The following is a 72,089-nucleotide window of genomic DNA, read 5'->3' on the forward strand; positions in this document are numbered from 1 at the left end:
TATTTCTGTAGTAAAGTTTTAAATTTATCCCAAGATGTTTTTAGTTATAAGTCACAAACACGGTTTTAGAAAAAAAAGTTTTCACAAAATGATGCACACGTGCCATTTAATGGGCATCCTCTTCGGCAGTAGCACATGACAATCGTCTAATTTTATAATTAGCTGGTTTTTTTCCTTGTGCATCTTGGAAGCTTTTGTGAAACTAACTCGGTGTAGCTGGGCAGCAAGATGGGTCGCAAACCGTAATCTAGGGTTGAATGCTTGGTCGGTGTTGTGGTAGTAAATTACATGGAGCGCTTTCTGCAGCAAGCCCGGGATTTTCCTTCCTGGGATTCCACGGTCACTGCTTCTTTCCCCGGTGAAAACCGTTTCAAGCGATGGAGGCAGGCAAAGTTCTGAGGTGTGACAGCTGGGGAGCCAGGATGAAAACCCCGCTTCTCTGTCTCGGCATCTGGAGTCTCCATGGAAGTGAGAAGTTTGCAGGTTTGCAGCTGCAGCCCTTTCATGACAAGTTCGGTACATTTAACACATGGTTGCTTGCTTAGAAAATATTTTCCAGATTTACCGTGTTTACAGCATTGACATTTGAAGCTGAAGTCCCTTCCTCCTTGATTAGAGCAGGGAGTACTCGCAGACTGCCTTCTGGCTTTATTGGGGCTGGGAATCTGGGAATGGGTCACTTACAATTTTCAAACAAATCAAAATGCACTTTGATCTCTAGTCCAAGTTTCTTTAAATGCAAGGAGTAATAATAATAAATTAGCCCAACTTAGCTATTTTCCTCTTAAATATGGTCATTCCTAATGTAATCATTTTATTGCATTCCAAACCCAACCAACATATTTAATTCATCTGATTCAAAGTATATATTTTCTGAGAAGGTACATTAACTCAGCAAATTAGGTAGAGGAAAGACAGTATGTGTGTGTGTATGCATGTGTGTGTGTGTGTGTGTGTGTGTGTGTATTTTTACATTTTAAGCTACAAATTCTGTGAGAATATATATTAATACAAGCAGCATTTCTCTTTACAGATATTTTCTCACTGAAATCTTATTTTATTTACAAATATTTAGGCTCACTGAATGTTGCCAGAGTAATATTTGAACATTCCATCAATATAATACATTAAGAACAAAAAGGATGTGATTTTGTATGTTCCAGTGTTTAGCTAAAATTCCTAATTTAAAATTTATCTTAGCAGTTTAATTTCATGTTCATATCATCAGGTCTATTTAACATTGATTTGAATCATGCCATTCAGATAAGATGAGAAATAATTTATATTGAAACAATATTTTCTTTTTGTAGAACCATAAACCTACAGTTGAGTGTCACAAGGCTCTTGGCTTGCTAACAGGCATGCATAAGGCATTCATATAAATGGGATACATCTTACCATCCTCATCTCCACAGATATAAGCCCTGTTGCTTTAAACTGGATTTACTGGAGCCCAGATGCAAAATCCTAAGACTTTTCTTTAACATTATTCACGATGTTGAATACAATATTTCTCCTTTATGACTTAAGGTAAATGATGGCACACACAACATGAAAAAGCCTTTTATAGAATAGACTTCAGATTGTGATATTTCAAATACAAAACAAAAGCCATCTCTATCCCTCCAGCAAAACAAGTCAAAATAAAACCCCTTAAAATTGCATTAGGTAAGTATCAATATTGATTCTATAATTTGGAAGAGGCAGGGCAGTCTGCTCCTTTTAGGGTGCTAAGTTTTCTTCATTTTCCCTCTTCCCAATAAATAAATGCTAGATATTTGCTCCGAATAACAGTTAACTCAGCCCCGGATGACTTACCTGAGCAGCCAAGGGTTTGTATTGATTTTGATCTTTGTAGAAAGATAGGTTAGCGAGTGGGTTTTTTTTTTTTTTTTTTTTGAAAGAATAACTTCAAAAATCAAATCCATTTGGGATTAATCATGGAGTCAAACATTTTAATTTGAACTGGGAGAATGAAAAAGTATAAAGATCCATAATGAAAAGCAGTAAAATAATCTAAGTGAATCTTTTTATTAAAATGGTTGTTTCACTATAAACAAGGAACCATACAAAATACAATTTGTATATTCTGTTACGAAAAGCATCATGCTAGGCAGCCCAATACTAACATTTTATATGGGGAAAAAATGCTCCCCTAAGGAAAATGTGCATATCTGTTGTTTCTTTTTAACAAAGATGGAGATGCTTATAAAGAACTTAGCAAAAACTTCTAAAAATAAAACCTCTTTTGCCGTCCCTCACCCATTCTACTGCATACTCTGTATATGTGAGGGATTCCCCCCTCTTTTCTATTCACATGGAATTGTCTGACTCCAATTTAAATTGCTAGCCAGTGTTTCACAGCTTTGCACAGCACTTTCTAACCCCTTTCTCTTGGGCACCTCTGTCTGAAGCGAAGCTTGACTGTCTCTCAGATTCCCGAAACAAACACGTGTATCTACTTGATGGTTTAATTGTAACTGGTTAAGCTCAAAAAATGAGCAGCAGGTTCAGGAAAAAAAAAAGTATGGGTCACAACCAGCCCACAAAACCAAAATCCTCAGCAGAGATGCAAATATGTTATTATTTGAAACAGCTGCCGTGTAGCCTCCGACACTTATTTTTTCTTTACAGATTTTTCCTGAATAACTTCATGCTGGGGTGGTATACCCTTTCATGCTTTCCCTGGTGACTAAAGCTCTCCTGCCATTTACCTTGCTCCAGGTAATTTGGGGAAATACCACCGACATGTATCATTACAGAGTCTGTGTAGTTGTTTAGCTGCTAATTGATTCTCAAAGGGAAGCAGGCTGATGCTGTCACTCTGATGCGATGTTAAAAATCCTTCAATTTATTTAAGATGCTCATTTTGCTGAAATTAAAACTGCTAGTTATTCTGGATATTGACTGCAAAATGCTTTTGCAGAAGGGAGGATAATAAATATTGCCTTAATTAGCTGCCCCCACCCCCACCACCTGCCAAATCTGTGCACGTTTTCAGGATTGAAATGCTTCTTCCATTAAAAAACAACAACAACATGTTACTACAGTTATAACTGTTGAAGTATTTGATGTATCACATGATAAAAATTCAATCTGGATGCTTTTAACCCAGGGATCAAGAGGACTCATGCCCTATAATCAGAACTTAGAGGACAGTGCCGTAAATAACGTGTTTCAAATGGTTTCATCTCTGTTAAGTCCTTATCCAGTAACCCTGTTGTTAGTGTCTGTGTTGTGATGAAGGCGGTGATAGAACAGAAACTTTCACAAGTAAAGTGTCCTTGCTTTAAAAACAGAGCGTGGTGTTGATTTTTTAAAAAGTACATTATTCCTGGGAGTGGGTTTATCAGCAGTACACTGTTACAAGACAAGCCACGCCATAAAAAGGATTAAGTGGTGCTGTACAATCCTGATTAAGTCACAGAGCGATTCATGCGAGTTGTCGGAGAAACCGGTGCTGCCAAGTCTCCTGAAACAACACAGGAATAAAAGTTTACTTTCCTTGCACACACAGCTCTTTCCTGCGGGATCTTTCCTAACAATATTCAAACATCAGCTCTTCTGCAGTCAATAAAGTCTGCCTGCATTCAAAACAGTCTTCAGCCACAGAAATCCTGTCTGTGTCTTCCTGTTTTAATAAGGCTCCCGTGATCTGCAGATGGACCTGCATTCAGTTCTGACTCTGCCACTTCCCTCTGAGCAACGTTTTTCACCTCTTTGGTTTCCTACCTGTACGTCAGAGGGAATAAAACTGCCTGGAAAGGTTGTGAGAGGCGAACACACACATTGCATATAAAATGCTGAACACAGTTCCCAGCACATTTTAAGCACTGAAGATATTGTGAAGGGGAAGAATTGTAAGTCCTGTTTCCACAACGATAAGTGCTTGAAGCAAAACGTGCTTTTGTTTTTTTAAATCTACAGAGACATCCTTATTATATTATTCGGATGACAACACTAAATGGTGGCAGATATGAGAATGTGTTGCACATGCAATGCCGTGCCCTGAAATTTAAGATAGGTGCAAAATATTTCACGTATGTGCGCCTTTAAAATGCTTTTCACAAATGCTTCAAATTATTTACTCAAATAATATATTTAGTGTGAAAAATATCCCAAAACTGAAATTAACTTACTGAATTTTTTTACCTGTCAGCTGCTGTGAGAAGGGTTCATTCACCCAGTTCAATTTTTATGTGAGAAATTAGTTTCAGGAGATAATTTCATCCATTTCACGAAATGCTTTTCATATGGGCTCTGGAGTGTTATATATTCTAAGTTAATATTTAAGGCAAAAGAGGAGAAAAAAAAAGAAGTCTGTTGATTTCACACACGGAATTCATTCCACACTGTTTTCACTAGTTTTTCCAAGACCTCGAGGGGATCCGACAACAATAGGCTGGATGGAGTGCCATTAGAATCATCATGCAGGAGCAGGCACATGGGGCAGATTGTTGATATTTCAAAACTAGCCGGCTTTCTTTGTGTTTGGACACAATTCATGAGATGCCTTGGGACAGAACCATGTCTCCTCTGCACTACAGCGAGATTATTATTGGAAAACAGGGGGAACCACCCATCAGGGCAGCTCCCACATCTCACCCCAAGCAAAGTTACTCTATACCACGGTAAAGGTTGATGATGTAATTGCATGGATGACTTGGAACCCTAAACTTTAGATGTTTAAACTTCATTCTGGATGGTGTCACCTTTCTGGGCGGTGCTGCAAACAGGTTTGAGCTGGCGTGGGGTGCAGTGGGTCTGGGGCCAGCACCAATATGGTCCTAGGATGAGGAGCAGGGCCAGTGCTTTGTTATTCGACTCAGGGTGCTGTGAATGGTTCAGTAAAGCTGCGTTTGATTGGGGGGGAGGGTGTTGGTGAGGGGGGGCTTCTCTGCCTGAGCTGGAGAGAACCAAAGAAGGAGAGGAAGTAGACAGGGGCGGGAAGGAGAACAGGGAGCCGGTGATGGGGTCCGCAGAGAAAGACAGTTCCTTAGAGCCATGGGAGTGGGACTGGGGTGGAGGAAGTCCTGGAGCGGCTTCTGGAAAATGACCCTCCTCCACTTTTCTGTCCGAACAGAGGCGAGCAGTAGGGGGAGCCCACCTCGGAGCACAGCGCTGGCCAGAGAAACCCTGCGTGTGGGAGGTGCATTTTATTTGTATTTATCATCACAGCGCAGCACGCATTTAAAAACCGATTGGAGTGATTTCCCCAAAGGGGGAATGCTGACCCCATTCCCACAGCCTCCCTTACCCTCAAAGGGCTAAGGGTGCCTGCCACGCAGCGTTTGGAAGGCTGTTGTAAAAGTTCCAGACCCGTCCTTCCCGCCTGCGCCTGGGTCTGAGGCTGCAAACCGGGAGCTCGGTGAGGAGGACCGTGGAGTGGGCAGGCCTGGCAGCAGCTGCGAGGCCCCCCGAGATGTGTGGCAGGTGGAGGTGGAGGGGGGCGGGGGGGAAATAGTGGCCATGCGGAGACAACCTATTTAAGCAACTGTTTGCGCTACCATAAAAACTCCTCGGCGGCTTTGAGAATGAACTCTCCAAGGGAGGGTGCCGCAGGAGGCAGTCGGAGATGGTATTTTAACCAGATGAGCAAAAGGAGCTTGCAGCTCTGGGAGAGGAGGGCCGCGTCGGGGACAGGCCTCCCTGGCTTCCTGGGCTTCATTTGCCTGTGAGGCCACAGCGCTGCCCCTGGGGGCCTCGGGAGGAGGCAGCCGCAGAAGGGAATTCAGGCTCAAGGGCTGCAAAGGGGCGAGCGTAGCTCAGAAACCTCAGGGAGGGCCGATCAGCATGCAGACGGGTACAAAGCACTTCTTTGTCTCCTTGATACCATGCACGCTTTCACCTCCACAGGCACAGAGGAGATTCCTGCCATCCCCTCAATCACAGCGTCTGGCAGGGCAGCGGTTTCCAGAGCCCAGGCCCACAGGCAGCAGGCTCTCCCCGGCCTCTAGAAAGGACAAACCAGGCTAGCCCTAGCGGGGCAGCCCTGCCAACCCAGCCCCCAGGAAGCCTCCGGATTGCAGGCCAGAGTCTCTGCACCCCCACTCCCAGATCTCTGAGACTCCACAGGCCTCAGATGTGTGCAGGGGAATGTGGCAGCACCAACCCGACCCCCGCCTCAGGTCCCCCATAACCCGGGGATGAGTTTTGGCACATGCACTGTGTGTATTTCAGGGGGAAAGTCAGCTGAGGAGGCAGAGGAGGGCAAAGAGGGTCTGGAGCATCCCAGCAATGAAAGTGAGGTCGGGCCACATTCAGTCGCAAAGCTTTCCTGCAGGCAGGGTTACCTTTTGGGTTTCCAGACTAACAAAAGACAAACGGCTGGTGGAGCCATTTGGCCACGGGAATAGCAGGGAGGAAGAGCAGGGAGGACAGGCCGCCGGCTGGGCTGCGGAGAGCCCTGTTCTCTGTGGTGTCTGGGGCTGCTGCTCGGGGCTGCCCACCAGCATGTCCATCCCAGTGCAGGTAAGGCTGGTGATGGAGGATTGCGGCTCTCTAGCTCCGCTCTTGAAAGCCGTTATCTGGCTTAGAGCATCTCCCTGCTGTAGGGCTGGGAGTCTTCTGCAGGTGTCTCCTGAGAGCTGCCTGCCCTGCTTTGTGTTATCTGCTGGGGAGTGTATGTGCCCTGCTTGCATCTAATGGATATTTATTCTCAAGGACCGGGAGCCCTGGGGCATGACATTCCAGTGAGTGAATGGCACTGAAGTACTGGGGAAGAGGCATTATGGGTCCATTTCGAAGCTCCTTGACACGGGAGGTTTTAAGCAGTTGCGTGGTAGGGAGAAGGTGGAAACCTCTTATGTAAAAATGTGCAGCAGGCACAGGGTTATCACTTATTAATTAATGCATGTGATGCCAGAGATTTCTAAAGAGCAGTAGGGAAAATAAATCCTGGGGGTATGGGCCGTAGTGCTAGGGCTAGTGGCGGGACCTGCCCACAGTTCTAGCCACCTCTTAGCGGCTCTGTTTCTCTAGATGTTGCTTCCTTAGCAGAAACATTATGAGGCAGAGATGCTAATGCAACTCCTTTGAATATGAAAAAATAGAAAGAAACCCCTTTTTAATCTCTGTTTTTATGGCTGTGAACATGATTACATAGAGGCAAGTCAATCCCAATGGAACACCATGGATAATACAAAGTAATTGATTGGCCTTTATCATTTTCCGTTACTATATTAAAATAACCCCATAATATCAAGCGGCAGTCACTGATACATAAAGGAGAACAGGAGTTGATTATGTCTAAGGGTAATCAGGTCAGGGAAGTGTGAAGGTAAGATAAATAAGGTAAACACACACAAAAAAAATGGAAAAAGCCTTAAAAGAAGCAAAAGGGAGTTGGTGGCAAAGAGTTTGCATAATAGAAGGGAGTGCTGATGTTTGAAATGTCATTAAGCAGGAGGCCCCCGGGACAGCCCGTTGCAGCTGTGTGGCTGCAGTGTGCCTCGGCTGGTGTCCCAAGCCACGGGGGCAAAAGCTGAGTGACTTTAGCGTCTCAGGAAGTGGAACAATCCTTTCAGAATACAACGTCCGCAGCCTGGCTGTTACTGGGCTATGGAATTTAGAAAATGAAACAGGGAAAGCATTTCGCTATGGGTATTTCCCAGGCGCTGACGCAATGCCACCAGCATGGCGCCGCAAGCAGACACCTCAGGAAACCCCCGTTTGCAGCCAACTTTCCAAATTGCCAGAGACCAGTGGGGCTTTGTCAGATCTCCCAATGCCATGGTTTGGGTCCCAGTGGCAAGCAGCTGATGAAGAGCTGTTGAGAAAAAAAATTGCATCAGCATAATGCCTAGCTTCATTAGTCTGTCTTCTTGCCTGAATATATCATGATTGTGTATATCTTTCTGAATACATCTATTGTTTCTCAACAACTATTCATACCGACTCATGCCTACATACTACTAATTACATACTTTACATGAATATGGCCGATTTTAATTCCTATCAACATTTTTCTCTTTTGAAAATACTTCTATATAAAATACATATATGCATTTTGTATTTGATCAATGAGGAAATATATTTAGGAGCAAGTTCATTGAAAATATACAAGATATTTGTTTTGGTCTCTGTGCCATTATATTACATGATTCTCATTTAGTTTTTAAAAAACACAATGTCATACATGTGTTAAGCAACCATCCCAAATAACCATGTAGTGGTTGGAAGTCAGTTTCCATATTCACACTTAGAAGAGGATAAGAAAGTCATGCCCACCACAGTGATCAGCCCTTTGGATAAAGTAGCGGTCAGGATATAGCTTAAGGTGGTGGAATAACTCACCTCATGGATAGCTGTCATGCTCTCAAGAGGCACTGGAAGTGGTTGTTTAGTCAGTAGAAGAACTCTATATCCTATATGAAACGTGGGGGTTCCAAATTAAGGAAAGGGACCAATAAGAAAAGGTCAGATTCAAATACAGAACTGCAGCATATATAGTATAAACCAGAGACAAAGGGCCGTGAGGCAGGGATTTTTGATTTGAGAGAGAGAGAGAGAGAGAGAGAGAGAGAGAGAGAGAGAAGGAGAGAAAGCCTTTCCCATTGCTGGGGGGCGGGGGAGGGGGATTCATACCCTTTGGGGACACCCTTGCCCAGATGGAGTTTCTATCTGCTTCCAATGAACTACATTTTAATGAAAGAAGCCTTTTTGTCCACGAGTTTATTCTTCAAACTTTGTGAGGACAAGATCCAATCGGAAGAAAAGTCTGCACCATGAACCCCACGTTTCAGTGGGAGGCTAGCAGATGGCAAGTGAAGCCCAGATTCCCAAAGACCTTGCCTGCCATAGTAGAACTTTTTCCCTAAGGAAAATAGAAAGCCCATATTGATGTTTAAGGAGAGATACAATCTGACTGGATAATTTTGGGATGATGGCATTTTGGTACAGAGTAGAGAATAGGTAGGAGTGGAGTCAAAAGGGTCCATCATTCCATGTATTGATCCGCTGTCCTGGTTGAACTGTAATGAACTGTCTCGCTAAGTATGAGGGGATTACACCAAAACAGCCACACCTTGTATATTAATACTCATGTCAGGACATGGGAGAAAACTGAAACTCATCATTTCATCTAATGTATTCAGAAAGCAGTGGCTCTGATGTGGTCAGTCTGGATTCCAGGTCCCCTTGTCAGCCATTCTCTTCCACATGCTGACTTTGTCTTTGGGCTGACAGCAACATGGCTGCAACAATCTAGCAGGCTCATCTAGACATGCGATGTTCATAGGAAAAAGGATCATCTCTTTTTCTAGGTCTCTTGATTAAGAATGAGGAATCCTTTAACAGAAATCCCCTCTTGTTTCATTGTCCATATTAGATCAAATGCCAACCTCGAACCAATTACTGATAAGGTTGTACAAAGGACTTTGAAGAGTCCAATACAATGCATGTCCTGCTTTCCTTGAAATATCTTCTATTTTGATCTTGAACCTCCCCCATGGGAATGATAACTTTTCAGTAGTTCTGTAATAGGCATTGGATTATTCATGAGATCCTATGTATCAGTATGCTTCATTTCTTTATCAAAATAAAAATAAATTCTGGTTGAACCCTATCCTCAAGATTAGGTGAGGTGTCTTCTATCAGTCACTGTTCATGGCTTCCTTTCCCTCTCTCATGCTAATGGATGGGGATCCTGGCATTTATGCAGATTCAGAAGATGCAGGGAGGCCTTAATAAGAGGGTACTTCATGGTTGTGCTCCTTGCCCAGGACTGTGAAGTCTTCTCAAATGTGGTTTAGTCTCCAAAACCTCCCAAAACTTGAAAATCTCAACCTATTTTCAGACTAAGGTCTCTCTGGTATGGTGGGTGGATGGGAGTACTTTTTTAGACAAATACAGCTTAATTGACTCCATTGGTGTAGCTAGGCCTGTTAATGTCCGCCAAGGTCCATGTCCACCTGACAACTTCCTGCAGACCTTGAGGACCCAAATACCTGGTGACTCTGGCTGGGGATACAGGAGGTGAATAAGGCTGACATTTACTTCAGCTTTTTCTGATAAACCTATAGGCAGTCAACTAAGACACAATCAACTAATTGTCCATCTACAACAGTAAGTGTTATTAAATCTCCTGACATAATACATCAAGGGAGTAAACACAGCTATCCTGGCTCAGTCTGACTTTGGGATTCTCTAAACCTGCATATCCAACATTCTCTTCTTCTATTACCTTTGCTTCTCAAGTCTCCCCACAAAAACCCATTTCCTGAATTTACTGATTTGAGGTGAGATTTAGTGAAAGATTACCACATTGATTAATTCACACCAAGCATGACAAATTGATAATCCTAACCAAAGTGAGATTCTTACCAAGGCTATTTGAAATTTAAAAGAACTATCTTCTAATCCGTATATATCAACCTGTAATGATAGAATTTAAAGAAATATAGAAGAACATAATTATTGGTAGAGTTGTACTTATGACCCCTTAAATTTACACTATATATTTTAATAGCCCCCTTTACAAACCTCTATTGCAGATTTCAATAGTCTGCTGAAGGGGTTTTCTTCCCTACAAAACAGTGATTTCCTTGAGGGCAAGACCATGCCTCATTTATTGTTTTGTCCTAAGCCCCTAGCACAATTATTATCACAGAGCAACTTAATGTTTTTTGACATTTGCTTAAAGCATCTTTTTACAACTAAACTGTTACATGGACTCTGAGGGAATTGAAAAGAAAGTGAAGAAATTGCTTTTTTTCTTTACTACTCACTAAATAATCCATATTTTACTAATCTTTAACTGTAAATTCCTATTGTACCGGTACTGTTTGGAACTGTCTTAATTTTCCCTTAATTCTAGTAAAATGCAGACTTCCCATCAACATTTAGTATTTTATATCAGGATGTTTAAATTATCAGTTAAGGAGTTCCTATAGTTGCAGTATTCATGCATGATGTTTGTGTGCCAGAGGCCATAACTTGCTTCCTAGCTCCTTCAGATAGCCATATGTGTTTCATAGATATTTCTTCCCAGGTGCCATTTCTCTGAATTTCCTGTGTCATTTTCCTAGAAAGTTAAAATCTTCTGTTTCAGCCTGAGCCTGTGGTTCAGATTTAACTCTTCAAAGGTTTGCTCTCTGAGTTGGAATAAGATGTAAGTATATGCAACCTCTAGGGATAATTCCTACTCATTCTGTAGCAGCAGTGACACTTTTGCAAGGTGAATCAGCAGTAAGAGCTCACAGACTCAAACGCCTTATTGGGTTACCTCAAAAATGCCGTACACTTGAAAGTTTCATGTTAGAATGAAAATTTGTGTTATGTTATCTACCCATCTTTATATTTCAGTAATTGTTCCTTCCAACATGATTAAGACATTGGTCATAAACAGCTGCCTCTCCTGTCATGATGGTGGGTATGTGATTCAATCTGGGCCAACCAGGTTACTCCCCTCTGCTCCATAGATGGGCATGTGACCCAGATTTAGCCAATCAAAGTCATCCTCAGGAATTTTGATGGGAAGAAGCCCTGACTTATCTTTGTAATTAGCTGTAAAGATTACAGAAGCTTTGAGTTGGTTTGCTGGGGCCTATTTTTATCATTAGATATGAAGAAACTACCTTTTATAAAGAGAAAGCAGTTCCAAGAGATGGATAGATAAAGGGAGGAAAGGAAGGAAGAAGGAGAGAGAGAGAGAGAAGCACTGGTGACAGAGTTTGAAGACCTGGATCCAACCATGTTTGAAAATTTGAAAACTTATCTTTATTCTAATTTGAATTAGTTTCTATATATTACATAAAAAAGCGTCCAGTTAATCAAACAAACATATTCTAAGCTTATTTATAAAATTAAACATTATGGAAGCTTTAAAGGAGAAAAATGAACATATTTTAGCTATTTAAAATTGTATGTTGAAACTTGGCATTTGAATCCATTAAACTGAGTATTATTAAATTTGAAAACATTTAAAATAGTATGTGCTTTGTGCTATGAAATGTGCATGACATTACTTCACCATAATAGCAATTTGTATAGCTTGCATTCAGGTGACTATTCAATTAATTCAGAATCCAATGACTTCTAGGGAATTCAACTAAACAACTTACCTCATAAGCAACTGAGAAGAATTGGGAAAGTAAACAAACAGGCTAGGACTAAAAATAGATTATTCTCAGCTCAATATTATTGAAGAGTGAGAGAACATAACAAGAGCAGAAAGTTTGAATTAAATTATACAGAAAATAAAGTAGGTGATTTTGTATGTATGAGCAGGCATTGATAGCTATAGAAACATCCCTGTTCTTAGATTGCAGCTTGAGTACTATACCCGCTGTGAAACCCTCCTTCATGACACCCAGCATTTGCGTGTTGACCAGCAGTTACTACACCAAATTGAAATTGCAGAATTACTTTTTGTTTTCTCAACTAAATGATAAGCGTTTTGAATTCAATAGCACTCTGTTCATCACTATATCATCTTATCTAGCTCAATGCTCAATATCTCCATTCACAAGGTGTATTGAGCGAAGGGACATGTCTATTGACAATGTCATAGGATTGGCCGCACAGGGAACCTGGGTTCATCCTTTGGAGCCAGCAACTGTTCTTTCTGGATCATCCATTATCCTCTTTATCTGCATTATTATGCTACTTCACTTATTATTTTTTTATGTAGGTGCCTCAGCCAGAGTTCAAGGCTCAAGGTTCAAGGGGGAACTGTATGAATATTTATTTATCTGATCATGGCTTCTCTCCTCCATACATGTTAAACTGCTATTAGACTTGGTCTTCAGGGTCAGAAAGAAAAACTATTCTAAATGTATCCCAAAGAGCTTCAGTTAGTTACTACAGCCTTAATTTTGGTTGCTTTTTCTAATTACCCTGTAAATATTGTTGCTTTCAATATACAGATGATCAAATAAGATTGAGAGAAATTTCCCATGAAATAGAACATTCATAGTAAGCCAGGGTTTGACCATAGTGTTAACTTCCGAAATCATGGTTCCTTATGTAGCACTAGTTGAGTAACTTGAGTCCCATAATTTTTTAAGGAGAGAGAGAGAGAGAGAGAGAGAGAGAGAGAGAGAGAGAGGGAGAGAGATGCATTATAAAGTAAATCCAACTATACTCATTCATCAATTATCAGCAATAGAAATATTATGGGGAAAGCAGGTTGCCTGCATATTTTATGTGGATAAAATTCGTAAGTAATATGTGACTAATTGAAATCTGCCATCAGACTGTACTCTCAGCTGTAAAAGGAGACTGGTTATAAGTGAGGTGTAATGATTATCATGTTGGGTAAGCGTACTTCTCCACAGTTTATGGCACTTAATTATTTACCAGATGAATTTTCTCTAAGAAATCTCATTTACTTAATTTCCTCTTTACTTACTCTATTGTTTCATAAGTTTGAGTCTATGTAAAGAGAACTCCTGGGATACTATTTGGGAGAGACTTTATTCCAGAGGGAAAACAAGATATTGTCTAAACATCAGTTTAATTCATAGAATGGAGTAGAAGCACTACATCTCCTCTCCATGAGAAAGTCAGGGAGAGCAGAATAAATATTGTGTGGAAAATCCAGAAGGAACCTCTGTCGAAGAGGCTAAATTATGAGGTGTTTCCAGGAAACATGCTTTTTATCCCAGGTCTTGTCCACCTGGGGTTGAAAAGGCGGTCTCCAATGATTTGACATTTCCCTGATACCTCCTGGAGGAAATATTTAGGTTCCTAGAGGGGAGTATGTTTTGGGTTGACAGCTCATGTCTATTTTCAAGGCACCATTACCTATGGCAGGTGATGAAATACTCTGTAAGTTTTGAGCTAGTGAAGGCTGGAATAATTCAAAAGAGTCTTGTTTTTATAAGCCATGATAACTGCATTTCCTATGACTATTTACAGACCCCTACTTCATGTGCACACACACACAGACATACAGTACCATTCACACCCATACACGTGTGCATTTGTGCACACACTCACATATATGCTCACACACATGTATAGACATTGCTAATTTCTCTGCAGCTTTAAAAGTCTTTTAGCTTTATAATAGAAATATTGTTTTAAATATATTAAACTATATATTTGATTGCCTCTTAAATCTTGTACCCTTGAAGCATTCTACTTCCAAGGCTGACCATGAATCATGTGACTTCCAGGAAGGTGTTTATGGGTTAAAGGATGTACTGACCAGAACAAATAAATCAAAACTATGATTGCTAAAGATTAAATGTTTGTTTCCTACCAAAATTTATATGTTAAAACCCTAATCCCAATGTGGCAGTGTTTGGAGTTGGAGGAAAATTAGGTCACAAGAATGGAGTCTTTCTTAATAGGATTACTGCCCTTATATAAAGAAACATAAAAGAGCTCTCTCCTCTCTCTCTCTCTCTCTCTCTCTCTCTCTCTCTCTCTCTCTCTCTCTCTCTCTCTCTCTCTCAGATACAATGAGAAGACAGCTGTCTACAAACCAGGAAGAGGTATCTCACCAGGAACCAAATTAACCAGCACCTTAATCTTGGACTTCCCAGCTTCTAGAACTGTGTGAAACAAATGTTTGTTGTCTTAGCCACCTAGTCTATAGTAATTTGTCACTGCAGCCTGAGCTGACTAAGACAATGATAAAAAGGATGTCCTAGTTATGGAGGAAGACAACACAGAAAGATTGTATCTTCTATTCTATGGGGTGGTAGAAGAAGAAAAGATGGGAGTGGAAAAATAAGTGGTAAAACCTATTTTGAGAGCTGATCTAGATCTAGTAGGTCACCAAATGTAAGTCACAGACCCCAAAGGAGCTTCATGTTTGGCTAATGAAACCCAATTTTGGAATCAGTCATCAAGGCAGGTGGCCTAGTTCTCCAAGGACTTTGCAGATTATAGCTGTCCATTTCAAAGGTGAACACAGTAAGATGTCAGGCCTGGACACCCTCAAAAACCAGATCAATGATTCTATCATGAATCCCTGCCTATGGATCAGCATGAGACTAAGGGGCCTTTCCATCCTTAAATCATGGGGACTGTAAGTCATCTCCTATTTCCAAGCATGATTTGATAAAAGAAGAGGAGAAAGGGAGGATCAGTTTCATTAGGGAGGAACTTCGAATTATCTAAAAAAGTTATCCCAAAGAGACTATGTTACCCAGAGGAACTGAAACATCATTAAGAGATAAACTTAAAATTGAAGCCTGTTGAAACTCACTCTTTGCCACCATCAGTTTTTTAGTAGGGTGGGAGCTTGTGAGAAAGACTCTATCACTTGTAGAAAATAAAGAAGCTTATTTTTCTTTGCACATCTGGAATGCTAATTGTGACCCTAGCAACATAAGAAACCTGTAGGACAGTTTTGGAATCTCTGATAGGATGAATGGCATTTTCTGAGTCTGTCATTCTCTGGTCCCAGGAAAAGCATCATTAAATAAAATTTATCAGTGCGCCAATGTCCTGCTTCTTTAACTTCAACAGACTTCCAAGTTTGGTTGGTTATTGTTCAGAAAATGAATAATGCCTTTTAGCCTACGTTTCCCTGCACAGATAATGATCCTAGCTGTGCCATTACTAGCTGGTACATAAATCTGTGTCAGTTTTCTCATAATATTATATCTGCAAATGAGATCTTGAAGGTATTGTTCTTTTTTTTCACCTGAAGACAGAACAGAATGCTTCATTGAAAAATGGTTAGAAAAAGAAAAAAGAAAAAAGAAAAAGAAAAAGAAGAAGAAGAAAAGGTGGATGATTGAGTTCACTTTAGCCTGGGAATTTCAATTTGTATATTTAGGGGAAATGGACTCATAAAACAGAGCATAGTTTTCAAGCACACAAAGAAGACTGGCTGAAACATCTGGAAAAATTCCCTAGAGTTTTAAAGGCATGTGGTACATAACAAAGGCAACAACAAAATATCAATCTTCATGTTTCATAGTTTCTTGATTGTAGTGTTGAAGCCAAGTTGCCCACAATCTATGGAACCTAAAGTGGTTCTTGTTAATACCTGACTATTTTCTAAAATATTGAAAATCCTTAAAACAGTGAGGAAATGAGATGTTAAATACTCTCCTTACAAAATTAATGGGAGTTAGAAAAAAGAAAAGAAAAAAAAGAAGAAGAAGAAGAAAGAAAGAAAGCAAATCTCCTAGAATAATTTAATTAGGAATTAGTAGATTTTATCCAAATCTCACTTTCATTGTGGCTTGTTTTTCTTTTGGCTTGATATTTACTAGAATTAATAAGAAGTCCTTGTATTTATTTCAGTAGCTCAAAGGCTCCACAGACATTCTCTTTTTATTTCTTACAACATCTCTGTAAGATTTTTGGCGAGAGGATAGGTATCCCTGTTAAAGCCAGTGTAGAAAAAGCAACTGCTTTCAAATATAATTTACAAAAAAAGTACCTCTTAGGCTGAAATCTAAATTGCTATTAAGGAATTCTCTCTTGGGAATATTATTCTCCCCCTTTCCCTTTAATTTAAAGTATGAGACTGTCATTTCTGTCATTAATTATTGCAGTAACTTTTTCCTCTTCCGACCAAGGTCAAAAGTCTCCTGCTGTTAAGTCTATCCATGAAAGTGCTTGAACATACACAGCCGCATATCATGCATATTTATGCTTCACAAGTATTAGAGTAAACATAAGAGGGCTGAATTATTAAGGGTGAAGTAAGATTGATGAAATGCTATTAGTTTGGATATTTGACTGATTTGTACATTTATGAGCTTTTATGAAGCAGTTGAAGGCAAAGGAAACAAACTCAGTCTTTCTGCTAAACTAACTTCTTAAGAATGCTAAATCTTAGAATTGAGAATAGGAAAAATATATTTGTGAATCAGCATATTTATATGTTTACATATTTACATATTGGTGAATTATTTCAAGAAATGCATAAGAGCTTCTACTCCATGTATATGAGGTTGACTAAGCCCCATGGACTATGCCAAATGGGGGCTCCCATTGGCCCTTGGTTCTATAGATCTTTAGTTGCATTGGACTTTGTTTTAAATTCAAGAGTTAATAATTACTTCCGAGGCCACTTCTACTCAACCAAACCCTGTATGAATGAAGGCCCATTTCCAGATCTTTGGCTCCGATGTGAATGGTAAATTGTCATTGCAATCCCCAGGTGGCTCTTTAGATGCAATTCTTCCTCCATGTTAAATGGCCCCGATTGTTTGGTGCTCAAGGGTCATCATGCCCCATAAAATCTGAAGTCAACTCTATTGAAGACTAAGATTCTGGTAAACAAGCCCCAGTAGATTTAAAGGAAAAAGAGTCCAGTCCTCCTTTAATCTGCTAAACCTTTTCTGCCTTTCTTTGTTGGGATTCGCCCCTGATTGCTTCAGGCTGACTAGTCAGAGACTGCTGAGGGCTCTGGTCTGCTGTAGCAGTTATAATTGGTGCAAGGCGGTGGCAAAGCTAGAAAGACATATAGAGAGAGATAATGTGTCTTTTTCCTCATCTTCTTTGTAAGGGCTCTGCGCTGAAATAAAATTGTGGACCAGGGAAATGTGCCAGTGAGAATGGTAGATGAGAATGATTCCATTAAATGTCTGGAATCTGGAATTTATCTAGAGATCTGATTTTTTTTTTTTTTTATCCACAGGAAAAGAAGGCCAGAGTCTAATTTCTTGGGCTGGTAGAATCCTGTTTATGGTGCTATTTCTTGGTCATTTCTCTTTCTGTGATTAAAGAGGTTGTAAGTTGTCAAACAAAAAAACCAACCAAACAAAAACACCCAACAAACTATTGATAAAAGGACCACTGAAAGTCATGAAGTAGAGAAGGCTTTACTCTTTCATTTCGCATTAAGGGAATCAGAATCCTTTTAGTTATTGTTGTCATTATTGTCATCGGAAGAAGGCAAAGAAATCATTCTATTATACTTTTTAGAAAAATTACAACAGTAAGCACTTCATTGCTTGATATATGATTTGACTCTTAAAATTATTGTTTATACAGATTCAAGGCATCCAGAGTGGGAGAACCACATAGACACTGTAGAACAAAACTAAAATGGAGTCCCTAATGTTGGGCACAAAATGGAAATGATCAACACAGTTGCCTAAAAGAACCTTAACCTGAGATTATAGGAGTTACAGCTCTTTTCAGAAATCAGCAGAAGATAGCAGCTAAAACAACAAGACCAAGTCTGTTCATAACATCTCTGGACATCCTTATTTCCTGACTCACAATGGAGTTTAGCCGCTTCCAAATAGGCCATTTTGGCTTATTGATTATTTTGGATTAAAGTTACTTAAAAAATAGCTGGTGTAAGAAGGACAGTCTGACCCACCTTTGTCTCTCTAAAAGCAGGAAATAAATCCCCCTGTGAAGGATACCATTCTTGCACTGAGAGGATGGAAGACGTTCTTACTGCCAGAGGTAGGGAATTCAGGGCTGAGAGGGCTGTATAAACAAGCTTCGTTACTTCTTCATTAATTTTCTACCCCAAGCCCCAACCCTTTGGTCAGTTTTCCACAAATAGTTGTTTTATTGTTTGAAAAGTGTAAAAGCTGACTGTGTTGGTCACTTCTTTGAGTCTTGAACTCCTGTACATATGAAGTTAAATTTGTTTTTTTCCTCTTAATCTGTTGGTATCAGTTTAATTATTAGGCCAGCCAAAGAACCTAAAAGGGAAAATTTTCCTTCCCCTACACTCGGCTACTTCAAATAAGAAAGAAGACCACTAGGCAGCCAATTAGCTGAAAAAGCCAAATAACTCTTATATTTCCCATAAAAATTCCTTAGTGTGTGAGCAACTCAGAAAGTATTACCTCCATTCTCCCTATGCATAGCCTAGAGTTTCCCAGCTTGCAGGTCAAAGGCCTTGCAATAAACTCATCTTTCTACTTTGTTTTATTCAGTATGCAGAGCTTGGTTATTGACCACCAAATAGCCCCATTTCACAAAGTTACATTTTAATAGAAGATTGTCACTTTGTTCAGGTAGAGCTTATCATTTAAAAAATAATTATTTCTTCCCTATTGCTTATAATAACTACTTTAAAGCTCAAAAGTGAAATCTATTTCCTCACCTCAATTTTCTCTCTTCCATCAGGCTTGCACACACTGTGGGACTGCTGATGCCTGCTGGGCTGCTGGCATTGATCTTTCCTTCCCCTGAGGGGGAAAAAAGGAGCCTTGAAATTTTTCCTTTGGGGAAAAATATCACATCACACCTTTTATAAGATAACCAGGTTTTCTCTTCTTCTGATTTGGGTTTTTTGTGTTATTAAGTAATCTTGTGCTGGCTTAAAAGTCATTTATATCTCCATCCATACATTTATACACTTAAATACTTATCTATTCGTTCATGGAATATTTTGAGGCCTCCTATGTTCCAGGCATTGTGCAAGGTATTTGAGACTATACAATGACTGAAGTTGATGCACTTACCTTCATGGATTTTAACTTTATCAGGTTCCATTAAATTGAGGAGAAAATCGTATTTACTACTTATTGTGTGGTTGGTTGTTCTCATTTCCACATAAAATGATAAGAATATTTTCACCAAGGAAGATAGTGTGATGAGGAGCTTACCTTCAGATTCACTAATTTTGACAATAATCTACTGATTTTTTTTTTCAGTTCTCTCACTACATAATAGGTTTTTAGAGATATTAGAAAAGTTTGGAAAGATAAAAAAAAAGTCAGTCATGGTATACTCAGATTTTCAAAAATTATGTGGAAAACTAGGAATTAACGTAGTATATTAATATAGTATGCTGGTTTCTCAGTCAAATCTTATTTTTATGTCTGTTCTCTTAGCCCTGGATAGGATATTGATGATTTTTAAACACTGGCAAAAAGTTAAGTTTTGTTAACTTAAATATATACCTCAAACGCTTTTGAATTTTGTGCGCCAGGTCAGAGCTAAGTGGGGTCCTCTGGTCTTGGTGACAGCCTCAGCTTGCCATATGTAAGATTTGTTGAGCAGCATGTGACTTGGGGCTATGTTTTTACTGAATCCAAGTTTTCTCTGGGACTCTGAACAATGGGCCAGAGGGAGGTTTCATTGCCAAGAGAGAAAAGGGCAAAAGGAGACCAATACTTTTTTGACTTGTCATGTTAGACTGCTCATCCCTGTTTTATTGCTTTTTCAACACTGCATCAAAGCAGGAAACTTTAAAGTCTCAGTGAAGCAAGAGGATTCTTCTTTTTCAGGGACCAGGGAGCTTTAATTAAATTTGAGTTTTATTTTGGTAGGCTTTGCTTTGCATTTTAACCAAAAAAAAAAAAAAATGAAGAAGTCAGAAATGTAGAGAAATTGATCATCTCTCTAGTGGCAAAAAAAAAAAAAAAAATCAATTAATTTAGAATGAAAAACAAAACATTACAGACTATGGACTTTGGATATGTACCATCAACAGCCTAATATCTAAGGCAGAGATCTGACACTTCAACCCTGAATTCAAGGACCACTTGATAAATTGAAAATCATTTTAAAATTTAATATTAAAATTGATAATTGCTCTGTGGGAAATAGATTTTTCTGAACTTATACCCTTTTCCTATAGTGCTGAGCAAATGTGAAGCGATAAACTGTCCATTTGTCACAATGATAGATAGACAGATCCTACTTTTACTCTTGTTCCACAGAACTCATACATTTCAATTAAGGAGAGTAAGTGCTACCATTTGTAACATGTATTCATATTGTCTTGTATAGTTCTTTAGGGTTTCTATTCTTATTAGGAATAGAAAAAAAGTCTTTCATGCAACTTTTTGGGTGTATTGCCCATCTCTTCAAGGAACATAGCAAGGGGCTAGAGAAGGTTAGTTATCATTAGTCTCTTAGAAACATGGCATTAAGAGTAGTGTTTAGGAATGACCGCTAATCTTCTAAATTGAAGGAACAACTAACTCATGTTAGTACTACTGAATACTCCTCTGCCTGGCTAAAGTTGGTTTATACTTGAAGTTTTAATATAATTATCACTTGAGATACATTGGATAATTCTTCTCTTTCCCCCCCCCCCCCAATTTATTTCTGCTGCCATGTGACTTTGCAGAAGGTTAAAGAAAAATCATTCATGACCCTTGTAAGGAATGGAAAGTCAGACTTTGCTCAGAGGAACTATTGTGGTAAGTATAGGGACCACCACAGGAGGTTTTGCCGTAGGGGAGAGAGATTGGGCTTGACTCCAACTATAATAAGAAGTGGAAATAAGGAGCAGAGTGGGGGTGAGCGGATAGAAAATTACCAGGAGGAAATCTCAGTGGTAAGGGAAGATTCTGGCTAAATCAACCTAACAGAATTCTTGATGAAGGCAGGTCCAGGTAATCAAACATCACTGAAGGATAGTAGAGGATGAGGGACCCAATTCAATAATAAGGTTCAGATATTGAGAATGAGGAACTCTAAGCTGATATACAATAGTATCATTATTATTAAACTTGGACAATGCATAGATGACTACAGGAGTACCAAAGTCAAGACCTTTTTGAGAACAGAATTCAGAGGGGTTTGGCAAAAGTTGGGTCAAGGAGAGAATCATTTTCATGAGAACTAGGGTAGATGGGGTATAGTTACCATTCCATTGATGCTAGGCTTGGCCATGTGACTTGCTGTTAGCTATTGAAATATTAGGGGATATGACACTAGCAAACACCTTAAGCATTCATGCTTATGTGATTGGGCTTGATCACTTGGGCTCCTCTGAGCATCCTGAGTAGAGCAAGTCCTAGAAGTTGTTGCTTTCTCTCTCTGAGCTCCAGAATTAGACACACAGAACAAAGATGCGTCTGGCAGGAAGCTTGTAGCCAACCCAAGCAACCCAGAGTCCGAAGCAGAATTGACCTAGGTAAATTTCAGACTTGTGAGTGAGTATAGAAAGTTTGTTATTGTTAGCCAGGTTTGGGGGGTAATTTATTAAGCAGCATTAATTGCAGTCATAGTTGCCTACATCATTCCCTGAGGAAAGCATTCCATAAACTCATGACATTTATCACAACTTTAATGAATCTATATTTTGTTTGCCATTCTTCTTTAGTGCATGGTACATAGCATGTTCTTAATAAGTGTTTATTGAGGAATAAATGAAAGACTCCAGGTCAAGTTCTTTTTTCTATTTCATATCATACCCAACTTCCTTCTCATAGATAACATTATCAGTAAGCCATCTTGAAAATATGTGACTTTGTTTCTAGCTGTGTTTGTCCTCAAGTGTTTACAGTTTTGAACAGGAGCTAACACAGATGAATAAGTACTGTGAGAAAGAAGCATTTGGAGAGTATAAACTTTGACCTCAGACTGACAATGAAGTCATTAGTGAATGTAGAATGTAGACTGTCCCAGTACACTTTCTGGGGAAGAAATGATTGCCCACTTTTAGAGATGTTCATGCCAAAGTTTGAATAATAGTAATAGTCAGGCATTTGTATTAGGTGCTTTACCTGTATTATCTCATTAGAGACAGGTATTCTGATCGTCCCTATTTTATAAATGCAGAAAGTAAAGTCTCAGAGACATCATAACTTTCTTGATTTCATAGACCTGGTAAGTGGTTGAGGTGGGGTTTATATTCTGGGCTGCTTGACTACATTATTGACTTGTAAGATAAACCAAAAAATGCCATCAATATAACCAATGAGTCCCAGGCCCCTGATATTTCCCTAGATCCACTATTTTAATTCTCTTTTCTTTTCTTTTTTTTTAGGTGACAATTTCCTATCTTCTTTCTTCCCTTTCCCTGAAACAAATTCATTCATAACGTTAGTTGTGGGTTGGGAGAGATGTGATCTTGCTCTGTGCTAGAGAGATAAGAGACTATGCAAGGAGGGGGCCACTAATTAGCTGGCTCCAGTCCTTCACTCGGCTAGCATGGTTTCTTTATGTTTAAGGCTTCAAGGCAGGGGCAAGGCTGGGCAAAGAACAATGAGTAAGTCTTGGAGTTGATCCTTTTAATGACACATTCGCTAATGAAATGGCACTCCATGGGTTCACTTATTAGTAACTTAGCTCAAACAGCCATGTCCTACTGTCAGCTTGCCATTGACGACCCAAGGTGACCTCAGAATTGTCAGCTCTACCAGAAAAAGAGCAAATGCAGCAGAAAATACAGAAGCAGCAGCATAATTTGGAGTGGAAAGATGAACAACAACAGGGAAATCTACTGAATTTTGTATTTCTACTTTGCTGTGAAATTATGCCAGAAGTGCAACTATTTGAAGAACAGGCTAACCTTGCAGCATTTGGGTTTGCGTCTGATTTGTAAACAATAGGATGACTTGATTGAATGTTTTCAGAGGCTGGATGACAGTGTTTGTACTAGAGGAGTGACTAGCACAACTCTATTCTCAGCTAATTATATAGTGTGGATCTTCCTTGTGTTTTTCAGGGCACTGGGGTTTTTAGCTTCATGTTCAGAAAATGATTTATGAAGAAAATACTTCTTGTACAGACCTTGCTGGACAATTGGGGGGGGGGGGGAGAGTCATGAATGATATATGGATGTGAAAGTTTATGATACTTCCCATTTATATAATCTCATTTTCTCAAATAACTCAATGTTCTTTGTCAATTATTGAATTAAACCTTTTAATATTCTTACGTCAAATGGGAAGTGTGTATTTACTCTTCATTTTATAGTTGGGCAGACAGGGCCCTGATGATTTGAATTGTCTTTCTTGGGGGAAGAGCCAGATCTTACATCCATGCTCTGCATCCCTGGTTAAAGGTTACTCTCTAAATGGGACACTCATAAATGAAATGTCCCCTTTTTATGCCTCTGTACACCTTCATTAACAATTCATGCCTAAGCATTTGGTAGTTTCTTTGTGCAAAGCTAAACAAACACAGGTTTTGTTTTTTGTGTTGTTGTTTTTTTTGTTTGTTTCTGAGCACTGATTGTAAAACTGGATTTTCCAAGGTGAAACAAATTCTTAGGAATCTTATAGCATGGAATATAATGGTTTTCATCCTCACTGGTGAATAAGTCATGTTTGTTAGTGAGGAAATTATGGAAAGGGCAATGCATCTGAATCTTAACCAGCAGCTCAAACCAGAAAAGCATTCCAGATGTTGGAAGACGTATGGTTGACACATGTTGGAGTTGATGCCTTTCTCGTGTTGGTCTCAGAGTCCCTCTTTACAACTTTTAGGGTCCCTGTGTCCTTCCACTTCACACCACCAGTTTTTCACTGTGTTTCCCATGACTTCAGAGAGATCAGCTCATTTCTCTCAGACTCTGAAACAGCTCCATTCACCACTAGCTTCTGCACCCTTCCTGCCCTTGGCTATCCAGTCACGAAGCCAAGCAGTAATGAAAATGGGTTTCATTAAACAGGAATCCTACTAATTTTCTCAAACCAATATGCTAATAATCTCCCTTCTCAATATAAAGGCTTAAACATATACCAATATAACTAGTTTTTATTTTCAGCTATTTTTTTTAAAGAGGATTATTTCCTGGGGATAAAAATATCCCTCTTCAAAATCCAGGACTTTGTTTTCAGAAATGAAGATCTAATGTATATAGGACTTTTTTTTACTCCCAGAAGCGAATGGGGCCCAAAACTTCCCTTTTTAGTCATTTAGTGTTGAAAATGACCACAAAAGAAATATGAAGAGCTAAAACATTTCCTCACTAAAGCATGAATTTTGCAGGCCCTTATGAATAAATCAAGATGAGTATTAGAATAAAGATAGAGTTTATGGTCACATGAATATGGATAATAGAAATATAGCTTGTTTTTTCCTGGAACAACATGTACCAGGACATATGTAATACAAAACTACATGAATAGCAAGTCCACAGAAACTCAGTGAGCATTGTGTCTGTCTTAGAAAAAGCCTTCCACATAGTAGATGTCACACTTTTTCTTGTCAGGCTGCTGCTGCAGACCCCATCTTGATTGGGGTTGAAGTTCTCCAACCTCTGCACCTTCTATCAAATGCCTGTATTTTTTTGTTGAGTAGCTAACTTCCTATTTATCCAGAGTCCTGTTTCGTAGTCATCTTCCTTGGTAGTTATCCTGACATTCTGCATCACAGCCTCAATCTCCCTTTTTTTCCTCCCCTCTTTTTCCCTGTCACAAAGTTTGTGATCATCAGCAAGAAGTCAATTTTGACTCTTTTCTCTCTCTCTGGAGCTTTTAGAGCTCTTTGCAAGTACAAGGAGCACGACCCTGGAAATTTCTTTTCTCCCAGAAAAGGAAAAAGCTCCACTTGTCAATCAGTCATCCTGAGCATAAGTTCTCACAAAGGAACTCAGAGCAGCCCCTGTCTAAATCCATCAAGGGGGAGGGGGAGGGGGAGGGGGAGGGGGAGGAGAGCTGGGGGAAGGGGGCTCACATTGCTAAATAACTGTGATCAGCTTTAAAGTCTAGCTTCAGGGTTATTACTTATGTTGCCTCTCATACTACTCAAACACAGCACAGATGCACACAAAAATGAAAGAACACCGAACCCTTTGTTCCTGGACAAGCTTGAGGAGCAAAGCATTCTGAGTAAGGGACTTTCTGGTTAATTGAATGTTAACCTATTTACCTAGGGCAGGGGTTTGGCTGAAGGGCTCAGAAAAGTGAATGCCTCTTTTCAGATGTGCACAATTTAAAGATTCACCTCATACTACTTTGTGTAATTCTTCTGGTTCTTCTACTTGTTTTATTTTATAGTGAGTTGTCCATATATTTCCCTTACCTAGAGGTTATAAGCAATTTTGGAGCAGAAGTGCTTTTTGCTTCTTTGTACAATAAAAGCAGTAAAATATTTCACAATGTAAGAAGTTCATTAATTATTTGCTCAGTTGAATTGATTTTGCCTCCCTAATATGTTTTTAGATATATTGTTTTACCAATAATAAATGCTCACTATGTATGTCAATGCCTTAAGTAAAAACAAAACAAAACAAAAAACCCTGAAACACATGAAGCTAGAGGATATTTTGATGACTTTTATAAAACTTAAGAAGAAAACTTTTCCTTAAACTTAACATGTTCATATATACTAGAGGCCCGGTGCACGAATTCGTACACCCGTGGGGTCTCTTGGCCTGGCCTGTTGGACTGGGCTGAAAGTGGCTCTCCAATATCCCCCAAGGAGTCCTGGACTGCAAGAGGGTGTGGGCCAGGCTGAGAGACAACACTGGTGCACAATCAGGGCAAGGGAGGGACATGGGAGGTTGGTCAGCTGAGGAGGGCTCCAGGGCATGCCCAGCCCCTCTTGCTCATTCCCAATCAGCCAGACCCCAGCAGCAAGCTAATCTACTGGTAGGAGCATCTGCCTCCTGGTGGTCAGTGCACATTATAGCAAGCGGTTGAGAAGCCTTATCATATCATTAGCAAATTACACTTTGTTTGGTTGAATGGTTGACTGGTCAACCAGACACTTAGCATATTAGGCTTTTATTATATAATAATAACACACACAATATTTGCTTAAAATATATTCTACCAGAAATGTGAAAAGATAGAAGTGGGTCATAGAACAATGAAGCACCTTGAAAATATTAGATATATGATTTAAAAGACTAAAAGTGATTTAATAATCAACTTTTACTCGATACCTCCTAGCTGTACAGTGCTGTATTAGGTTCTCTGAGGGTACAGAAATTAGAAAGGCAAATACTGAGCCACTACTTTATTTTACACACTATTCTATTCTAGGTCCATAGGATAAAACAAAATATGTCCCTGCTCCTTGGTCACACAGAGCTAGAACGGAAAGCCCACCAATTAGCAATTAAGATAATAAGTAAATTATATGGTAGCCACAGGGGATAACATAATAGCACCTACCATTTATTGAGGATCTACTACATTCCATGCTGTGTGTTAAATCCACTGCATGTCTCAGCAACTGCAAGGACCAGCGGAGAGAATCCCCGGCATTAAACATAAAGAAACAAAGCTCAGGAAGTGTCTAGTCATTTTGCTTTGTTGAAAATCTGATGCAGAATATGCATTGGGGAAATAAAAGTTGGAAAGATAGGTTAAGGCTGCTGAAACCTTCCATTCATACACCAAATACGTATTTTGGATATTATTCAAGTTTATAAAGCTTATTTGTTTATTCACCAGGAAAGTGGTAGGTTTAAAACTGGGTTTGGGAAGATTAACATAACTCTTAGATTACCTTTGGGTCATTTGGCTAGAGAAGAAAACCAAATGAGCCATTGTTTCTCAGGTCAGAATTACAGTTTTATCATTTGGAAGCACTGATGTGAAAAAGAGGAAAATGACACACCCTGATATTTGTATCAGCCTGTGCAGTTTACAGAGCCCTCTCCTGTGTATTATTCTGCTTGATCATCACAGCAACCCTGCTAGGTGGCATTGTTACCACATTTTACCAATTGAGATGATTTATGCAAAAGCACAGTCTGGCCTGGAGTGGATACTCAAGGAATGTTAGCTGAAGTGGAAAAAAAAGGAGGCAGAGGCCTAAGAAAGCCTAAGCATGTTGCCCAAGGTCATACAGCTGAAAATACATGACAGAGACCCAACTTAAAGCCAGTGTGAGTCTATTTCTCTTTGTTCATACCCTACCTTCTTTCCTATCACCCACCAGAAATCTTCAGAAGTTTATGGAAAATGATAGTTGAAGAAATCAAGCATAGTACCTAGATAGCTAACTTAATGCAAACTCAAACATGAAACATATTTTTTAGTATTTAGTATAAAATTTTATTTTGTTTTAAGGGTTTATGACATATACACATATATATTTATTTTGTATATATGCTTTTATAGGTTATCATATACAGGGTATTCCCAAAAATGTATGTACAGTTTAACAGCCGAAAGCTCAATTAATGTTTCTTTCCCTCCTCCGTCCTGAACTTTATTGATGGTACCCAATAAAGTAGCTCTCTATGTCCCTCCCCTTCTTCAGGGGTTCTGGAATAGAAGCTGTGGAGGTCAAGAGATTCTCAGTGTGTTGGGGGATTAAAAGGTCATTAATCCCAAATCCTTTGCCAGTTTTCACCTGTGTGGCCATGAGGTCATCATCTAACTTCAGTTTCTTCCTCTGTAAATTGAAGTCAATAGGGCTTTCTTGGCAGGTTAGGGTGTAGAGAAAAATAATCTTCTAGTAAAATAAACCACTAGTATGTGCATGGTGCAGCACAGAGCCTGCCTCTTCTTAGGAGAGGTATAAAATGGTATAAAATGCTGGCACCCTTTTCCCTCACTGTCCGGAGGGAGTTCACGGGGCCATGCTCTCTCAGAGAGAGGCAGACATGCATACAGATAATTCCACTAGAATTATCTAGTGCCATGCGAGTTATGTGTCATCATACACAACAAAGACTGTGTTTGCTTGAGTGTTTTTGGTATGAACTTTACCAGGATTATTTCTGTAATAAATAGGCACGCAAATCACAATTCTATAGAAAATCATTAGCTCAGTTAAAATTAAAAAAAAAAAACATTAAAAAATGGTATGTTATGTCCAAAATATCAATGTAAAGAAAAACTGAGGAATGACAAGCCTAGATATTTTATCTCACTGCAGTAAGCAACCTCTACCCTCAAATATCCCTGCCTCCTGGTGTTCACGCTCTTATTTAATCTCTGCCCCCTTGAACGTGGGCTCACTTAGTGATTCCCTTCCAACAAACAGAATATGGCAAAATTGGTGGATGACACTTCTGAGACTGAGTTACAAACAGACTGTGGCTTTTGTCTCCACCGCTCTCTGGAACATCCCTCATAAGCCTCCCCTTCCCCACTCCTCTCTCTCTTTCTCTGTTTCTTTGTCTCTTTCTCTCATTACCAGATGCTGTGTCCAAAGAAAACCCAGGCAGTCTGTGGAGAAGCCCACGTGATGAGAAACCTTGTGAGCGAATTGATGTGGAAGCAGATCATCCAAGAGCTGCCACAGCCACATGGGCAGGCTTGGAAGAGATTCTCCAGCCCCAGCTGAATCTTGACATGATTGCAGCCCAGCCAACATCTTGACTAAAACCTGAGCCAGAGGCACTCAGTTAAGCTGCACCTAGATTCCTGACCCACAAAAAATCTGAGATTATACATGTTTGTTGTTTTAAACTGCTAAGTTTTGGGGTAATTTGTCACACAGCAATACATCAGTAGTATGCCCATCTTGGAACAAATGTGTGTTTTCTAAGCACAGGAATATTTGCACTTCATTAAACTTGAGTATTTTAATAATATCATGGAAATGTATGCTTTATTTCTTTATTAAGGTCTTTGCATTCATGTATTACATATATACCATTAAAAAAAGAAGAGAAAATATAATCAGAAGATAACTTTAATTTAAAAAATATATTGTCAATTTTTTTTATTGATTAAGGAGAGGAAGGGAGGAGATAGAAATATCAATGATGAGAATCATTGATTGGCTGCCTCCTGCATGCCCCCTACTGGGGATTGAGCCCACAACCTATGTATACCCTCTGACTGGGAATCAAACCATGACCTCCTGTTTCATAAGTTGATGCTCAATCACTGAGCCACACCAGCTGGGAAAATATATATTTCTTAGTAGAATTATTGGGTGAAATGCTCTTAGACTTAATAAAATAGAAAATAAGTAAGGGTATCTTATTTTTACCCACTAGGAAGACAGTCAGGCATGGCATGGAGTAACATTGCAGAAAAACATTGAGTGCCACAGTAATAAATCACAACACAATGTAGGATAAAACTGAGGCCCAACACAGCACAATGTAGGATCCAGGCTCACAAATGAGGTCTGTGCACAGAACACTGGCTGCTCAGAAGGGGGTTAGAAGAAAGCGTAATGAAAGGATCTCAAGAAAAAAAGGATCTGTATAACTGAAAACAGACATTTAACTTTTTATGCTGCTAGGTATAACTGCAAATGGACTCATCATTTGCAGTTTTTAAAGATAGGGCACAAATATATATAATGGCATTAATACACTGAATATATATGGTGCTTTCATTTCTGCTTTTTCACAGCTGTCATATCTATTCCATGCTGCTTCATAGTTGTGAAATAGTAGAGATTACATTTTTTTTTGCCCCATTTTACAGATGTCTCTACCATCTTGGGAATGCAAATAAACTAAACCATATCTCACTGCAATAATTGGATAATGTTAGTTTATATCTTATAAACCCACCCCCCTCCCCTCTCCTCTCCTGACTCATATACCTTTCCATCCACCAGGTTTCTGCACTTATCTAAAGGTCAGCTATCTGATCATTTCAACTCTCTAACTCTCTCTAAGGCAGTCATGGCCCAGGAGTTAAGGCAAAAGATTCTCAGTGGTGGTTAAAATAGCTTCCAAAGACACTAAAACATAGACTCTGAAGTGGAAATGCTGAATTCTTTAAGGGGATTTCAGACTTTCTATGCAGAACCTATGGACCCTTATTTTAAACACAATGCTAACAAGTTTGGTTTGGTTCATATTTTTTTTCTTTTCTTTAATTTACAACACCAGGGTGGACAGAGGAGAGACTGAACAATAGTGGTGAGAAGCTGACACACAGGAAACTGACAGCAAGAAGGGATGACAAAGAAATCGAAAGGCAACCATAGAACAGGAGAAAACGGTTTTTTGGACACTTTTAAGATGGTAATAAACATTATAACTTGTTTCAAAGTACTCTGCAATAAATAATGCTCATAATTATTACCACCAAATCATTAAAATGTCAAAATAAGTTCAGTACAGTTAAGGAGCAGGCATATCACGAGTACTTTTTAGCAAGAACTGTTCTGGGTGCTTTACAGACATTATCTGTAATCCTGAGGTTTTGGAGAGAGAAAAATGAGACTTCCAGAGTTTAAGCCACTTTCTTAAGGTCATAGTGATGTTAATTAGTGTATATAAGCTAGGATCCAAACTTGGATTTCTCTGATTGAAAACCACTCTGTCCACTATTTTATACTACCTGAAAGATACAATGGACACTGATTCTGGTAAACAACAACAACAACAAAAACAACAAAACACCCCAAAATCAACTATACTTTAGTGCTTAAGGGTATAATTTGCTAATGCGGAAACCCAATCAATCCTGTGTTACCTGTTATACCTCCTAAACATCAGGTACCAAAGCGTTAATCTCTCTGAACTTTTTGGTGAGGAAAGGAGTATATTTTCTGCTTGACATGAGCAGAATTTTTAAAAAGTGAAAATTATACAGCAGCAGAACAGACTGCTTTGTTAGAAAGTGAGGTTCCCATCTTAATAGTTAAACTAGTGGCCCAGTGCATGAAATTCATGCATGGAGTGGGGGTTCCCTAAGTCCAGCCTGCACCCTCTCCAATCAGACATACCTCTTGCCATCTGGGACCACTGGCTCCTAACTGCTCACCTGCCTGCCTTCCTGATCACCCCTAATTTCAGTTTACTCTTAACTGCCCTCCCCTACTGGCCTGATCTTGGCCCCAACTGCTTCTGCCTGCCTGATCACCCCTGTCAACCTGATCTCACCCCCAACTACCTTCCTTTGCTGGCCAATTTGGTTCTGATTGGTTAGTTTCTATACCAATCAGCATCAAGAGCTCTGCCTCCTAGGCAGCCATTGGCTCCTCACAGTTCACTCAGATTTGGTTCTGATTGGTCAGTTTCTTTGCCAGTCAGCATCTCTGGGCCTATCTCCAGCCCTAATCAGAGAGTCAAGGCTGATCAGCAGCCCCCAGAGGGCCTGGAGAGAAAAAGAGGTGCAGCTGCTAGCAAAGCTTGGGCGGAAAGCAAGAGGCAACAGATGATCCATAGCTGCCACAGAGGCTGCGGATCAGATCCTGTCTCTCTCTTCAGGCCTCTCTACGGACCTGATCCACAGCCCCCTTGGCAGTCAGTGCTGGGTTGCTGTGCCTGCACCAGCGGCAGCCCAACACTGACTGCAGGACTGACTTCCAGTGTTCGGTTGAGCTTTCAGTCAATTGTTAGGGACCCTGGGTTTCTATATATTAGGATAGTAACAGCTACAATATTGCTAGAGACCTTATTTCTACACAGGCAAGGAAATGGGTTGCTAAGAATCTGCCTCATTTCTAAGAATCTGTATCTCAAAATTCCTTTTCTTCCTAATATGCAGTGTTTCTAACAACTCTTAAGTGGTGGAGAAAGACTTGCTATTAGATGAATTATCACTCTTTAGAGCACAAAAATAGTGAATTCATCCCTCTTGGCAGTTGCATTTAGCTGAGCAATTTTTTGTGTCTTTAATTCTTTGGTGTCAAATGGATCATTTCATGCTTAATGCTTAATTACCAAATCTTTATCATCCCCAAATACTTTGTGTTTAACATTTATTAAAAGCCTTATTTTCAGTGAGACAAACCTCATTTGCCATCTGAAATCTAATTTTTGTAACATTTTGTAGATAGTAGTTATGAACTAATAATATACAGTGCTGTTTGAAATCATCATTCCTTATGATATACTTTGAAATTAATTTTTCCTTTTGATTTTTAATGCGTTTCTCTTGTTCTATTCAAAGAACGGTAGGGTGCCCTCATAGTGGTAATTTTGACCAGTCATTTTAAATTGCTATTCAAAATGAACTGAGCAGTGCTTCATATGAACATTTCTATTAAATTTCCCATGATGTTACTTATGATTAATAAGTAACTACAGTGGTAAAAAAAAAAGCTGAAGGAATATGTAATCAAATATTTTATATCTTACTTAAAACAGATGAAATAAAACTAAAGCATCTATGTGAGTAAAGATAAATACTTGCAAGAGGAGTTTCATTGATTAATACATTTAGCTATTCATTCCAAGGCTGATTTATCTACTAGGCTCAATAGGCACAATGTGAGGGATTCACAATGCTTTTAGGTACACATGAACATGTTTTATTTATTTTTTATTATTTTTAAAAATACATTTTAATGATTTTTTTTTACAAAGAGGAAGGGAGAGGGATAGAGAGCTAGAAACATAGATGAGAGAGAAACATCAATCATCTGCCTCCCACCCTCCCCGCCCTCCACCGGGGGGACATACCTGCAACCAAGGTACATGCCGTTGACCGGAAGCGAACCTGGGACCCTTGAGTCCTCAGGCCAATGCTCTATTCACTGAGCCAAACCAGTTTCGGTGAACATGTTTTATTTTAAAATCTGAAAAGAAAAAAAAAAACACTTTAGGTCAAAGTTCATTATATGTTTTTAACATATAGTATTATATATCTTATCATATAATATTACATACTCTTTATATCAATACATTTATAAAATATAATTTAAAAATTAGTGAAGAAAATTGCCTACAAAAGCAAAAGTGCCCAGGTCCCATGCACTCATTCTAACAAGATTTACTGAGCTCCCTACTATTTGTCAGGGACTGTACTAGAGCTGGTACATGTGTGGGGTAGAGGGGAAAGTGGAGTAAAGTGGTAGACTGGATAAAATAAAAAGAACCCAACTTTTGTCCTCAAGGAACTCATGAATTCATAATGAGCGGAGAAAAGATGTGAATCGATTGTTACAATACAATGTAGTAAGTGGTATTCTAGATACAGACAAGATGCATGGGAAGTACCGAGGAGGCAGTGACCAGCTCTGCTGGTGGCTCTGCTGGAAGGAAGGATTCATATAGTACAGAATAGATACATGGGGTCTTGAGAAATTAGGTTGATTAATAAGGAACTAATGAGGGAGGCTATGTTCTTGGCAAATAGATGGTATTTGCAAAGGCCTTAGCATGTGATAGGTCTTGGTATTTTCCAGAAACTACAGATAGTTTACTGTGATTTTGTAGAGTATATGCAGGTACCCTGAGGGTTATAGAAAAGGTAGGTAGGATCCAGAACAAGAAAGGACTTTAGTTCCATCACTGCCATACCAATGAGGTTGCATTTCATTCTATAGGATAAAGGTTACATTTCTTAGCTTTGCCCTCAAACACTTTTACCATCTGGCTCCCACCTATCATACCATGTCCCAAGATGCTCCACCAATATGCTCCACTGCCAACCATCCACATGGATTTACTTTCCCACTTCTGCTCTCATGCACATGGTTTTTGTTTATCTGAATTTCATGCCATCCTTCTTGCAAAACAGCCATCTCAACAGGGACTTCCTCCCTGAAGCTACCTCAGCCCCAGGCAGCACACTCACATGTTCAAGGCAATTCAGAGCTGAGAAAAACCTTTGGGATTATCTAGTCCTTAACCTTTATTTTACTGATAAAACCTAGGCCCAGATGGATCAAGTTATAGTGCCCATTTCCATAGTCAGTGAGAAGTTGGAGTAAAATGAAACCCAATTTTTCTGACTTTTGGTGGGAACAGTTCTGTAGCAATTGTCTTCACAATTCATTTAGTGATTAACCATGTACTGTCTTGGCATAGCTGATGTCATCTTCAGCTATTTAAATTTTACTGTTTGATTTGTTTATACCAAGATGTATTTTCCCATCCAAATATTACTGCTCTGTGGGCTGGAACTGCCGCTTACAGTGATTTTCTACCGGACCCAAAGCAATGATTTGGCATATCAAGAAGCTCTTGCATAGTTAATAATCTGATTTAGTTTTTTCATCATCACGAAACAATTTACCTACATTATAGAGATTATTAAACCTTTGGCAAGATAGAAAACAGCACTCATCTCATTTTGAGTTTCCAAGAAGCAGGGACTGTGACATAGATCCTGTGCTCTTGACTTGAGTGTGCTCTCAAAAAAATCCTGGGAGAAGTGAAGGTAAGAGAAAGCGGAAAGCAAGTCTGGCCTTGGCCACCTGATCTTATAGGGTTCTGGAGCACAAATAACTGCAGAGCTGTTCAGCCTTGAGCAAGGAGACCAGTCTCTCCACTCCTGCTCAAAACCTGTCCTTATCTGTGTGCTGTTCCATGGTGATGGTGGTGGAGGTGGTGACAGGAGTATAATCTCCTTATCTGCTAAGGTGATTTCTCTAAAAGGGGGATAGCTGTGAATCATGGGTAGGCAACTAGCACAGCAACTTGGGATAGATGTACGAACTCAGTAAAAGAAATCTGGGCAGCACACCCACATCATCTATTACCACTTTCATCTGGGAGGCCACCCCACACTCCCCCCCCAAAACAAAACAAAACAAAACAAAAATAAACAAACAAAAAAAAAACAAGCCAGGAATCCAAAACAAAACAAAACAAAACAAAAAACAGATGGCAGAACCAAAGATTTATTTTTTTCCATCTACATGTTGGCCTCTTCTATTAGATCATACATTTTCTGAAGTTACTCTCATAGAGTCTTAACCTAACCTAATGTCCATATTGGCCCTTACTCTAATAAAAAGAAATTTAATGTACAAAGAAATATTCAGTTCTTCTAATGGCATGGTTTGCTATCTCAGAGGAATGTGGTCACTGCTGAGAAAAGGAAAAATACCCTAGATCTCAGCGATGAGGTCATTTCCAAGATTCTGAAGAACAAATACTGCAATTTGCTATTATGCATCTAAATAACAACAACTGAGAAAAACAGCAAGCCCCCACATTGATCCCCATTCCAAGCCCTCCGTAAATACCAAAAATAAAATAAAACAAAAATAATAACCTACAGATAATACTAAAATAAATTAAATATACCAAGGCCCATATCAACGGAGATTTGTTTTAAAGAAATGACTGTTGGGTGCACAGGCACAGCTCTGGGATTAAACCACAATCTGCCAACAGTGTGGGGTCTGGCTGTGTATGACAGGTCCTCAAGACACCTTCCCTTTGGACCTCAAAAGTAATCCTGCCAGTTCTGATCTTAGTCTGAGCTCAGCTATTAGGAGTCCACCAGGTCTCTGCTAATTCAAATGATCTCACTCCGATCATTCTCACAAAAGCAAGTTCACATGTTACTCAAGCCTTGGAAACCTCACTTTACTCCAGCAACTCTGCTTTGCCTCCCACGTAGGGCATGTATCTGCATCGGAATTTGGGCTGAGCAACCAAAAGAGGCTTTGCCCTTCCAAAAGCTTTCCCCAGTGACTCCTGGCAGAGAGGAGTGATTTCTTTTCTGCTGTCCTCTTGACCTGCCATGCCTGGGTTGACTTTTATCTTCTTTATTGTGAGTATCTCTCCTAGTGTGAGGTTTAAAATTCAGCCTTCCATTGGAAAGCCATAGCAGGAGGCTCTGGCAGATGCACTTGAGCACCTTGAAGGTTGGCTGGCATGCTGGCCCTGTGCTGTATGTATCCTTTAGTAGCCCCTAGACCAGATGCAAGGCAGTGCCTCCGGTTTGGCACAGAATGCTAGGAATATAAATTTAGAGAAAGTAATTAGTGATAAAATTTATAAGAAATGGGGTCAAAATTTTCATATTGTCTACTGTTCTCTTGAATCTATACCTGCCTACGTTATATTTAAAATATAGCAAACTCAATGCATTTAGCACAGAAAGGAAAACCAATTAACAAATGGGCACTCAAACATGCATCTCTGAGAAAGCATTTTATTATGAAATCTCTGTAATTATAATTCTTGAACCCTCAGATTGCATTGGAACTCATGAGAAATTAAATAAGCTGTCAAAATGATCTTCCTTTCACTCCACTTTGCACATTTTTAATATTAAAATTAATTAAGGAATCATTTAGAGTGAGTTGATTCTCTTCTCCCCACTCCCCCCCTCCCCCCATCCCATAACTGAGTACTAAATAAATGACTTTTAACTAGAAGATAATGGATGAGAGGAAGGCCTTAGGTGATTTCAAATTTTCTAGTATGGGAGGTTGGAAGAAAAAGAGTGATTTAAATGGGAGTTTGGGAAAGTGAACTATTTTTGGTGGAAAGAAAATATTGATTTTGTATGTGGTATAATTGAAATGACACGGGACATCCAAATGGAAATTCCATTTGGAACTCTGAGGAGGTGATGAGAAATAAGACATGAAGAAAACTTTGGGAGTCATTACTCCTGTGGATCTCTCCTAAATGTCCTCATCCATTTATATTTAATAGAAAAAAAAAATGCTTGGCAGAGTAAGGATTACATAAGAGGCTCTTTAAAAAGGAGGTCGTCCTGTTTGAGGACCTCACAGGACAATTTCCTCAGCATGTCTGTGAGGGCAAGGGGACAGCAGCTGAGTGACTCCTCCAGGCCCCACTCTATATGCTCTTGCTTTTCATGGGTTTGTCCTGATGAGAATTCAGGAGATAGAAAGTGTCCAATTTTCATTTCCATGAAACCGATAAGGGTTGGTCACTGAGACACTTGAAGCCCCAAGGGATTATGGGCTTTTACTTTGCTGACTATGTGACTAAAGAGGGAAAAGTTTTTGATAACTTATTATTTTAGAAGGTAGAGGGAGGGAATGAGGAAACTGTTAGTTTGGTCCTAATTCTGAACCTCGAGAGGAAATTGACTGCTGAAGTGGAAGTGATTGTATTCAGGGGTACAAGTATCCAGGCCTATTCACCTCAACTGATAAGCACGAGTGAGGTGGTTGGGCCCCGACAGATCGGTTCCCTGCACATCAGGAGAACTGGTCTTTTGAAAGGAAAGGAGAACAGAGAAGCGTAATTACATAGCAACATTTTGAAAGGAAAGAAAGTTTAAGAGAGCTAAAAAAAAATTCAATAATGGGATTTTAATTAGTGAGATTCTCCATTCCTTCTCTTTGTTGAGGTTGAATGAACAAAAAAATAATATATTTAAGATATATAACATGATGATTTGATATCATTTACATTAGGAAATGATTCCCTCTACCCAGTTCATTAACACATCCATCACATCATATATTTACCTTTATTTTTAATGAGAACATTTAAGTCCTACTGTCTAAGCAAATTTCAATTACACAGTACAGTGTTATCAAATATAGACACTGTGTTATACATTAGATCCTCAGACCTTATTTATGTTAATAATGTGAATGTTTGTACCCTTTTACCAGCCTCTCCCTATCTTCTTCCTCCATAGCCCCTTGTAACCTTGTAACTACATTCCTATATGAGTTTAACTTTTATATATTCAGGTATTTATTTTAGATTTTACATATAAGAGATATCATGTGATATTTGTCTTTATCTGGCTTATTTCACTGAGCATAATGCCTTCAAGGTTGACAGCATTTTCTTCTTGGTTATGGCTGAATAATATGTAATATATTATATATATTTATATATTATATATTTTTTTTATTTATTCATTTGTGTATTGATGGATACCCAGGCTGTTTCCATAAGTTAGCTATTATGAATAAAACTATGCAGTTTCAATTGATCTTAGAGAATAAAGAGACTTATTAATGAAACTAAGAATAAAGCAGAGAATAGAATATTTCTGACATGCCCAAATTTTCATGTATAACTTTTTAATAAAAGAGGCATAATTTATCTCAGTGAATAAATAAATTCAGTTCTCAGTATTGTTTAGTGGAATGGAGACTTCCAAATAGTGTACTCAACTTTTTTTATATCACATAGCGAAGGCTGAGACTAAGAGTTGCTAATGAACAGGTTAAGGTCAGTTTCTTAGTGATAGAACAATGGCTATAACCAAGTTTTTCTAAATCGTAGTTTACTCCTCTCTCTGCAACATTGGGGCTTCTAAACATTAATCCAAGGATTCTGAGGAACCCAAAAGCTTTTCTGGAGGAAAAGGGGACCCTGAGTGAGCTCATTCTTATCATACCCCATTTCCTCACCACCTTGAGCCCCACTTTCAACTGAGAAATTTGCTTTCTGCTTTATAAGTTTGGTAAAATAGGAGGATATATTGGGTCGGCAGCTAAGTAATTGCGGGTTTCACACATATATGGCTTCAGTTGAATTTTTAGGTTTGCAGACGTAGTAAAATGTAAAACACATTTTGTTATTTGATAGTTGGCTATTCAGCTGTTAATCAGTAAAAAAAGTTTTTTGATCTGTTTTGTAGTTTTCGTTTGGCGTTCATTGAAAAATGGAAAATCAAAAGGAACATTTTCATCATATTTTGCTTTTTTATTTCCGCAAAGGGAAAACGCATCGCAAGCTCATAAAAAGTTATGTGCTGTTTATGGTGACGAAGCCTTAAAAGAACGGCAGTGTCAAAATTGGTTTGCCAAATTTCGTTCTGGTGATTTTTCACTCAAAGATGAAAAACGCTCTGGTCGTCCAGTTGAAGTTGATGACGCCCTAATCAAAGCAATAATCAATTCAGACTGTCACAGTACAACACGTGAGATTGCAGAGAAGCTTCATGTATCACATACATGCATTGAAAATCACTTAAAACAACTTGGCTATGTTCAAAAACTCGATACATGGGTTCCTCACGAACTGAAAGAATCACAGTTAACGCAACGCATTAGCAGCTGCGATTTGCTAAAGAAACGTAATGAAAATGATCCATTTTTAAAACGACTGATAACTGGCGATGAAAAATGGGTTGTTTATAACAATATCAAGCGGAAATGATCGTGGAGCAGGCCAGGTGAACCAACTCAAACAACATCAAAAGCTGATATTCATCAAAAGAAGGTTTTGTTATCAGTTTGGTGGGATTACAAAGGAATTGTCTACTTTGAACTCTTACCACCCAACCGAATGATCAATTCTGATGTCTACATTGAACAACTAACGAAATTAAACAATGCAGTTGAAGAAAAGTGGCCCGAATTGACAAATCGAAAAGGTGTTGTATTCCATCATGACAATGCAAGGCCACACACATCTTTGGTCACTCGGCAAAAATTAATGGAGCTTGGTTGGGATGTTTTGCCACATCCACCATATAGTCCTGACCTTGCACCATCTGATTACTTTTTGTTTCGATCTTTACAAAACTCCTTGAATGGTAAAAATTTCAATAATGATGATGATGTCAAATCGTACCTGATTCAGTTTTTTGCTAATAAAAACCAGAAGTTTTTTGAACGTGGGATTATGATGCTGCCTGAAAGATGGCAAAAGGTCATTGATTAAAATGGGCAATACATTACAGAATAAAGTTATTTAGTTCCATGAAAAAATTGTCTTTGAATTTCTTTTAAAAATCCGCAATTACTTAGTTGCCAACCCAATAATTTTTAAAGATAGTTGTGCTAAAATGTATGGAAATTTACACCATCCCATGGCATTTCTTTGGTTTAGATAAGAATATTGAAACATACATGTTAGTATATGAACATGATTAGAATGGAGGTTCAGATAAATAAATAAATAAATAAATAAATAAATAAAATCTACACTGATAAAAGAGAAATATGCAAATTGACCATCCCTCTGCTATGCCACCATCCAATCAGGTGGAGTGAGTATGCAAATTAACTCAACAAAGATGTCAGTGGCCACGGAACTGGAGTGAGCAGGAGGCTTGGGTTGCCCACAGCAACAGAGGAAGCCAAACTTCCTGCCTGCCCTGGCCTCTGCTCAAGGAGTGGCTGGGGGCCTGGGTCGCGAGAGGGCGTGGCTAGCCTGAAAATGGTCCTCAGCTTCTTATCTAGGTAGCCATACCGCCATGGGGTGCAGGTTCCCACTGGGGGCTAGACCAGCCTGCAAACAGCCATCAACCCCTCACCCAAGCTGGCCAGGCACCCCAGTGAGGACTCCCACCTTGAAGGGGGTATGGCCAGCCTGAAATTAGCCCTCAGCCTCTCAACCAGGCTGGCCATGTCCCCATGGGGTGAGGGTCCCTACAGGGGGGCTTGGCCAGCCTGCAAACAGCCATCAGCCCCTCACCCAGGCTGGCCAGGCACCTCAGTGGGATCCCCTACTCTGAAGGGGCTGTGGCCAGCCTGAAAATGGCCCTTAGCCCCTCGCCCAGGCTGGCCAGCCACCTAAGTGAGTACCCCACACTGAAGGAGGTGTGGCTACCTTGAAAACATCCCTCAGCCCTTTACCCAGGCTGTCCACACACCCCAGTGGGGTACCCTCACCCCATGGGGCTGTGGGCAGCCTGAAAACCACCACAAGACCCCTCACCTGGCTGCCTCACACCTCCCAGGAACCCCCATCCTGATGCGGGACACCCTTCAGGGCAAACCAGCTGGCCCCCACCCATACATTCTATCTATACTAATAAAAGGGTAATATGCTAAGTAGACAGGGACACCTTCCAGGAGACCTTCTGGACATTCTTCTGAACAAAGCCATGGTTGTGGGGCTGAGATAGAGGCAGTTAGAGGCCAAGAGAGGAGGGCAGTTGTGGGTTATCAGGCTGGTGGGGAGGGCTGCTTGGGATGATCAGGCTGGAGGGAGGACAGTTGGGGGTGAGCTGAACAGCAGGGGGGAAGTTGAGGGCAAGCAGGCTGTCAGTGGGGGTCAGTTGGAGGTGATCAGGACAGCAGGGGGGTGCAATTTGGAGTGAGCAGGCCAACAGGGGAGGCAGTTGGGGGCAAGCAGGCCAGCAGGCAGAATGGTTAGGGGAAATCAGGCAGGCAGGCAGGTGATTGGTTAGGAGTCAGTAGTCCCAGATTGCAAAAGTGATGTTCAACTGCAGGTTTAGGCCTGATCCCTGTAAACTAGCAGTAGGACATCCTTTGAGGGGTCCTAGATTGGAGAGGGTGCAGGCTGGGCTGAGGGAAACCCCCCTCCACTGTACACAAATTTTGTGTACTGGGCCACTAGTATATATCATATATCATATATCATATATCATATATCATATATCATATATCATATATCATATATCATACAGCATATATCATATATCATATATCATATATCACGTATTATACATTAAACATTATATATAATACATTAAACAATATATATTATATTATATATTATATATTATATATTATATATTATATATTATGTATTATGTATTATGTATTATGTATTATATATTATGTATTATGTATTATCTATTATGTATCATGTATCATATATCATATATCATATATTATATATTATATATAAAATTAAATACAAGTGGAAACAGTGAACCCAAATATATAAGAACCCCCAAAAGTGTGGAGCTGAGAATGGATTAGACTAAAATTGGAGTTCCTGAAAATGTGGTTTTTAGAAATTATATTTGGAGAAGGAGCACAGCTTTGCTAAATTTTGTTTCATTTTGTTTTGATTCAGTTCTGATAACTAGACTTAATTTTCTCTGGATCTCTACCATATATGCAATTATCTAATTATGACCTTACATTTTAAATATTTTAAGCATATTTACCCTAAACTCAATGAATTCTAATCTAGTAGTCATTTAGCTAAATGCTTTTGAAAAATAAGATTCAACTTCCCTGATCAACCGTTTGGCTAGAAAATTTAGGAAGTTTGGCACATTCTTTCAGGTGTTCCAGTTTCTTTCCTTTGCCTTTTTCAACTTTGTTCTCAGTTAACAAAGCTAATGATGGTCCCTCAGATCCTGGGCTGCTGTACCATGTTAACAGTGAGCCGAAACCCATCTGATTTTCCTTTGGTTCCTTCTGCAGAGAATTTTTCCAGGGTTCTCTCTCTGTGACCAGCCAGCTTCCTGCTGAATCTGCTGGTGCAGAAGTTGGATCATGTCAAGGCCTCGCATTACTGGGAACCTCCAAAAACTTCATGCTCAGCACCTCTTGACTTTGCTCATGTTTATTTAGAAAACTATTTAGGTGCAACCAAAGAATAATATTTTCTGTGATAATATGCAAGAGGAATCTTCATGGGGATGATGCTGGGATTCCCATCTGGGAAGAAAGCTGCTTGGACTTGGATTACCCAGGGCATTAGAGCCAGGGTATTCCATTTTGTTCTTTTGAAGATCGTCATGCCCTTTGTTCTGAATTGGTGCCTAATTTACTCAGAGACTCCTCTTGTGTGAAATGCAGGCTGCAGTGTCAGTGGATGTACCCTGTACTTTCCCCACTTTTGTATATTTCACTCCTCTGGCTCAGACTCTGCCCATGGTTTCATTCATTTGACTTCAAGGCAGGCTCGCCCCCCCCTCCCCCCACCATTTCATAACATCTGATAACTAGGTGGAGGAATAAAAGCCTCCAGCTCTTTACCCCAGCTCTGAATGCCAAAGTTTCTCTTATAGTTGGCTGAGTCCTTTAGACCTAATATACTTGGTTGACTGCCTAGATTTTCCCTCTGCCCTAACCTGCTTCTTCTCTCCCACCACCAATGATATCCCAACAGAATTCCTTAATAAACATCTTGGTCACTAATCTCTGTCTCAGAGTCAGCTTCCCGGAGAAACTAACAGGCAACGGAGTTCGAGGGAGTCTTCTTCCTTGCATGGATTCTGAGCATTTCCAAAAACAAGACAAAAGATATTGGGAACCTAAATATCAGCTATTCCTGGAAAGGCTGATATTGAAAAAAATGTGACATATAACCATGGGCTCTGTTGCCTCCTCTTGAATAATAGATTTGAACTCATTTATCTCCATAACAGCACTAAGCTAGACAAGACTGACCCCACAGATACAAAACCTGCTCTTATAAATGCATAGTAAGAAGGAGTGGGGAGGACAGGGCTACTCTTGCCCAGGTCCTGCACCTTGCACTTTGCTTGTAAGCACCTTTTATGGGGAGGAGTGAGGCATGCAGAGAGTGCAGAGGAGTGACCTGTGCAGAGAGAGACCAGGGCGCTTACCATAGTGGTCTTCCCTCCCCATGAGGGGAATACCAGGCAGCAGCTCCCCACTCTTTTCTGCTCACAGCACAACCATTGAATCCAGCTTCTGGTTTCAGGAGCTGGGGAGGCCAGAGTTCTGGCGTGGCTGGGAGACTCTCACTCCTGGGTAGCTGATGTGCTTTGGCATTCACCTCTGTCATAGAGATATTCAAAAGAGATAGTGGAACGACCTACTGCACTCTTTGGTATGGAAAGCATGAAAGCAAAAAGAATTTTCAGTGCCCAAGTCCAAAACTCCAGGATGAATTCCTTTGCTACTCCTCCTGAGCTGGACTGCTCCTGGGTCCATTTCGACGGGAACGCTTTTCAACGAAGAAGAACCTCTATCCCTATACACATATTCACTCAAGTAAAGAAAAATGCATATTTATGTATATATCGATAATAGTAGAAAAATATGGGGAAAAGAAATAAATAAGAAAAAGACTGATTTCTACTTTTTCTCCTAGATTTATTATAAAAGCAATAATATTAAGATAAAATAATTGTATTTTACCAAAATTTTATCACTTCAGCATGTTTTGCATATTCATCATGTTTTGTCCATAAATCTTCGTATTTTGCAAACACAATTTGGAACACTTTTCTGTTTTGTTACTTGGTCTTTTTAATGATCACTTTTAGTGTTATATTAGCAATATTCCATCTCATTAACTTACTGTAATTTATTTAATTATTTAATTCCTACTGGATATTTAAAGTGTTTCTAAATTTTGCACTGATAGATACATCTGCTTTTAAAATTAACAGACATTAATATGATGCAACAAGTAATTTAAAAGTTACTCACTTATATTATTTTTACAAAGGTACAAGCCATAAATCCATCTAAATTCCTAGAATAATGGAATTTTGACTTGTACACTGAATGATGGGAGAGGCCTGGTGGCACTTGCTTATCACCACACTTACATCTCTCTGTACTGTGCTTGGTGATGAGAATGTGAACTCCTTCATGGCAGTTGCCATATTGTGTAACTTTATCTGGAAGGCTTGGTGGAGTGTCAATCGCATAGAAAGCACTCAAGAAATGTTGCTGCAATAACACAATTTAATAAAAAATAATGGGATTGGATGGACAAATCTGGATGGCCCGGACACATTTTCTTCCTCCTTTGGGCATCTTAGCAGAGAGCTGGCTCAGCTTGCTGAGAGAAAAGGCCTTTGGTTGATGCCAATGGTCCTGCAGAGCAAAGCTCTTTGTTCACAGGGACCTTGGAATGAAGATCGTGATCTTTGGTCCATAGACTCCTTAGCAATATTTCTGAGACTAGAGTTCCTTTACTACCTTTTTTAGAGGAACTAGGTGCTGTCTAGCTAACCTGTAAACATGTGCCACAGTACAGGGCAGGGAAGCGTGTTCTCTTTTGCTGTGCTGCTAGGCACAAGTCCAGCTTGCTCACTGAGGCTGTCCCTTCTTTGCTGAAACTATGGCCATAGTACTTTTACAATACCTATACCCAGCCTATGTTATGAGATAATACAATTCAGGGAGCAGTGTGCATTCTGCTACTTATCTGTTTCTAAGCTTTTCTTAAATCAACCCCATGTTATATCTGTACTCTATAGCATGAGGGACCCCCTTAGATGGCAAGAAGAGAGTAATAAAGCCATCTATACTAATAAAATAGTAATATGCTAATTTGATTGGGTGACCAGCCATCTTCTGGATGTCTGACTTCCTTCTAGGCAAAGCCATGGTGGTGGGAGCCAAGGCAAAGGTGGTTAGGGGAAATCAGGCTGGCAGGGGAGGGCAGATGGGGGCCATTAGGCCAGCAGGGGAGTGTTTAGGTGGTGATCAGGCTGGCAGAGGCAGTTAGGGGTTATCAGGCAGGCCGGTGAGTGGTTAGAAGCCAGTGATCTCTGACTGTGAGAGGGATGTCAGACTGCCGCAAGGATCAGGCTTTAACCAGCAGTTGGACATCCCCTGAAGGATCCCAAATTGGAGAGGGTGCAGGCCAGGCTGAGGGACACTAACCCCCAGGCACAAATTTTGTGCACTGGGCCTCTAGTAGAAGATAGTTAAACCTTAGAAATAGATTTAAGCAAGACTCAGATCCAGAGACAAAAAGAGAAACTAACCGAAGCACAAAAAACAGGAGAAAGATAATCAGAAATAGAATTTAAATTAGTGGAGCTCAAGTTATACTAACAACAGCAATGCTTAGAATGTGATGTTCATGCAAAGGTGGACAAATAGATCTATGATATTGAGTCAAGAATCCTAAAACACTTACAAACATATAGTGTTATAGATATCTATCACAAAGATATCACTACAATTCAGTAGAGGAAGGGTAGTCTTTTCAGTAAGGTGTAATGGGATATATAGATGGACACACACAAATTTTTTCATGTGTGATATGGATAAACCTAAATGTAACAGGTAAAGTAATAAAGTTTCCAGAAGAAAACACAGTAGAACCTCACAACCTTGGGATAGGTAATTATTTCTTAAAGCAGACACAAAAATATACTCATTATAAAAATAAAAGATTGATAAATTGGACTTCAATAATATTGTAAACTTCTTTAATAAAACACACACCATTAAGCCCAACCAGCATGTCTCAATGGTTGAATGTTGATCTATGAACCAGGAGGTCACGGTTCAATTTCCGGTCAGGGCACATGCCCAGGTTGTTGGCTCAATCCCCAGTGTGGGGCTTGTAGGCAGCAGTCAATTAATGATTTTCTCTCATTGATGTTTCTATCCCCTTCTCTTTCCTTCATCTCTGAAATAAAGATATATTTAAAAAATCACCATTAAGAGAATAAAGTTACAAGCCTCAAAAATAATTGACAATATATGTACTCAACTAGAACTTGTATCCCTGATACAAGTAAAATCTTACATATTCAATTTTTTTTAATGGTACAGACGACCTAAAGAAGGGCTGTGTGAAAACACAAAATAAGCATTTCACAAATGAGAACAACAAAAAGGAAATAGGGCTATAGAAAGTTGGGCAATATCATCTGCAAAGTACAAATCAAAACCACAATGAAATGCCACTGCATACCACAATTGCTACAGTTAAAAAAACTGACAATAACAAATGATAAGGATATGGGGCAACTGGAACATTCATTTTTGTAAATATGTTTGTTTGTTTTTTATTGACTTCAGAGAAGTAGGGAGAGGGAAAGAGTGATAGAAAGATCAATGATGAGAGAGAATCATTGATTGGCTGCCTTTGCATGTCCTCAACTGGGGATGGAGCCCTCAACATGGAAATGTGCCTTGAACAAAATTGAACCATGATCTACCAGTTCATAGGTGGACACTCAACCACTGAATCACACAGGGTGGGCTATATTTTAATGGAACTTTAAATTGGTCATTTACAATGTGAGAAAAAAGTTTGACAATATATATTGAAGCTAACTATCAATATATATCCATCTATGACTCAATAATTCTATTCTTAAATGCCCCAAAATTAAACTGTATTATAGTACATGTAATATACTATATATCCTGTTCATAGCAGCTCTATAAATCATCATCATCAAAATAAGAAACAACCCCAAAAATCTATTGACAATTGAATGAGTAAAGAAATTATAGTGTCTATAATAATAAAAGTGTAATATGCAAACCGACCAAATGACTGAACAGCAGAACAACCATCTGGATGACCCTTGGGACAGTCTTTTAGATGAACACGCTATGATACCCACTGGTGCCAGACCAGCCAAGGTGTGTGTGATGCCATTGGTCAGGGGCCTGGCCATTGCCCCATGATTATCTTGCAGAGGAAGGCCCAGGCCACCAGCCAGCTGGGAGATCAATCAATTGGGGTGGGGCTCCACTATCGCCCTAAAGAGGGAGGCCTATGCTACCAGGCCAGTGGTGCTGCGGCTGGTAGCCTGGGCCTCCCTCTGTGGGGGCAATCCATTAAGGAGACCCAGTCGGGTGGGTGGGGCTTGCTTCTTTGGGGCAATGGATCATAGGGTTCCCAGACTGTGAGAGGGCACAGGCTGGGCTGAGGAAACCACCCCCAGAGCACCAATTTTGTGCACTGGGCATCTAATCTATACTATTATAATAAAAGAAAATATGCAAATTGACTATACCTCTGCGATGACCACCATCCGATCAGGAGTGAGTATGCAAATTAACCCAACAAAGATGGTGGGTTAATTTGCATACTCAGGAATGGAGCAGCCGGCCAGGCAGGATGCCTGCTATGAGGAGGGCAAGGGGCAAAGGGAGCTACAGGAGTGGCGCTCTGGCTGGAACGGATAAGACTGAAGGTTCTGGCCAGAGTGAAGATGGAAGGTGGCATCCAGAGCAAAGGTCTGGGTCCCGGGTGCCAGAGCAAAACTGGTGCTTGCAGTCAGGGGAAGGAAGGCCTATTGCATGAATCTTTGTGCCATGGGCCTCTAATATTGATATAATAGAACACTACATAGCAATGAAAATATGTACTATTGCTACCTTAAACAATGTGAATAAGTAAAACGAATATAATGTTGAGTAAAAGAAGTTATATACAAAAAAATACATACTGGGTATGATTTATGTGAAGTTTAAGAATGAGCAAGACTTCCTTATGGTGACAAAAATCAGAATAGTAGTTGTCTCTAGGAGTGGTGTATTGACTGAGAAAGGGCATGAGGGAGGCTTTGATTGGTGTTGGAAATGTTCTATGTTTTCATCTTGGTGTTGATTTCATGACATATAAGTAAAAATTTATTGACCCATAACTTATATAACATATTCAACAACAATAACAAAAGTTGGATTTTTCTTAATCTCATATTACAAACTTTCACTAATACACACTAGCAAAGATCAAAATGATCTGTCTTATTCTATTCGTTATTTCAAGATATCACTCTAGTGCAGTGATTCCCAAAGTGGTCTATATCGACCCCCAGGGGTCTATGACAACCTGCAAGGGGTCTATGTCAGCGAAAAAAAAATTTGGGGGTCCATGAAATGAAAATGGGGGTCCACGATAGTGGATCTCAACATACACTGATAGTACCTGTTTACTTACATCATATTATCTTATAATATAAAACATATAAATTATTTATAAAAGTACCTATGAAGTAAAAAATTTATTATATATGTTTATAAAATTGTGTAAGTTGTAGTATAAAAACCTGCACATAATGATATACCAGTATCATCTTGTTACAAGCATACGCGCAGTAAACATTCTTGCCAATTTTTGTCTCAAAGCTTCGCGAACTTGCACCGACTTGTTCAATTCGTCACTCTATAAACATGAATGTGAGAAAAATACGTTCATTCGTTTCCTGAATCTTGAATAGGAAAGTGCTGAGAAAATATTTAAAAAAATATAAACTGGTAGTTTATCATACAAATTATAGTGAATCAGTGTTATTTTGTTTGAGAATGCCGGAGAAAAGTAGGTACATTATTTTTTATTAAATTTTATGTTACGTATATTTTATATAACAGATACAAAATTTTATTTTGAGTAGTTTTAATTTAAATTCAATAAATAAATGTATAAAACTTAACATGTGTTTTTATTTCAAGTTTTTAACACTAAACTTCACTACAGTTAGAAATTTACAAAAAAATCAATATCAGGTAAGTAGGGGGTCTACCCAAAACCGAAAAACATGGCAAGGGGTCTACGGCACAAACAAGTTTGGGAACCTCTGCTCTAGTGTAATGCAGCTACAGGGGTGTTCAGGTGCAGTAGCTTGTGATTAAGGAAAGCCAACTTGTGGCTTAGTAAAAAACTTGACTGTATCTATAGTGACATAATAATCCAGACCAGATTACTCACTTTGGCCAGATTCCCATTAAGTGCAGATGATGGAGTGTTACTATGTACATTGTTTTACTTAATGTCTGATTCTTACACAGGCATTCTCAGCCTCTTCTCCCTTCATCAATAGAACTGTGGGGTCATCTCACTTCTGATAGATTACTGCTATACCCAACTCCAGCCCCAAGTTCACCAATTTAACCTATAGTTCTACTGGTGAATTATGCAATGGATTTCACACACTGTCTTTCTTTCATTCTCCGTCTATAGTATTAATGTTGTATTCTCTTTTCTTAACATTGTTTAACCATCTGTTAACCCAGCCTTCTGCCCAAGGGGGTTAGTGAGGAGAAATGATTTGAAGGTTCTGCTGAAGTGCTTTACAGTTGGGGACAGTCCATTAATTGTTGGTTTTGTTTGTATTCAGCATTCTGCTTCTATCTGTGGTTTTAATTGATGTGAGCATGCCCAGGGGCTTGAGCTGGACCCAGCTGTATAAATCAAACAAATAAATAAATAAACAAGCAAATAAATGAAATAAATCTGCCCTGGAATAAATAGATAACAGCTTTCTCAATCTTTTGTTTGTTTGTTTGTTTCCAACAGTGCTTGTAAATGTATCCTGAGGCTTTTTTGTGAAGAAAGTATCCAAAGTTTAAAGAAAGAAATAATAAGCTTCCATGGCTAAAGGTGCAATCACATAACGTCTACACCCTTTCATCACAGCATGGAAGCTATGGGAAGATTTGGAGTATTTCCATTGACCTCATTCCATTCACCCCTTTATTTTGGATTGATCTGGGGTTGCCATTGCCTCTGATAGTTTCTTTCATAGGTAAAGCAAAAGCAAAACAAAACGAACAAGCAAAATGTAGGCTAGTGAGCCGGCACAGAACCTGCTGGAACAGAGAGCAGAATGTGAGCAAGAAAAAGATGTTCACATCTGGACAAAAGCTTCACACGTGCTTGTGAGCTTCTGCCCTTGTGTGTGAATAACACACCCCACTTGTGGCTGCTGCCTTACCTGTGTCCCAGAATGAACAGCAAAGTGAGGCTGGCTGGACTCTGACTTGACACCCAGCACAAATGCTCATGAGTTAAAAGGAAAGTGTGCTGTTGTGAGGCACTAAGATTTGAAATTGTACTTTATTATGGGAAAAACCATCTAATACAGGGACCATGCTTCCTCCAGTTTCCAGAAATGGAACTGCAAAAACTTAGAATTAAGAAAGAGTCTTGCTGATGGCATTTGATTTCTTGTATCTCTACATTCCACCCTGGAGTTGGCCACATTCTGTCTACAATATTAGGAGAAAAGCTAAATATCAGAGGAAGGTTCTGAATGCTAGAATTGTTTCCCCTTGTGTTGATTGCCGTATGTTGGGGAGGCAGTTTAACATCTTTAGACAGACCTGACTTTGATCAGTGGTTCTGTCACTTACCATTTGTGTGGCCTTGAGCTTTGGACTCCAATTTCTTTATCTGATTGAATAGAAATACACATCATAGGATTAAACTGTCATATATGCCTGACACATAGTAAGGACTCAAGAATGGTTACTACTCTTTTCCTTTGGACTTCATAATCTAATACACCTTCTATAGAGTATAAAGTTAAAATATTTTGACACTTATTCAGCCAGTGTTTTTATACAATTACTTCTCTGAGCCTTAGTTTAATTAATTTTATCCAGATTGAATCTGTTCTGGCTAGACATGTCTTACTGGGCCAGCCAGTGGCTAGCTTTGCAGATCCTAATTCTGCCGCCTAATGCATTCACTATAATTCTCAGCTTTGCATCAAGCACAAATTTGATCAGTATGTTGTCCATTTCCTCATCCTGATTGTTAATAAATATACTGCAGGTGTTTCATTAGCTAGGCTCTTGGAGTCCTTTGGAGTTGTAAGCGCACGTGTATTCGCACAACACTCAGATGTTCAAAAGAAATGTAGGTTATTTCTAATAGCTGATCTAATCTTCCTTACGAGCCTCCCACCCCAGTGTGTGGCAGGTAAAAATAGCTTTATTTTAAACTTTCCAGTCCAACAGATCTCAGAGTTTATGGATTTAAATAGTTTTGTTTTGAACTCAGTCTAGAGGGGGTAAACTTTTTGAATCTGATTTCCTCCCTGGTTTTTCTTCCAGGTGGCACCTGTGTAGCTTATGTGACCTTGTGGACATGGGCTGCCAGTGGGTGGGGGGTTGGCTGGGCATGTGGACCCTGCAACCTTATGCTAGTCCTTGGGCTGGTCTCCACTGTGGTGGTGGTGGCAGGTGCCCGATTCATTAAGTGTGCCCTGGTGCTGTCGGTTGTGGTGTAGTAGTTCTAGTCCCACCCTCTGCTGTTGTCCACGCTGATGTTTATGGCTGATGCACCTCAATGTCCATTCTCCTTCAGAGTTGAATCTTCCTGAGAGCTCAGCTACTTCCTTTGCCAACTTGGACCCACTTTGCTCCATCCTGGTTCTGTGGACCATGTAAGATTTAGCTCTGACTCCCATTGGGTCTCAGTTTCAGAGGTCCCCTCTAAACCCTTTGAACACAGGGCCACTGTATACCACTGAGATTTTCTGCTAATTTTAGATTCCCTATTGGGGAAACTGAAGAAACTTCTGATTAAGAGCTTAGATTCTGGATCTGATGTCCAACATGACCACGTACCAAACTTTATGACCTCAGATAAGCTACTTCATTTGCTCATCTATAAAATGGGGTTTAAAATAATGCCTATCTTCTAGGTGGGGTCCTTGTGAGGGTTATGTGAGATGATATATGTAAAGTGCTTGTAATTGTGCTTGGTAAGCACAGGGTGCATGGTTGGTAAACTATTGACTAGTAGAAAAACTAGAAAATAGGATGTGGTAAGTTATTTAACCTCTCTCTGCTTAAGTGTTCCCATATGTGAAACAAAGAGTGGAATAACTCCATCATATTGGGTCGGCAACTAAGTAATTGCGTATTTTTTAAAGAAAATCAAAGACAATTTTTTCATGGAACTAAATAACTTTATTCTGTAATGTATTGCCCATTTTGATCAATGACCTTTTGCCATCTTTCAGGCAGCATCATAATCCCACGTTCAAAAAACTTGTGGTTTTTATTAGCAAAAAACTGAATCAGGTACGATTTGACATCATCATCATTATTGAAATTTTTACCATTCAAGGAGTTTTGTAAAGATTGAAACAAAAAGTAATCAGATGGTGCAAGGTCAGGACTATATGGTGGATGTGGCAAAACATCCCAACCAAGCTCCATTAATTTTTGCCGAGTGACCAAAGATGTGTGTGGCCTTGCATTGTCATGATGGAATACAACACCTTTTCGATTTGTCAATTCAGGCCGCTTTTCTTCAACTGCATTGTTTAATTTCATTAGTTGTTCAATGTAGACATCAGAATTGATCGTTCGGTTGGGTGGTAAGAGTTCAAAGTAGACAATTCCTTTGTAATCCCACCAAACTGATAACAAAACCTTCTTTTGATGAATATCAGCTTTTGATGTTGTTTGAGTTGGTTCACCTGGCCTGCTCCACGATCTTTTCCGCTTGATATTGTTGTAAACAACCCATTTTTCATCGCCAGTTATCAGTCGTTTTAAAAATGGATCATTTTCATTACGTTTCTTTAGCAAATCGCAGCTGCTAATGCGTTGCGTTAACTGTGATTCTTTCAGTTCGTGAGGAACCCATGTATCGAGTTTTTGAACATAGCCAAGTTGTTTTAAGTGATTTTCAATGCATGTATGTGATACATGAAGCTTCTCTGCAATCTCACGTGTTGTACTGTGACAGTCTGAATTGATTATTGCTTTGATTAGGGCGTCATCAACTTCAACTGGACGACCAGAGCGTTTTTCATCTTTGAGTGAAAAATCACCAGAACGAAATTTGGCAAACCAATTTTGACACTGCCGTTCTTTTAAGGCTTCATCACCATAAACAGCACATAACTTTTTATGAGCTTGCGATGCGTTTTCCCTTTGCGGAAATAAAAAAGCAAAATATGACGAAAATGTTCCTTTTGATTTTCCATTTTTCAACGAACGCCAAACGAAAACTACAAAACAGATCAAAAAACTTTTTTTACTGATTAACAGCTGAATAGCCAACTATCAAATAACAAAATGTGTTTTACATTTGTACTACGTCTGCAAACCTAAAAATTCAACTGAAGCCATATATGTGTGAAACCCGCAATTACTTAGCTGCCGACCCAATAGGTTTCTTGTAAAAATGGAATGATTTAATATGTAAAGGAATGAGAATACAGTTTAGCAAAAAATAAGTCCTTATCAGAGTCATTATTTGTTTTGTTGTTCCCAGGCCACAGGACAGTTCAGGCAGCCAGGAGTGTCCACTCAGATTCATTCCCTGTCTACCATGTGGCAGTTGTCCTAGTGGGTGGCTGGGGCAGTTTTTGAGAATGGGACAAATGTCCCTCCTCTGCCTGAATTTAGCTTCCCCCACAATCTAGTGTAATGCCACTCCCATCTCAAATGTCAGCCTGCACTCAGGGGTTTCCCAGGGCTAGCTTCTACTTCCTGTCTCCTATTCCCTTCAACCCTGACCGAAGGGGATGAGCTCCCCTCTTCACTCTCTTTCTGGAAGGTACTTCCCTTGAAGCAAATTGCTTATGTCTGACTGTTTGTTAATGAAAACTTAACACAATCAGGATTCTTTTTTCTCTCCATATAAATCTGATTCTCAAGTCTACTTCCAGCCTATTGACTCAAAACATAAAACAGTTTTGAAATGACATTCAAATGGGTAAGTATTAATTTAATAAGGGAATTCACAAAATAATGGGATATATGGGAGATGAAAATATTATATGAAAGTAGTTTTTAAATATCTGGTACAATTAACAATGATGCCATTTAAGAATTCCTCTGACACCTTTTAGCTTCTAGATCACCACTGGGTAAATGTGCCCTAGAGTGGCTGACCAAGGAGAATGATGAGTTTTATAATCACAAAACAACTGGGTTCAGGATTTATTTCCTGTGTCTGCAATAAAGAACTGGAAAATAATATTGGGTCGGCAGCTAAGTAATTGCGGGTTTCACACATATATGGCTTCAGTTGAATTTTTAGGTTTGCAGACGTAGTACAAATGTAAAACACATTTTGTTATTTGATAGTTGGCTATTCAGCTGTTAATCAGTAAAAAAAGTTTTTTGATCTGTTTTGTAGTTTTCGTTTGGCGTTCGTTGAAAAATGGAAAATCAAAAGGAACATTTTCGTCATATTTTGCTTTTTTATTTCCGCAAAGGGAAAACGCATCGCAAGCTCATAAAAAGTTATGTGCTGTTTATGGTGATGAAGCCTTAAAAGAACGGCAGTGTCAAAATTGGTTTGCCAAATTTCGTTCTGGTGATTTTTCACTCAAAGATGAAAAACGCTCTGGTCGTCCAGTTGAAGTTGATGACGCCCTAATCAAAGCAATAATCAATTCAGACTGTCACAGTACAACACGTGAGATTGCAGAGAAGCTTCATGTATCACATACATGCATTGAAAATCACTTAAAACAACTTGGCTATGTTCAAAAACTCGATACATGGGTTCCTCACGAACTGAAAGAATCACAGTTAACGCAACGCATTAGCAGCTGCGATTTGCTAAAGAAACGTAATGAAAATGATCCATTTTTAAAACGACTGATAACTGGCGATGAAAAATGGGTTGTTTACAACAATATCAAGCGGAAAAGATCGTGGAGCAGGCCAGGTGAACCAACTCAAACAACATCAAAAGCTGATATTCATCAAAAGAAGGTTTTGTTATCAGTTTGGTGGGATTACAAAGGAATTGTCTACTTTGAACTCTTACCACCCAACCGAACGATCAATTCTGATGTCTACATTGAACAACTAATGAAATTAAACAATGCAGTTGAAGAAAAGCGGCCTGAATTGACAAATCGAAAAGGTGTTGTATTCCATCATGACAATGCAAGGCCACACACATCTTTGGTCACTCGGCAAAAATTAATGGAGCTTGGTTGGGATGTTTTGCCACATCCACCATATAGTCCTGACCTTGCACCATCTGATTACTTTTTGTTTCAATCTTTACAAAACTCCTTGAATGGTAAAAATTTCAATAATGATGATGATGTCAAATCGTACCTGATTCAGTTTTTTGCTAATAAAAACCACAAGTTTTTTGAACGTGGGATTATGATGCTGCCTGAAAGATGGCAAAAGGTCATTGATCAAAATGGGCAATACATTACAGAATAAAGTTATTTAGTTCCATGAAAAAATTGTCTTTGATTTTCTTTAAAAAATACGCAATTACTTAGTTGCCGACCCAATATTAAGTGAGCACCTCATCAATGTCATGCACTACACTTGACATTTACATATATTCAATCAGTCAGGATCACTCATTGAGCCTCTTATAGATATCATGTGGTACCACGGATATAATGGTGAAGAAACCATTCTCATAGAACTCACAATAGCTCTATGTGGTGGTATTATTGTTATCTTTATTTATAGAAGGAAAGAATGAGGTGTTGGAAGATTTAAGCAACTTAATTTCATGGAGTCATTAAGCTGTAGATCTGGGACTCTAACTTCAAGGTCCATGCTCTTTCCACCTAGTGTAGTTGTAGCTTAACTATTGCAGCAGGAAAACGGGGATTCCAGTGATGTGTGTTCTGGAATCTATGGGAGGAAGAGTAAAAAGAACACTGCAATTTAATGCAAAATGATGCTTGTGTGTGGATATGTGCATTTTTTTTCCTGGAGAGGATCTATAGCTTTCATCAGATCCTCATAAAAGTCCTGTCAGTGAAGAGCTGTTTTTTTCCTAGAGTGTTTGCAGATAACTTCATCTTGCAGATAACTTACCATTGCTCCAAATATGTATTTCCCAGGTCCACTGGAGGGCACAATTCTAAGCAAATGAGGTTGCTGAGCCGTAATGGAGAAACACAAAAGATGGGGAGAAAGTGGCTGTAAAACTTGATGCTCAAATAAGTAGAGTCATTTGTATAGACCAACTCTAACCACCCAAAGGGTAGGATCACCATCTGTCTCCCATATGCCACCTGCTTGAATGCCACCCTTGATGCTCATTGTAGCCTGGTCTTCCGACATAAAAAAGTGTGGATGTGTGTCTTAATTTGCAATGATGGTGAAAAGAACAACAATATGATTCATGTCCTGTTCAGGCTGCCTTGGGCCTACATCCTAGCAATTTAATGATATGCATGAATGAGACTCATTGGAAAAAGAAAGAGGCTATGCCTGGGCCAAAAGACCAGGCACTGCTGGTCCTCCTTATGCTGCCAATAGCTGCATAGTCAGCATCTGAAAGTGATTGACCACACTGTCTTAGTGTTCTGTCTGTAGACTGGGCATCAGGGGCTAATCAGAGACATGAAGGGAGCAATAATTTCTACTTGGAAGTGCAGAGGCCATATCTGTAAACTTCCAAATGAAAAGAGAAAACCAGAACTGATTGTTTATCCCGAGGTCTCCTGAAGGGTACCTCGACGTGACTTGTTTATTATTATTGATATCCTTTATATCTGCCTATTCCTTCCTTCCCCAGCATAGGGCTAAATATTTATGGATAATTCTCACATATCACCAATTCACTTGTGACATTATCTATCACATCCTTTAACCAAAAATATTATATCACTTGAGGGTTGAATATTATTAGTTTGGATGGGTAACTTTTAAAAACAATATTATTATAATATTCTCTAAGCACTTCTAAATATAGAGAATAGCAACAACAAAACCTTGAGTTCTTTTATTCTTGGAAATATGATTTAACCAAGCCAGTGTTTATTGTAGCATAAGATCTAGAAACAATTAGAGATGTCACATGTATTTGCATTTTTGATGACATTTGCAATGTAAATGACAGGATAATGGAAGACTGTGGGAGAGGCATTTGTTCCCCTCCATGCCTCATGCACTTCTTCCCACTGAGGACACTGATTTAAGAAAAGCAGCTCCAAAAGCATAATAGATGGTAGAGGTGGGAATGTTATTTTTCACACTTTTCTTTTATTGGATGAGGTAATACATGGCACCAAATTATAGGTTTTGAATTGTTTGTGCATCTGTCTAAACATGTCAGTAGTGGAGGAGTGTGTCCTTGGAGGTGTGTTCGTGTCTCGGGGTATCTGTTGCTGTTTTGAATGTGTCTTTGGATGCATGTCTGTGTCTGTCCAGTAATAGGAGGCTGGCTGTGGGTGAGGTTCAGAATAATTATTTTCTAGAATATCAGTGTGTATCTGTGGTGGTGGCAGTTTATGTATTTGTTTTCCATGGGTCTATGAGTGGGTGTTAATCAGGAACAAAGACTTAATATCATAATCTGTTATAACTAGAGAGGGCTTTACAGGTCACCGAATGTAATATCCTAAAATAGAAATCTCTTGTTTGTTGGGAGAGTGAAAGACTAAGCTGGAATAAATAACCAAAAGGTGAGCACGAGCCAGTGAGTGGATATTTAATAAGTACCAACAATTTGTCAGACACAATTCTTTGCAAGGAGCATATGTGATAAAGAATGAAGCAGTCCCGGTCCTCAGGGAGGTTTATAGTATAGGGAAGAACACGGTTATTCAACAGCAACATAAAAGAAGTTTTTAAAATTATGTGTATAAAGTACTATGGAGAAATACAACAGTATTATAAGGAAGCATATAACAAGAGACACAACTTGAACAGTAGGGTTAGGGGATGCTAACAACAACAACAACAAAAGGTGGCATTTAAGTTCTGGCTGGGTAGCTCAGTTGATTAGAGTGTTATTCTGACAAGTCAAGGCTGCAGATTTGATCCCTAGTCAGGGCACATATAAGATAGATGTGTTCTGGGAACACATCTATCTAATAAAACACATATGCCTTCAACAATTGAAGGCATAAATAAGTGGAACAACAAATAAATGTCTCTCCTCTTTCTCTCTCTCTGCCTTCTTCTCTTTCTCTATAATAGCCCAATAAAAAAGTGACATTTAAACTGAGAAAGCTCTAGTTATCCTGCATAAGAGTGGTGATCTATGCCACACTACTCCCACTGGATGATAGTGGGAATTAATGAATTAATGCCACCAACCCCAGCCTCCCATCTGCATTATGGTAAAAGTGTTCCTTGCAAAGTTCTTAGAAATCTGCCCTACAAGCACTCATAGCCTATTTATTTTGCTAATTCCAGTGAAGAGCTTATGTGTCTTAGGGCAAGCCAACTGCCAAAGCAAACAGCAAGTTAAAATTTCACAATAGAAAGTGAGTTCTCATTTATGTAAGCACAACCCCTGGACACAGACATTAGTATAGTGAAAGCCTAAGGAGGGGGCAGGAGGAGGGTGTAGGGGTCAACAGGAAAAAGGGGGACATATGTAATACTTTCATCAATAAAAAATTTAAGTAAATAAATAAAAATTTAAAGAAAATAGGTGCTCTTGGTTTGGTGCTCTCCTGAACTTTAGTTTTTTCAGTGACTGGGGCCCAGGCTCCTTCCATATTGAGCCTCTGCTTTAATCTAGGCAGAAGACAAGGAAATGAAATGGAGCATGCCCTGTGGGAGGTTTTATGGCAGTGGTTCTCAACCTTTCTAATGCTGCGACCCTTTAATACAGCTCCTCATATTGTGGTGACCCCAACCATAAAGTTATTTTCGTTGTTACTTCATAACTAATTTTGCTACTGTTATGAATCATAATGTAAATATCTGTGTTTTCCAATGGTCTTGGGCGACCCTGCTGGCAGTTTTCAACCTGTGGGTCACGACATTAGAAAGGGTATTAAAGGGTTGCAGCATTAGAAAGGTTGAGAACCACTGTTTTATGGGCTGGGCCTTGCAGGGCAGCACATCGGGCTGCTCACATCTCTTTGGTTAGGATTTAGTCACATGCCTTAAGGAACTTCAGGGAAGGCTGAGAGTATCATCTCTCTTCCTGACCAGGAGCAAGCATTTTTTTAATGACTGCTTGGCAGTCTTCACCAAACTATGGCTGTCTCTTAACAATGCCTGGGGGAGATTGTAGCAGGGACTGTAGTCTGAAATGAAGAACCGAGTGCACACCTTGTAGCTGGGGAAGTGAGTGACACAAGAAATCACAGAGGGATAAAATGACTTTGACTAAGACATGAACTAACTGATATAATGGTATAGATGTTATCTCAAAAGTCCTTCCAGAGGACTTTAATCTGTCTTGCATCTTGTAGACAATAAAATTTTGGGAGAGGCAAAACAATAATTTGTATTTCAAAATTGTGAGATATTTCTGAATCTACAGGGGGGAAAATCACCATGCATAAAGGTCTTACACAAATATTCTACTAGTTATGTTGTAAATCCTATTGCCAATCCACATTCTACACATATTATTTGTGTAGTATTTGTCAGTATTATTGGCATACAGACTAACTGTTCCTGCATGCTTCTTATTTAAAAGCATTTCAAAGGGATATTGAAATGCTGATAGATAGCCATGATCCTCAGAAGAAAGGTGCCTTGTTATAATAAGCAACTGAATTTCCATGCATTCAACTATTAGTTGGCATAGTATTTTTAACCTATTTTTTAAATGATAATAATACTATTACTAAGAGGGGGGAAAAAGTTTTTCCAGTCTAGCATTCATTCTGCAAGAATTCGCTCATTGTCTCTTTGTCAGACCTCTGTCTCATGTGAGCCAAGCTGAGCATTCTCTCCTTGTGACCTCATTGTTCCTTCCCAGAACACATCTATCTAATAAAAGTCTAATTATGAGGGAATGACCAGAATAACCACTGGCTATGATGCGTTCTGACCACCAGGGGGCAGACACTCAATGCAGGAACTGCCTCCTGGTGGTCAGGTGCTCCCCACAGGGGTAGTGCTACTTAGCCAGAAGCAGAGCTCAGGGCTGGCAAGCACAGAGGCAGTGCGATGGGAGCCTCTCTTGCCTCTGAGCTAAGGAGCGGCGAGCAGGTGGGCGGTAAGGAGGGAGGGGTCCTGAACATCCCCCAAGGGATCCCGGACTGTGAGAGGGTGCAGGCTGGGCTGAGGAACCACCCGCGCACACACACAGTGTAAGAATTCATGCACCAGGCTTCTAGTTGAATAAAAATTATTTTTCTGTCTATTTTCTGCAATAAGCATGTGAACTCTCTAATAATGACCTTATTTTCCCTTTACTATATCAAACTCATCTTTGGAGAAATGTTTCCCTTTCAAATGTCTGGTGTAGTAGGGGTTTGGGAAATATTTAATGAATGAGTGAGTGGGCTGATGAATAAAATAGAATAGTTTATAGGCAGCTTTAACTGGAGAAAATAAACATGCCTCAAATGTGCAGCCTTGTGTCTGCCATTTCCCGATTCCCTCCTTCCACAGTTTCCTGAGCAGCAGCCAGGAATGCATCCCTGGCCTGCCTCACCTGTGCAAACACACACACTTACAGTGGCTCCCCATGCGTTTACACTGCCCCATCTGGCAAAGTGAGTTCAAGAGGTTTGATTTCACAAAGTAGGATGCAACAGATAAAAAAATTTAAAAAAATAAATAAAACAAAATTAAAATGCATGGCCTCTGTTCTGGAGATTTTTCTTTTAAGATGGTGGGAGGTCTTGCCAGATTTGAATGACCTCCACCATAAAAATAGTAATCCCAACATACAGTTGTTACCAGAATTAATACATATAAAAGGCTTAGCATAAAACTTGGCCTTCAATCAATGCTGGCCATGCTTCTTCGGAGGCTGTCACCACTGCTTGTTTTATTATTTTAACACAGGCCTTATGCCAGGGCCCTTTCTAATCAGCACACTCTGATCCTGGAGAATGGGGGGAATGAAGTCAGGACCCTCTGTTGTGTTAAATCAAATTCTGTGATTTTTAATGGTTAATCACAATGATGTTTATTATCTACTGCAGTGACATTCTCTCAATTACAGGCTGGAAAATCTCAACTTTCTGAGATCCACTGGCTGGATGTCCCAATTTAACATTCTGAAACAAGAAGTTGGACATTCAAAATTCCACCAAATGGTTTTCCCTGGGTAATCTGCCATTGTGTTGAAATATAGAAATTTTAGCTAGACCCAAAGTTAATAAAATTGTGTGACCCATAAAGCTCGATGATGAATGGCAACCAATAGTCCGATACTGTTTTATTCTCTCTAATATACTGTTTCTCTGCAAAGGCCAAGAAATTAAAGAACAGTTTTATTCTTCCCTTCCAGCCTGTGCAGGGTAATTATGTATTATTAATAATGCAGCAGCACAAATGATATTAAATGAACTACATTTGTTAATGCAGATCTTATCTAACTGCTTTTTCCATCAGTGGACTGTTTCTCATCAGGGGGTACTAATTAGCTGTAATATGTAGAAAGATGGGACAGAAATCCAATCAGATAAATGGGATCTATTTGGAGAGATCCAGGAAGGAGGAAGAAAGGCGTTCATGATTCTGCGAAAATGACTACAAGTAGAAAAGAGGAAAATTTCTGCTGCTTCAACTTCATTTCCGTTTTGTGGCCACAGAAGTGAAAATGCAGTACCACTGGTGTGCCTGGGCTGGGAAGGCCTGCAAATAATTCTGTTTATCATGACTGTAACAATGTTGTCTCTTGCAGTAATAAAAGTGCATATGGCTCAATAAAAACATTGAATGGTTTATATGGCCCTAGCAAGCCTTAAACATAATGCATGAGTAAAAACGGGTGTTCTCCAGCTTTCCCCAACTTATGTGGACTTGCAGGAAACATTTGGGCTCTAAACTTTATTTTTAGAGAAGAAATCACCTGAAGCCCTCAGATGTTATATTCTTGATAAAACCCAGGTTATCTATAAACATAACTGCCAGATTTTCACCCTTCATAAATCTCCTGAGAAAGTTCCCATGATGAAGAATTGATCAGGTAGACTATTTGTTTACTTATTGTTAATCCTTACCCAAGGATATTTTCCCATTGCTTTTTAGACAGAGGGAAAGGGAAAGGGACAGACAGAGAGAGAAAGAGAGAAATGTTGATGTGAGAGAGAAACATTGATTGGTTGCCTCCTGCATGCAGCAATCGAACAGGGCCGCCTCGGATTGAGCCTGCAACCAAGGTGCATGCCCTTGACCAGAATTGAACCCAGGGCCCTTCAGTCCTTGCACTGATGCTCTCGTCACTGTACCAAACTGGCTAGGGTTAGATCCTTTTTAAATTTCCCATCACTTAAGTTAGGTGGATATGTGGCCCAACTCCAAATAGTAGAGCCATACTGTCCACCCTGCCTGCCTACCTAAGCAAGGCCACACTCACCAATGTCAGGGACCCAGTGATGATCCACTCACAAATGGGATGCCTTGCTAACTCAACAGGCAACATTGTTACCACGGCTTTTGTGGGATTGTGGTCTCTTTAGGCCACCCCGAGTGAGGCTGAGTGATCCAGGGATCCCAAGGGGAAGGGCTAAGATTCTCATGGTGAATACAGATATGAAAATCAATGATTACATGCTGGCTAGCTCAATGCCTCATATTAGAGGAGGGCTTGTTATTCATTACTCAAAATTTTGCTAAGAGGGAGGCTGATCACTGAAGTTAATTTTAGATTAAAACCCCCCCCCTTTTTTTTTTTGCCCTACCTCTTTAGATCCCCCTTTGACGCCATTTATTCTTTTCTGAATCTTAACCCAATAGGCGCCCAAACATCTGACTTTCATCTACATGTTAGAAAAACGTATTTCTGGGAACTACTATCTCATCATGGGAGCATGCTGATCAAAGCCATAGCATGCACGATCAATGCTTAAGATTCCCAGACAGCAGTGTTATTTCAAACCTTAGAGTATTTGTACTTGCTTTATGAATCCTAATGATTATCAATTGAAAACATTTATTTTTTTTCTGTTCTCTATGGCTCTGCAAAATGGCACTCCAACTTACTACTGGCAAAGTCAGTCTCATATTTTAACTGCATTTAAAAGGTGACATCATCATTAATTGGAACAAATTTTGGAGGGACACAAAGGATTTTACTAGCCGAGAACCCACAGAACATTGGAATTGAATGAAATGTGACCTGGTCAGATAGAATGAGACCTGATGCCTCAGCAATCTGCAAATATTCAACACCTTTTCAGCAAAGTAATCATACAAATTCAAGAGACATCATTATAATGTAAAATCATCCAGGCATCCAGGGAAATATATTTGTATACCTCATGGAAAAAGTTGAGTGGAAACTCAGGAGTACTATTTACATTTATATATACTTATATCATGTAATTAAAGCCAACAGATAAACACATCAATATGTTAAAACAGATGTAAAAATATATAGAGAGACATATTGTACTGAAACCTTGATATTGCATCCAAATGAAATCCTGTATTCCAAATATGCCTCGTAGGAGTATTGCTCAAGGCTATGCTTAGGTATACTCAAAAATTCCCGATAGCAAGTCACCGGGGAAAACATGTTCTCTTACAGATAATTGCTACTGGCAGCCGGAGACCTAGAGAATTTGATGTGCAGTAATGTGACCTGACTATGTATTAAACTTTTTTGAAGGACATGTGTAAAGTAATTTTTATGTCTCTCACATACCGTGGATTTCCCCCCCTCCCCTACTTGCTAGCCTGTTTTAAAACAACTTTCCTATGTTAATATATCTGTTATGCTAAAATTTTTTTTTACCATAAAAGATATTAGTATTGTTTTCTTTAAAAAGAAAGAAAGAAAGAAATCTGCAGACAAAGAAAAACTCCATTTCAATTGTAAGGAATATATAAACAAAGCAAAGTTATACTGTTGGAAATGAACTTCAGGAAAAATGTGAGAAATAGTAGTTGCTTGTTCATAGACAAGAGAAATCAGAGATTAACTGAATTCTCCGAGGTTGGGAGGCATCTCTGCTGCTATTTGAGGCAATAATCACAAGCTTTTTATTAAACCTAAGGACGGTTAGGAGATGGTTCCTGAGGTATTTTAAAAATACTACTTCAGAAGCTATAATTAATAACTTGAAAAAATTATAAATTGGCAAGGATACATATGTGCAATGATACAATTCAGTGAACAAGTATCATCACTGCTAATTACCTTGGTTCTATCTTTTTAGTGTGTTATTATGCCATCCTCACTGTATTGTTCAATATTAACATGTAAACCTTAATTAAGCATAATGTCAGAAGGTTCTAGGAATACTATTAAAGCTTTCGAAAGGTAGTTCAGAGACTTGTTTGGAAAGAATCCCTGAATCAACTAGGGAGTTTAATCTATAAATAATGTGCTTTTGTGTTGAGAGTTACATGAATCATTATGAACTGACATTGGAAATTGGCTTTTAAGAACAAAAAACCAGAGGGGAAAATTGAACTCCAAACAGCGTGTAGTACAAAAACCAGGTGTGGGAACAGCCTGCAAAACCCAGGAATGTCACATCAGTTTCTTGAACGACAGGCAGTAGTTCATAGATTTACATGCTCATATTCTGGTGCCAGAAAAGATGAAAATCCAAAATGACAACTTATCAGGAAAATGATATATTTCTAGTTTCCATTAAGATCATTAAAAGCCACATTCTCATTTCATATATGCTAATGGCTTTTCTGTAGAAACCACGAACGAGCCTAAGATTTGGCCTGTGTTTACTGAAGAACTGTTAGGAAAGTACCAATGGAAAAGTTGTAGATGCTTGATGAATCATCCAGGCCACATCTTTGTACTAATACAAAGGAAAACAGGGTGAAACGAAGGTGAATAATTTTGTTAACGCAGTAATTTTTGGTAAGAGATGTAATGGGATTAAACAAAGGGAAGAAAGCAACATTTGGAGAGATAGTTCCTCAAACTTCAGGTGGACTTCAAAGGTGAGCAGACAAAACCAGAATGGAGCTGTTATTGCGAATTGTCTGTTTCATGGCAATGACCGTGCGGTACAGGGTTAAAAACTAGCCTTTGCAGCCAGGATGCTTGATGAGGACTCTTTACACAGTCATTAGCTGTGTGACCTTGGGCAATTTACTCAACCTCTCTATGCCTCAATTTCCCCATCTGTAACATAAGCATAAATGCTATTCCTGCATCCTATGATTTATTTGGGTATTATATGAACTCTCATATGCGAAGCATTTAGTAGTACAAAGTAAGTACTATATAAATACTCACTATTGGTCTTTTTCAAATCCTGGGAAATATCTTTTGGAGCTTCACACATCTGTGATTTATGTCAGTGGGGTGTAATCCTTAGCAGGGAAGCCATAGTATTCCTTTTGGTTAAGTTTTGTTATGAAAATCACTCCCCCAAATATACACAAAACATGGTAAAAATATAATCTACACCACACCACTTTCTTCTTTCTAATATGTAAAACTTGGCCTATTAAAATTCTATAAACAGAGGAAGTTTGACTTTGCCAGTTTGTGTTCATTAGAGGTATGTTCTCCTTGAGGGCAGAGAGTATATTATTTTATATGTTCTTATACAAACTAGGAGCACTTCATAAATGTTAAACTATCTCAAAATAGATTGAGCTTGTTGGATGGAAAGGCAGTGTATAAAGGTAAGAAACCAGACTTTATAAAGAAAAAAAAAAATCAGACTATGAAAATGGAAAGCAACCTTTAAAAAAAATGATGAACTGAGTTCATTAAAAATAGCATGTCTAAATTTTATATAAACTGCTGCTAGTGGTCCAAAGTCACATCAAATATCTTGAAAAGAAACTAAATAATAATATATTCCTCAAGTTCAGTGTATCAGGGTGGTAGAAAAGCAAAAATATCATGTCATTCTTTAATCAAGTTCTAGAACAGCTATGTTCAATAGAATTGTAGTAGGAGCCATGTAATTTTAAATTCTCTGTTATCCATGCTGTAAAAAGTAAAAAGAAAGTGGTGAAATTAATTTTAGGTAACATATTCTATTTAACTCAATATATCCAAAATGTTTTCATTTCACATATAATCAACGTACAAAATGATCAATTAGATAGTTCACACCCATCTTTTTCCAGAGCAAGTCTACAAAATCTGGGCTGTTTTTTCACAATTAGGGCACATCTAAACTTGGACTGCCCAATTTCATTTATAACCTCACGTAGGGCTACCAGATTACAGGACACATGTTAAAACAAGCTGCGTTTTAGAAGGCGGCGACATGGCATCTGCTGGCCTCAATAAGAGACGGGCTTCAAGTCTCTACTTAAAAAGAGATACTACTACAGCTTTTGGCACTCGGTGTCATTGGTATTGGACACATCACCATTTCTGTTTGTTAATTTTTCTTTTATGCGGATAGAGAGTGCTCATGTGCCTGTCGGATGTCTTGTAATGGGGTCTGTTCTCTTAGAACAAATGGAAACCGACTTTGGCATTCATGTGCCTGAAGAAAACAAGACTCAACAAGCTGCTGGGGCAGATTTGAGCTCACACATGAGGTGAAAGAGGGCCACCTGGAACTTTTATCAATGCTAGGGCTGGAATGCCTTCTGACTGTGCCAGAGGAGACAGACAGGTGGCACTTGGAAGGAACAAATAACGGATGAAGTGAAGATCAGCGGGTTAAAGCCTCAGGCAGAGCACATACAAGCTTCAGCTGCTGCAGGTTCAAGCCTGAGGCAGGATAACAGAGCTGACTGCGGCAGAGAGAAAATCAGACCCTGTCAACTGTGCGGTGCACCCAGGAGTGTGTGCGGGGCAGGATACTGCAGAAAGGAACGGGGCCTTCACCTCACGTGCAGCCTCAGCACCCAGGAAAGCCACACCACCTCAGGAAGAAGCTCGGACCCCTCCGTTATCAATTGGCTGAGTCCTTTGAACATGACCTTGTGATAGGGAACCCGGAAGCTTCCTATTGTTTAAATATTTCCTGTCTAACTTTGCATACCAAAGGGATACGAACAGGCATTCGGGCCCCCAAAGCGAGCAAATAGATTGTAACTGGGAAAAATATGAAGAGAAGTAAAAAATGTTTCAAAAAATATTTTTCTGTGAGGGGCCCTACATATAAATGAGGAAAAACCAATAACCTCCCTCTTCCACACACATAAATCATCACAGAGCCAACCCCAACGCCTTCTGAAATGAAGCCTGACACTAAAAATTACAAGTCCCTAAGACACAGAAAATGTGTGCAGAGCCTCTCATAGATCAGGGAGGGAGAGCAGGCTCTTCTTTTTCTTCCGGAACTTACTTCCTCAGCATCCACAAACACTCAGGGCTCTGGGAACGTAACCTGCAGAGACAGATACGGTGGTGCTTTCCATGGGCCAGAAAGCCCTGCTGGAAGGCCTGTGAGAGCTTCAGGCCTTGCCTCCCCCCCCCCCCCCCCTGCCCCGTGAGATCCAGAGATCCAACAATGTGCAGTTACACCGATGCTTGTGAATTGCCCTCACCAAATCTCATGGCAAAGCACTTCTTCAAAAGGCCCAAAGATGAAAGTATGCTTGGAATAAAACTTAGAGAAATCACCTGGTTTCAAAGCAAAGAAAGGGTAGTACTGAGTTTTGGAATGAATCCAAAAGGCCTGCATGGAATTAGTTATGTTCTCATCGCTATTTCTTTTAAACAAAAATGGAGAGAGAGAGAGAGAGAGAGAGAGAGAGAGAGAGAGAGAGAGAGAGAGGCTAACTAGCTGACCCCCCTACACTCTATTCTGTCTTCTTTTCTCTGAGTTATTCCCTTGTAAGAAGGGTCTGTGAAGAGGTCCTTTAATTTCACTCATGTGCCCCATCGAATAGGATTTCACTCTTAGAAGTCTCCTCATAGCCACAGGAAACTGCAAACAACCCTGCAGGAGGAGGGTTCTCTTTACCTACCTACACTGCAGGAGTGGGTGAGTGGAGGTCGAGCCACTCAGAGCAGGATGGAGAAAACTGGAGCACAAAGCTCTCAGTCTGTACCTCGGCTGAGGGAGCCGCACAGGGGAGGGGGGGCAATTCATTGCTGCCTTCCATCTGCCAAAGTCAATGTGCAGCAATCGCCAGCTGGCTTCCCTCGCTAAGTCTCCTCCTTTAGGGTAATTACGGTGCCTCTCACACTCTCTTCCTAGAATCCTCATAGTTTAGAGCAAGTCTGGTGCTTCAGAATAAAGATTTCCATTTTAGAGGTAAGAAAACTGAGGCCTGAGGGATGTGCATGGCCTGGAGTAAAGTCCCCATAAGGCTAGTTTCACAACCAGGAACCAGATTACGGGACCTCAGTGTTCCTAATGCCCCTTCAAAGCACATAAAGAGGCTTCCGAGTTCCTGAGCCCAACACTCAGCTGTGGGTAAAGGGGTTGGGGGGGGGGGGCGGGGGGGACACGTATGTTAACTATGAAAGAAGAAAGATTAGGTGGAAGCTAAAAAGACTCTAGGTGGACAGAAGAACACCCTGCAAAGATGTGTACACTCTAATCCTAGGAACATATGAGTACCTTGTCTTACTTGGCAAAGGGTTTTGCAGATGTGATTACGGTTAAGGACCCCTGAGCTGAGATTACCCTGGATTACAGAGGGGGGTTCCATGGGATCCTGTAAATCTTTACAGAGAACCTTTTTGGGCTGCAGGGAACCAGAGAAATGGCAGCATGATGAAGGGGGTCCCACTTCACTGGCTTTGAAAATGGAAGGAAGGAAGGAAGCAGCCACAGGGGTCCTCAAACTTTTTAAAGTGGGGGCCAGATCACGGTCCCTCAGAGAGCTGGAGGGCCGGACTATATGAACTACTAATCCCTACTGTAACACCTTGGCTGCGCTCACTGCCCAAAAAACCTGGCGGGCAGGATCAGACTCCCCTGGGGGCTGCATGTGGCCCGCGGGCCGTAGTTTGAAGACCCCTGTAAGATGGAACGAGCAAGGAAATAACCCTCCCCTCAGTGCCCCAGAGGAACACAGGCTGTCTGGTCCTTGATTTTAGCCCAGGGAGTCCTAGGCCCAAGTCCTAAGTTCCAAGACCCAGAAACACCACAAGAATACGAGACAAGAGGACATCTCTTTCCAAGAGAGTTACTGGCGTTCTCAGATGAGTGACTCATTCCCCTGAGAGGCGGGATGTGATACTGGAAGGCAGGTTGGGGCTGAATGCAAGTCCATTTGGGGAAACGGCACTAACGTGTTATTGTCTTGAAAATGGGATGAGCAAAATGCTTTGAGAAAAGTAATTAAAACAACATGAAAGAACCAACTTCCCTTGCTTAATTTACTCCAAACAAAGAGAAAAATCTTGGGGCTAAATTTAGTGCTGGAACATTTTAAGTCGGTTTGCCTTTCCTGAACTGGAGCTAATTTGTAGTTTGGATTGTCCCTGAAAGTTCTCTTTGTCATCAGTGACTTAAAAATACTGCTACTGGGCAAAAGAAATCAATGATCTCTACATTACAGGCTGAGTAATTACATAATAATGATCTGCATTAATGAAAAGACAAGTTGGTCTGGATCCAGATGTGACAGTGACCACAGTTCCCTGCGACGTCTGAGCGGAATGCTGAGGCCAGGGAAATGCCAGCGTCCGTGGTGAGACCAACTGACTGGCGAGAAAGTCTTTCCTCATCAACATCACTTAATGACTGACTCATCGTTTTTCTCCGAGTAAAAGTACCTTGAAATTTCAAAATAAAGCAAATTTTACTTATATCCACGGCGCAGAAGCAGATGTTTCCCTGACATGTGCACACAAGCTGTTGACTGTGACCTTGCAGGATGAAGCAGTTTTGAAAATGAGCTTTTGTCTCCCAATCTGGGGAAAACAATGCTGCAGTGAAGATTTAATAAAAAGTCATAGCGCGCCTCCCAGAAGCTTATTTCAGCAGAGTAAACTATTAATTAAAATAACAAATGTCAGCTGTTTCCGAGGCTGACAGTTAACACAGCGCAGCATTTGCTTACCTTGACGTGCAGGATGCACGGGACACGGGATGGATCCATAATTCATTCTGGGGATTGGCTCTCTCCTGCTCTAATACAGTGATAACAGAGTGATAAATTAGCTCCCGTTCAGCAGTTTTGTTAGCACAAGTACGCGGGGACTTGGGGAGAAGCCACCTAGAGAGGGCCGTTTGGCAGACGGAAGGAATACACACTTGAACAGCTTGAGTGGAAGTTTCATGGAATTCTTGGAAAACTTGAGTACCAAGAGAAACAGGTGGCGAAAATGTAAAACTAGGTGAGAGAGAGGAGGAGAGAGACAGCGTGCCAGTGCGCCACAATCTGCTTTTCGTCACGGAGGGGGGCATTATTAAGCAGAGGAAGGACCATATCACTCCCCAGAGAGCAGGAAACAGTGAGGTTAGGGGAACGAGAAAGGATCCGATGTCAGAGACTGATCTGGAGTTAGGCAGCAGAAAAATCACAAACATCTTCCATGGTCTCTGAAGTCAGCGATTTAAAGGGGGTTTGGGGCCCATCCGGAAGGAGTACATCACTAGGGAGATGGGTTGTGAGTAGTTTCCTAAGGACACGTAGGTGAGAAAAATACTTGTAAAAAGTGACACCAGCTCCATGCTGGTGGGGACCTCTGTTTTAGAGCTTTTCTATTCAGACAGAGCTCAGTCATACATCTATTTGATAATTAAGAGGGGGCGGGGAAGCCCTTTGAGTCAGGGCTCACTGTAAAATTGTGAAGGGAAAGCCTGATGAGGTGGGAGGTGGAGATGGGAAGGTGACCTGGAGGAAATGCCTGGGCAGAGCAGACGGGGGAGGTGGAGAGGGTGGTTGAGGACCTGCTGGGTGCTGTCTAGGGACAAGCAGTTTACTGTCGAGATGGCTGCACTTAGGGAAATGCACGCCTCTTCACGTAAAGCTCGGTCTGCTACTCCCATCAGTGCTACAGAAGGCAGAACCAAAGCATGCGTTCCACAGTTCAGGTATTCCGTGTTGCTCTTTAGAAGAAAAAAAAGAGAGGAAGCTTTTCAAAAAGAGAGGAGCTGGATGCATGAGGTACCAGCTATTCATTTTCTCTTTTATAAAACCCAGGATGGGCCAATGAGGCTTTTTTGTTTGCTTGCTTGCTTTTTTTTTTTTTTTTTTCTTTTCTCATTTCTAGGACTGTTTTAATATGTTGTTACGGCGGAGGCATCTACATTTATTAACTCACTTATTACCATTTCTACGGGAGTCAAACTTAGTGCATCACTGAGCCTGATCCAGTTCACTAGTCCAAAATGAACCAATAACAATTAGAGTCCCGGGCAACCCCCATGCTTTGTTCCTGTTCCTCGTTATTCTCTCTTTCCTCATTGGCTGGGAGACTTCAGCGAAGGCATAGTTGTAGATGAAAGGTATTTGGCGTTCATAAAAATGAAGAACATCAGAGGCACATAAAAAAGTCTTTTGGTCATGGACCTGGGCTTCAATCAAGCTAAAAGCCTACTCCAAATTAATGACAAAAATCAACGTGCAAGGCGGAAAGGAAGGCGAGCCCGTTTGGTTGAAATTCTTTTTGACCGCTTATTAAAAATACAAAACAAGCAGAATCTGTTTAAATGATCAGAGAGAGTTAGCAACCTTCAAACCCAGAAATTTATTGGGAGCCAGAATGCTTACGAGTAGGTCCTGGGTCTTTGTACGTATGGGAGAGCAGGGTGCTGAGTGGAAGGAACAGAGACTTGTCCCCTCGGTGGAGACCTACTCCAAGTGCCAATTGCCTGCAGGGTCTGGAGGGCCACCTGCTAGGCTTGAGTCCCCCTCGCAGGGAGATGCACTTTTGGATGCAGTGTGAATCTGGCCTGGGCCTCACGCACATCTTCATATCCCATGTAAGCACCTCCTTCCCTACACAGTCCTCAATTTCTCACTTGCATACTGCTGAGACACCATGGCTGTTTTCAGGCAAGTTGGGTTGACACCGTAGATTTAAATAAAACTATAAGCTCTCTGAGTATCACAGAGAATCCTCATTCTCATAGGAATCCACCTAAATCAAGGTGTTAGATGATTTCTGCTTTCTCTCTCTCTCTCCCCACCTTCCACCTGGCAAATTCTTCTGG

General features: G+C 39.8%; 1 long non-coding RNA gene across 1 annotated transcript; it reads left to right on the top strand.

Moving 5' to 3' along the window:
• Positions 1 to 265: 265 nt before the first annotated feature.
• Positions 266 to 29,049, top strand: LOC311618383. The gene is made up of 4 exons (XR_014794314.1): positions 266 to 516; positions 2,635 to 2,724; positions 3,928 to 4,040; positions 28,672 to 29,049. It is a non-coding gene; the product is annotated as an uncharacterized lncRNA (long non-coding RNA).
• The last annotated feature ends 43,040 nt before the right edge of the window (positions 29,050 to 72,089 follow it).

Source organism: Pipistrellus hanaki, assembly GCF_964339955.1.
Source record: "Pipistrellus hanaki genome assembly, chromosome: 2".
Taxonomy (NCBI): Eukaryota; Metazoa; Chordata; class Mammalia; order Chiroptera; family Vespertilionidae; genus Pipistrellus; species Pipistrellus hanaki.